The sequence below is a fragment of the Onychostruthus taczanowskii genome, unplaced genomic scaffold (genome assembly GCF_017590055.1).
Source record: "Onychostruthus taczanowskii isolate IOZ18803 unplaced genomic scaffold, ASM1759005v1 scaffold64, whole genome shotgun sequence".
Classification (NCBI taxonomy): domain Eukaryota; kingdom Metazoa; phylum Chordata; class Aves; order Passeriformes; family Passeridae; genus Onychostruthus; species Onychostruthus taczanowskii.
Genome location: NW_024504122.1, coordinates 1,203,857 through 1,273,951, shown reverse-complemented (window position 1 = coordinate 1,273,951; position 70,095 = coordinate 1,203,857). Strand labels below are relative to the sequence as shown.

General features: G+C 53.5%; 2 protein-coding genes across 3 annotated transcripts; both read right to left on the bottom strand.

Moving 5' to 3' along the window:
- Positions 1-16,283: 16,283 nt before the first annotated feature.
- HSPB8 (heat shock protein family B (small) member 8) lies at positions 16,284-19,937 on the bottom strand. 2 transcript variants are annotated; one of them, XM_041420455.1, is made up of 4 exons: positions 19,786-19,937; positions 19,027-19,696; positions 17,917-17,980; positions 16,284-17,039 (listed from the first exon to the last, which is right to left on the bottom strand). In XM_041420455.1, the coding sequence occupies exons 2-4, from the start codon at positions 19,403-19,405 to the stop codon at positions 16,886-16,888; spliced, it is 597 nt and encodes a 198-aa protein (XP_041276389.1). In that variant the 5' UTR covers positions 19,406-19,696; positions 19,786-19,937; the 3' UTR covers positions 16,284-16,885. The 2 variants fall into 2 exon arrangements, with proteins under 2 accessions (XP_041276389.1, XP_041276388.1); XM_041420454.1 differs by having other exon boundaries at positions 19,027-19,877.
- A 7,864-nt stretch (positions 19,938-27,801) lies between these two features.
- On the bottom strand, positions 27,802-68,858 carry SRRM4 (serine/arginine repetitive matrix 4). Its single transcript, XM_041420486.1, is given in 15 exon segments — positions 27,802-28,042; positions 28,642-28,782; positions 29,818-29,928; positions 30,180-30,392; positions 31,981-32,318; positions 39,356-39,469; positions 40,597-40,759; positions 41,736-41,828; positions 44,456-44,506; positions 44,962-44,988; positions 46,593-46,664; positions 47,269-47,349; positions 49,540-49,683; positions 68,611-68,613; positions 68,728-68,858. Coding segments are annotated over 15 exon segments (1,923 nt in total).
- Between the last annotated feature and the right edge of the window lie 1,237 nt (positions 68,859-70,095).

The window sequence follows — 70,095 nt, the reverse complement described above, 5'->3', positions numbered from 1 at the left end:
AAATGATGACATCTCACCTGGAACTGGGATTTCAGCTCAGGCAACCTTTGTCTGCAGCAGGGTGGAACCTGGTGGGGCTCTGGCTCCTGGAGAGGGGGAAGCCAGCTGAGACAACCACCCCTGCACCCCCTGGAACTGTGAGTCCATGCAGGAGCTGCAGAGGAGCAGGTGGGCACACAGGAGCCATCCCACAGCCCTGCCCTGCAGGCATCAGCGTTGTCACCCTCTGGAGCTGTGCCCAAGACTCACTCTGCTTCCCTGGCAGGTCTGTTTTAATGTTTGAAACAACCAAAGTGCCATTTGGCTTAGGATGTTCAGGAGCCTGGAGGGTCCAGAGGGGATGGAGGGATGTGTCCTCCTGAGGCTGGACACTCCCTGTCCCTCCTGCTCTCCCTTCCTGCAGTTTGTCCCCCATCCCAGTGGCACCTGCACACCCCTGCAAGCCTTGGGGAGAGGCTCCTGCACAGGTCACTGTGTCTGTCTCCAGGCTCTTTGCAATTCATTTCTCCCAAAATTTTTCCATGGGGAGCCCACCTGGCAAACTCCTTCCAGGCAAGGAGTTCCCTCTGGAGCTCAGAGAGGAGCACAAGCCTGTGCCTGGCTCCTTGGTGCCATGTCCACAGAAACGAGCTCCCTTCAAGGCACATGGAGGGATGCACTTCAGAAACAAACAAAAAATATCCCCAAAGATGGATTGATAGGTTTATGGTTTTGGACACACTTCCCCTATTTTCCTCCTGCAGGCCAGGGAAGTTCACAGAGCTGGGTGGGATCTCCCAGCTCTTCCCTCCCTCCGCTCCATTTCCCCTCCACCCTGTTCATCTCTAGTCCCATTTTCAAGCAATACTCCAATAACAACAGGTCTGCATTTGTTTCTTTTTTCCTTCTGTGTCATTTCTCCATCCAGCTTACAATTTTGGCAGCAATTTAACAGCCCTTACAAATTACATTCCTATCTTTTTCACTGTTATTGTTAGAGGAGAAAGTCCCATTTTTCACTGTGATCTTACAGGTTTCTGCTGTCACTGTATTTAAGACCTTTTTTTTTTTTTTTGTCCTTAGCTTTTATTTTCTTATCCCTGAAGGGCAGCCTTGGAAATTCAAAGCTGTTCCCTGCCTATCAGTGGATCTGGTATTCTCTTTTGACAGTTCCACAGTGACTGTCTCTCTTCCTTCCAACCTTCCACCTCAATGACACCTTTTCTCAATAAATTACCCTTTGTCTCTCGGAGTGATGGTTCCATTTGTGACACTTTGGATGTGTAATAGTTGCATCCCAGCGGATACCTCCAGGACTGTCAACTAACAGGCCAATACAAACCCACTGGTGCAGAAAATAAAGAGATTTATATATTTTGGGCTTTATTTCCTCCCTGGTAGTCGAGCTGTACTCTGCATTTTCAAAGGTACAGTTTAAAGGTGTGGTTGCTCCTTGCCAAAAAAAAAAAAAACCCTCTCCTGGATTGGAGGGGTGGCTGAACTCATGGCAGAATTCCCTTTTTTGCAACATAACATCCCTTGGGATCCCTGGAAAATGCCTTGGAGCAGCCAAACCCAGGCAGTCATGCCTCCCCACATCGGTGCAGGGCTTCACAGATTGTTTATGCTACAGAGGAAACATTGATTTTTGCAAACATTTCCTAACAATAACAACAGGGATCGATTTGTGATGCCGTTGCTCATGGTTTTGCTAAGGGAGGAGAAATGTGTGGAGCAGCAGCTTCGAGGTGTCCCTGGGCTCCCTGTGGGAAAGGAGGGCTCCTGGGGGGACACACTCACACCCAGCACTGCTGGAGGAGGAATGCAGCAGATAAATCTTGAGAAATCTGGATGCTCACACCCTGCTCCCATCAGATAACAATAGAGATATCCAAGCCCACGGCTGGCAGCAGCACCGTCCTCCCTGGCTCCTGCAAGCTGCCCAAAAGCAACAGATTGAACATTTTTATAGAAGTTGTCAAGATCCAGCCCTTGGCTTTAGCAGCCTGGGACTTTCTTCTCGCAGCCCTGCACCTTCTGTCTCCTTTCCAAACACCAGACAAGCCAAACATTATTTTCCAATCCCAGCATCTGGCACAGAGCTCTGGGCAAGGCTCTCAGCCTGTCGCTGGTGAGATAAATGAGCCTGTTTCAGCGGCCGACTTCATAAAAGTATATGAAAAGTAGTTAACAAAAGGGTACTTCACAAAGAGGGGAATGCAAATGCAACCTCCTAGATAACTAATTAACTGAAGGAGGCAGACAAAGGGGAAGCAGCTTCCCATCTGTGAAAAGAGATGTCATTTTGTGGAGGCTTTAATTAGTTCTGCCCCGTCCCACAGCCGTTCAGTTGCAGCGCTCACAGGCTGCTCCTGCTCTGCAGCTCCCCAGGCTCTCCAGGTACACAGGGGGAGAGCAAAGCTGGGGGAAAAGCTTCTTCATCTTTCTAAAGTCCCCACGAGGGTCGTGTTTTCAGCAGGGACCCAAACAGGAAACAAAGCTGGGGTTCTTTTTTGGAGGCAGCCTGCACAGACATCCAGAGCCACCCAGCGCTGGCCACAAGAAGATCACGGAATCACAGAACAACTCAAACTGGAAAAGACCTTGAAGATCATCAAGTCCAACAATTAATCCAGCACTGCCAGGTCCACCACTAAGCCCAGCTTTTCCATGGAGAGGGATTTCTTTCAGTTTGCTGTGAATGCCCCATCCCTGGAAGTGTCCCAAGGTCGGTTTGGACGGGGCTTGAAGCAACCTTACCTAGTCCTGCCCAAGGTGTCCCTGCCCATGGAACTTGATAATCTTTATATTCCCTTCCAACCCAAACCTTTGTCTGATTTCTCCACCCCTCAAAGCTTTCCAGCCAGTTTTGGACACAAGCATTAGGTTTTGCTACCCCCCTGAGCTTTGGGCTGTACCCCTGCTTTAGACTAAGGCACAGCTCACACGGACGTGCTCTCCGGGGAATGTGGCACCTGGAGGGAGCACTCTGGGGTCCATCCCCACTGTGCCACTGCCCCTTTCAAGCTGTCCTCTTGCAACATCCAGCTTTTCTTTTGCTTCTCTGCCTGGGAGGGTCCCTTTGCACCCCCCAGGCTGCAGGAGCTCAGCAGGGTTAACGCTGAGCGGGGCGTACCACGGGAATTAGTCACCACCGGGACCTCAGTCAAGTGTTTTATTTAATGCCCTTTTCCAAAGACATTTGTACTTGAAAAAACCTGAAGAATTATGAGCTCCCTGCTAACAGACGTGACTCAGAGGAGTGGTGGGCACACGCCACTTCAGTGAGAAGTGTCTGCTGCAGTGTGGGTGAGGAAGAGAGAGGGGCTGCTGACAAAGTGGGTTTTGCAGGGGAAGAAAACCCAACTGGCTTCAGCTTGTGCTGCCAACAGCTTTGCTACAGCAGGAGTCACTGAGATTACTGATGGGGAAAGCCCACCAGTGAAACTGCTCCCAGGGGCTTGGCCAAGGTCTGATGTGCCCTGGTCCCAACCACCAGGGCAGCTCTGGCATTCAGTACATGGAGCAAATCCGTGCCCAAAACACAGAGCAAGACAATGCTCTGCTACCCAAGGCCACCCTGTCTCTCACAGTGCTCTCCTGCCTTTGTGAATGCCAGGAACTCGCTCAGCAAGAAGTTCATGGGACACTGCCAATCCCCTGGAGCTGGCTTTGGACACCACGTGCCTTTGCCAGGCATTACCTGTGACCTGCCTGGTGCACAGGCTTGTGCAAGGAGCACCAGGAGCACAGATATGTGGGGGATGCCCAAGTCCTTGTGCCAGCCATGGCAGGTCACTGTGGGGACATCGTAGGATTACAGGAAAAAAATGATAATAGAGTCATCCCTTCTCAAGACATCATTTCCCACCTGCATCCAGCACTGGCATCACTGGAAATTACCAGACTGGGCATTGTCAGCAGCCAGAAGATGCTGTGCAGAGTGAGGGGGACCAGAAATGAAGTTTATAGGGATACAGCCTTGAACTTTCTCTGGAGTGACTTCTAGTGCATTACCGGAATGACGGGGCTTGGCTGCCAAGCGGAGGCATTTGGAAATCCTCCCAGCTCTTTCCCAAAGTGGATGAGGAGGAGGAGTTGCCTGAGCTGAGCTGGGTTCCTCCAACCCCTGTGAGGCCCCCGAGGGACCGGCTGGGACAGGGGACCTGTGGGACCCGGATGGTTGGGACAGGAACGGTGACTTTGCACAATGCTGTGCCTCAGTGACTCGTGACACTGCAGCAGCTGGCAGAGGCTCTCTGGAGCTGGCTGCACCCGGGTATTATTAGACCTGATGGTTTTATTTCTGCTCCAGCCAAAGTTCAGCTGGTGCAGTTTGAGCTCTGATGCTGAGATGGGTGCTGGATGCATCCTGTCCCTCCAGAAACACTTGGTGCTGACAGTCACCATGTCCCCCCTGTGCCACCACCCAGCCATGCAGCTTCCTACAGTGGGGATTTCCTAATCCTCCTTTTGTTATCACCAAAAAATAAGAAAAGCAATGACCATAAATGATACTAAGCCAGGTCACTCAGAGCACCAGCTCTGCCACATGATATAACCTTCCTAATTTACATTCCCTAGGGAAAATTCCTCCCCACTTTGCAGAGCTTGAGCTCTCAGAAATTCCTTTGCTACTCTCCTTCCAGGGAGGTGGCGGGGGGGACTGAAATAAGAGCCTAGAGATCATCTGTACAAGCTGCAGCACATCCCTGTACTCTTTGGGGTCAAGCACCACCTCCCCCTGGGACTGGCCCAGCCCGGGCTTGCAGAGGAGGGAAGCAGGGAAGAAGCAGGGCCAGGAATTGGCAAGGGAAAGAAGCTGGGCGAAGTGGGCACTGCTAGGAGTCCAGAGAGACAGGGATCCTTCTGTGCCATCCTGGCATCTGCTGGGATGGGGGCATTTATCCGAGCCACTGAGCAGCAGTTCCTGGCAGGCACAGAGCTGCTCCTCGGAGCTGCTCAAAGCTTCCCCCAGAGCCTGCTCAGCCCTGGGCTCGGCTCGTGGGGAGAAATGAAACAGAGAGGGAAAGCCATGAAGAGCTCTTCCATTAACACCATTCCTGCCAGGCCCAGGGAGGCTGGGGTTTTGTCAGATCGTGTTGTCACCATGACTTTGCTGTTTCCGAACCTTGAAGAGATTCTTCCCAAAAGAGCAACCACCCCCTCGCCCGCTTCCCTTTCAATCCCCAGCTATTTTTATTTCCCTCCTTGAGATAAAGCTACATGTGTGGGGGAGGTATTTACACACACATGAGAAAGTATTGATGCACATAAAAATAACCTGATGATTTGAGAAAGACATTTCACTTCCACAGAGCTCTCTGTTCCCCGTTCCATTATAAACAGAAAACGCTGCAGTTATTGAGGCTTGTGGGAGGTTCAGCATTGCTCTCAGTGTGTCTGCAGAGAACATTCTCTCTGCTCATGCACAGGGTCTCCAGCTGGGGGAAACAGGCACTGGGTATGTGCTCAAGAAGAAAAAAAAGTGAGATTTTTATGTTCTTAAGAAGTTTATGGCTCGCTGTGAAGCAGATACAGCAGAGATGAATTCCTACAGAAACCCTCCCATATCCTCATTTCATTCATGATACATTTCCAGATGTGTAAGTGCCTGTCTGCACAATGCTTTCATCTTTGAAATACCTTTTTTAGGGGAACAAGGGAGGAGAAAGGTAAGCACCCAGTGCCTCCAGCTACAAGCTGATGCTGCCTGCTCTGGGAGCTCAGCTGTGCCCAGCTGTGGGGGTGATGCAGCATCTGCACATCCCTTGAGGTGTGCAGGGGGAGGAGCAGTGTGTGAGCCCCTGGGCTGCTCACCCCATGCATTTAGCGTCCACTGATCCCTAATTTGGCATCCATTGGGCAAGACCACCCTCTGAGCAGCACATGGATTGAGGAGGGAGCGAGCTCACACAGCGAGGCAGGCAGGCCCAGCCTGGCTCAGGGAAGCATCTCTGCCAAAACAAGTCACTCTTGAGCCCTGGGGCCATGCTCTCGGTGTCCCTACAAGCCACAGCACGCCAGGACACGGCTGCATCGGGGCTGCAGCAGCCAGGGAGCAGAGCTGAGCAGTACAGAACATCCCTGTGCTCGGGCTGGCTGCTGCCAGCCTTGTTGTGGTTCTCTTTTGAACAGGCTGCCACAGGCAGCATTCTTGGAGACAAGAGACAGCCTCGTTGCATTAACAGCGCTCCACCACATGGTATTACTGTTATTATCTGGATTTGTGGGTACAACAGATAACACAGCACCCCCCCCCCTCTCCAAAATAACCTGGCGTTGGGCAATTTGGAGCGAAGATTGGGATATTTGCTGAGCATCCCACGCTGTGCTAAAGGAGGCAGCGCTGTGGCTGCACTCCCTCAGCTGCGGGAGCTGAGCCGCAGGACGGCTCTCTCCCAATCGCTCCGGAATTGCAGGAGAGATAAGAGCGAAAGGCAGCGCTCCGGCACAGCCTGCCCGGCCAAGGTTGTTTAAAAATACCCAGTGCCGGCCCCCGTGGTTTCTGCGGCTCTGCTGGGAGTCGGGAAGCCCACGCTGGTGATGAGCAGGTGCTCCTTGCAGGCTCAACCCTTTAAAAAAGCTGCTGGGATCTTGCCCAGGGTCTCTTCTCCCAAAATCTAAGCCAGATCCCAGCTGGGAAGTGCTCTAAAAAACCACAACCACATGCCCTGGCAGTGACCTCCATTCGGTGTTAAGCACAAGGCCACCTCACCACCCATGGGGAGCACCGCCCTGCCTGCTGACCGACCCATCTGCTGGGATGAATCCCACAACGCTGGAAAGAATTCTAAAAGGAGTATGTAAAAATAGCTTGCCCGGAGATGGGCTGGAGGCAAAACTGCCCCAGGGGGACCAGCCCGGATGGGGCTGGAAGCAGCAGCTCCTGACCCAGCTGGGGATGCAGTGCTGCCCATCACCGAGGCTCCCCACGCCGCTGGCGCCCTCCAGCACAAGCAGGGATGGACAGGGAAAAGGCTTCCAGGCAGCACTGCTCCCCTGTCATCCCCAGCACCCTCCCCCGGCAGGAGCACGACCAAGGCTGGAATATTTGCTGCTATTGCTCACGGTGTCCCCTGAGCCCATCCCGGGAAGTGGGACCCGCCTGGGGGGACAAACCTACCCGCACAGGTTTCCCGGGCCGTGACTCACCCAGCCTAAGTAAACAGCCAGGTAAACAGGCTCGTTTTACTTTCAAAACAAAAACAAGGAGCCGCAAAACCCAGTTCCTCCTCCTTGAGTGAGGACGGTGTGTAATCCTTGGCATTTGTCCCCCGGGTGCTTCCGCGAGGTGCCAGCGCTTTAAAGGCTGGCAGCCGCTAGAGACAAAGTGACATATTTAGCTCAGGAGTGAAAATGCTGCTCGCCTGTGAGTGCCGAGGAGCAGGAAAACAAAAAGCACCTGCGAAGGGAATGCCTGCTGCTGGGGAGGCTCTGAAACCTCACCTCGAGCAGGCACGGAGAGCCTGTCCCTAAGGCACAGCAGCTCTGGGCATGGCTGGAATTAGGGGGATTTACAGCCAAGTGCTCAATTCATGCATTTGAGGGTCTCTCCATCCTGCAGGAGAGGCTATCCAAGGAGAAATACAGCTCCAGACATAGCATTGCACTCCCCCTGCAACCCCCGAGGCTGAGCCCTGACAGCCCAGGTTTGCTTACAGCTCCTTTGTTGGAAATGGGTTTGGGCAGCCCCTCCAGAAATTCCTGTCCCAAAAGGCACCTTCCCAGGGAGTGGGTGTGGAGGAGCCCTGACCTGACCCTGCTGGGTTTGGGATCTCTGGGTGTTAAGTGCCCTCAGATGAAGCCATTTCCCAAGCCATGTGCTGTAAGGATCTCGCTGTTTGATGGCTCCTCTTATGTCATTTCAGTAGCAGGTGGTGGAAGTGGGGGGAGGAAAAAAACCTATAAAATGTTTAACATCCCTTTAGCTTCGATTTATCTGAAGAGAATTCAAACAGCACAATTTCCTCCCGCCATCTGGGTTCCACTTTAAAAGATGTTTTCTCATATCATTGCAATTTCAGAAAATCTTGTTGTACATCTATGGAAATGCAAGATGCTTCCCCTAAATTGTGCATCAGCGTGAAGCTTTTTAAACCTCAACAGCAGCTATGATATATTTTGACAGCTCCCAGACAGCTCCTGAGAGAATTTCCCTGTTCCAACACTACCCGTGCAGGGGGGCCCAGCTTTGGGAGCTGCAGTCCTACAAGGCAAAGCTCTCTGCTTGGTTTTGTACCAATTTCTGCTTGGTTTTGTCTTGTTTTGCTTCAGCACTGGGAAGAAGTTTCCCTGGCAGATCTCGCCTGAGCACTTGGAGCTGCAGGTGGTTGCACACGTGTTCATCATGTGTATTTCCCACTCATGCACCCCAAAATAGCGTAGAAACACACTGAACTGCTCCAAAACCTCAAAGGTCCTGATAAACATCCTGCAAGTGGGGAGTCTGGAGGAGGAGAAATATGTGTATTTCCCACTCATGCACCCCAAAATAGCGTAGAAACACATTGAACTGCTCCAAAACCTAGAGACATCTCAAAGGTCCTGATAAACACCCTGCAATTGGGGAGTCTGGAGGAGGAGAAAGGTTCCAGTGATGTGCTCTCAGCCTTTCCTACCCACCTCAAACAACGGCAGGGAGAGCTGCTCTGAGCAGACAGCCCCAAAAATCCAGCTCCACCAGAGAGGGAAGGCATTTTCTTCAGCACCCCACTCCCAGGGGAGACTCTCAGCCCTCAGCCAGGTGAGAAAGACACCCCAGAACACAGCTCTCAGCCTTGGTTTCGCTGAGCTCCCTGAGCCTCCTGTGAAAGCATCCGAACTCAGACGCTGATTCACAGCCAGAGGAAGTGGCCCAAGAATGGGTTAACACAGCTCCGCAGCTCTCAGCCTTGGTTTCGCTGAGCTCCCTGAGCCTCAGCCCTACCAGCCACCTGTGAAAGCATCCGAACTCAAACGCTGATTCACAGCCAGAGGAAGTGCTCCAAGAATGGGTTAACACAACTTAGCACAGGCCAGGGGTGTTTGGGGTCAGTCACCTTGGAGTTTAATAATGCCATAAACACAGCAGAGCACCTCTGGAGCAGCCAGTCCTTCCAGGGGATGAGCTGTGCCTGGCAGAGCTGGGACAGGGGGTGACTGCCCACTCCTCCTGCACAGGGGAGCCACGGGGCTCACAGCTGGCTGAAACCAGGACAGGGGGGTCCAAGGAGCCCTCACCATGGAGCTACCACAGCACTGCTCACCCCAGCACATCCCCAGCACTGCTCACCCCAGCACATCCCCAGCACTGCTCACCCCAGCACATCCCCAGTGCTGCCTGTCCCTCAGCCCCAGCCTCAGCAAGGGGACAGCCCAAGGGTGGAGGAGTCACTCCCTCCCACGGGGACACACTGGGAAGGGACAGACAGGCATTTGAGAACAGCAGAGATTTTGGTCTATAGCCAGGGGGTTTGCTTATTTTTGAAGATAGTGATTTTTCCCACATGGCTCCTGCATGACAAAGAAGGGTCCCATAAGAAAAGCTGGAGCTGACGCTGAGCCAAACCCCTGCCAGAGACAAGCAAATTTTTTGTCATCAAAAACCCCCAGATTTTGGAGGGGTCTGGTAGCTCACCTAGGGCATGGACTAAACTTGGGTTTGGTAAACGCAGGACCAGGTCTAAACCTGGCAAATCAAACCTGGATGGATCTAAACCATGATCCTGTCTCATCTTAGAGCAAGAAGCCCTGTCTTGAGCAATTTCTGCCATGCACAGTTCAGGGAAATCAGGGACATTTCCAATGGAGAAACGTGTTGTCCCTGTGGGACCAAAAAGCCCACATCACATCACATGAGCCTCAGTTTCCCCAACGACACCTTGAAACCAGGATGCATCTTTCAGGTTTGCCCCAATGCCATCAGAAACCAGCTCTGGGGACTCAGGTGGATGCTGGTTCTGTGGTGCTCTTCCCAAATCTGCCTCCAGCAGGATGGAGCCCCTTGCAGCTTGCTGGGAGGAGTTGGAATGCTGAGCACGCCTTGCCGACGTTCACCCTGATTTTCAGAAATTGCATTAAATCAGTATTGCTGCAAATTGCCCTCTTTTTTTGGCTCCAGCTTGATGTAAAAAGGAAAACAAATGGAGTTTTAAAATGCAGCTAATCAAGGAGTTAAAGAGAGGTTAATCCTAATGGATTAATCAACTCGCAGGAGGATGGGGAGGAGGCTCGGGTGAGAAGGAGCAGAGAAGCAGCCAAGCCTGGTTCCTCCTCCCAGGGGTGATGGAAAGGTTCAGGGGGAATGAGGAGAGAGTGGTGATATTCCTTCTTCCACCTGGCTGGTCCAGCATGGGGACCACAGAGGAATAATGTGTCCTGGATTTAGGGATATCTTCCCTGAGAAAACAGAGCCCTCGATGCATCTGTCACCATCCCCTGAGGAGAAGGGTGAGGAGTGTTTGACATCACCAATCTCAGCTACAGAAACCAAGAGGTGACAAAACCCAGGACGTGGGGAGGCCCTGACTGGTATTAACCCCCCTGCAGAACTCTGGATGGGATTGGGAAAGTGATTTTGAACAAAGCAGAGCTGTCCCAAGGCTTTCAAGCACTGCCTGCACCCACCAGGGCTGCCCTGACCTCCCTGCAGGGTCCAGCCCGTGGCTCCTGCCACCAAATCCAAACATCCTCCGGCCCAAACCATCAGCATCTGCCTCCCAGCACAGCCAGGCATCCCCACGGGACAAAGTCTCTCTCTTGGCAGCTAATTGGGCTCAGGCATAAGAAGGGCTTGAACATCATTAGTGGCAGTGAAAGCAAGGAGGTTTAAAGAAGGTTATTAATGATATACACACTGTATACAGCAGCATAATCGCCCCCAAAAATATTAGATCCATTAAGTATCATTATCAAGGCCTGGAGCTAATCATTTAAGCTTAATGAAACCAATACATTTCTCCAGCACTGGCAGCAGTGCTGATCCCTCGGAGGGAGGTGGCAGGCAGGGAAGGCTGGAGCAGTGCTGTCCCTGCAGCTTCACTGCTGCACCAGTGCCCTGCTGGTCTGGGCTCTGTGTTCCCCAGAGCTGAGCCCCTTCCAGGTTCACTCTCATCAGCATCAGCCTTTTGCCTTGGCAGTTCCAAGACCTTCTGCTCAATGACCACAGAATGGTTTGGATGGGAAAGGACCTTGAAGACCTTCTGATTCCATGGGCAGGAACACCTTCCAGCAGGCTGCTGAGAGCCCCATCCAGCCCGACCCTGGCAGGGCACTCATCCCACACCTCCCTCCTCTCCTTGTTTTGAGCAGTTTTCTCTTTGGAGACCGGAGGAGAAATGATTTGGAGCCAAGGCGGCTGCGATGATCTCACTGCTAATTATGCAGAGAAGTCATTTTGCTGTGGCTGTGGTGATGAAGTGATAGGAGAGGAGCAAAACCCCACAGCCACTTTGTGCATAGCAAATTGAACAGAAGTAAAACCCAAAGTGAGCAAACCCAACACCCTGACCTCTGTGAGCCACTGTGGGTGCTGTGCTGCCCCCAAACCCACTGCAATTAGGCACAGGCAGCTCAGGGACACAATTCGAAATGCCATCAGCTCCACTTTCCTCTTTGTCCATGTGTGTTTTCCACCCTGGTCCCAGCAGCTGGATCATTACTGCAGCAGGACTCACCATCATTTTAAAGGGGAGCTGGGGATTAGCACCATCCTTATTAAAACCACTCACTCACACCTCATTTTACCTTCCCACTGGAGATGATTTAGCTTGATTTATTCTAATTAGTTGTAATTTATTGTTTTAATGAGCTCTTCTGCAGGCTTTTTGTGCTTCATAACCACCCTCCTTGGCTGCTACAATGCATTTCAAGGAGGTCTTTTAATAGGGAAAGGTTTCCAAGGCTTCCTTGGATAGGGATGTTTTTGTTGGAGTATGAAAGAATCAGAATTAAGCTGAAATTTTCCTCTCCTCCATGATGGGTTTGCTGGGGAGCATCTGGCTGGGAGCAGGAGGCTGCCCTTCAGCACTTCACCCAAACAGCAAGAGTCTCATTAATTATCAGCAGCATTTGCAACTGGGTTTAAAGATTGACAAAAGAAAACAAATAGGAGAAAACTCTCCTTTATCTGGCTGCAGCTCTGGAGCAGGGAATTTGGGCCTGGAAGGTGCTGCTGCCCAGAGGCAGCTGCAATTCCATGGATAGGTCAGGGATGCTCAACACCAGGGTCACCCACACTGCCCACCCAGGAGGGTCACAAGGCCTCAGAGCCACCCAGTCCCCTTCTGGGGTGGACACAGGCAGGAGCATCCAGAACAAGATGCCATAATCAGCATTGCTTTACCCACAGAGATCTCTCCTCCCCTTCCCTCTGCTGGGATGGGTGAAGCTGCAGGAACTTCTTGATCAGCTCCCAGGGGTGGCTGGGCCATTTCATGGCTTTCCAGCCTTTAATTTGGAAGGAAGAGAAAGGCCATCTGGTCAGGTGGGCTATTTCTGACATTGACATTGGGCTCTTCCATTAGAAAAAAAAGTAAGTTTTTGCTTATCCGTCCCCACAGACATCACGTGGCCAAGTTCCCTTTGGAGACATCCAAAATAAAGCAGATGAGATTTGCCTTGCAAGTAGAGACAAAAACTTCATGGAAGCAAAACCTCCAAAGGAGGAGAAACTCCCAAAGAGAAACATGAAAACCCCCAAATGGCTTCAGCTGCAGCAGAGAAACACCTGGGTGGTTACAGGATATTTTCTCAGGGAAAAGGGGCTGGCTTGAACTGAAGCAGCTGAGATTTGTGTGAGAAATAGTGAGAAACCCTTGGGGAGCCAGGGATGCTCTGGAGGGCTCTGGGAAGGAGAAACTCCTGGAAGTGTTACAGCAAATCCCCCGTGCAAACCCAGCTGGAGCCACTGCAGGAACAGGAACAGGAGCAGCTGCCAGGAGAGAGCCTGGAGAGCTGCACGTGTCCTGGGGGGCCAGGGAGCTCTGCAGCCCCAGGGACTGAGGAGGAGCATGCTGGAGGAAGTCAGGCTGGGCTCCTGCATGTGCAGAGGCTCCCAGAGGGGCTGGAAAGCACAGACAACCCCATGAAACAACAAAGGGGTCTCTGTGGGTACCCCAGGACCCCACAGCATGATCCATCAGGGAGCAGTGAGAGACATCAAGGGCATCCCTGCAGGGTGAGCCAGTCCATGGGCACATGAGTTAGTGATGGTGGTGCTCCCCAGAGCAGGGATGGACACGGCTCTGGGAGCTGCTGTGCTGGCCACTGGCCACAGCTCTGCCACAGGGGCTGGGCACTTGGAAAATCAGATGAACCCTGCCCTGCTAGGAAAAGAGATGGGGGCTCTGGAGGTGCCTGGTGGATCTGGACAGCTCTGGAGCTTCTTGTGGATTATTTACCCAGCTCCACATTCTGCCAACCAAAATAAATCAATTCAGCTTTTGCTTCCATTTTAGGAAAATAAATCCTCTGGGACAGGCTGGGAGCTGGTGCTCTGCTGGGAGCCACGTGCTCCCCATCCCAGCCTGGTGGGATGTAAGCAGGACTCAGAACCCCCTGGGCCCACTGCCCATGTCCCTGCCTTGCAGGGGGCAGGAGGTGCTCCACAGCTTCCTCGGCAGCTTGGGACAGACAGCAGGACACAGGCAGGAGGTTACTGAGCCTCCTGCCACCGAGCTGCCTGCAGAGCTCTCCCACGGCTTGGGTGACCTTATCCTTATCTCCTCACGTCCTTCAGCCCCTCACAGCAGCCAGTTGGAGCAGCAGGTCCTCCAAGGCCAGTTTCCCATGATGTAGCCCCTTATCTCATGGTGCTGAGCCCTTCCCACCAGCCCATTCCAGCTCTGTGTTGGCAGCACCTGGAATCACCCACTTGTGCTGCGGGAGCGATCACCAAAAACTTAACCCCCCAAAAAAAGCTGCATGGACTACCCACATATCCCTCCAGCTGCCCAGGAGAGCTTTGCTGGGACTCCTAAGAGGGAGCCTTGCAAGCTCATGGTCCTGAGATGCACCAGGAACTGCTGGATTTCCTCCTCAGCCCCAACCCCAGAATTCCTCTCCTGGAACAGGCACTCTCCTTTCTCCTGCCCCACCAGTTACAAATTGCCCAGCATTCAACTGCTTAATCCCACCAGCTCTTTCAGATGTGGTTGTGTATTTGATCAGAAGTGGCTTCTTAGAAAGAAAAAAAGATTAAAATCTTCCAAGCACCTGCTCCTGTCTCCTCCCCATCCAGGATGCTGTGTTGGCAGCATCAGTGCTGCTCCAAGAGCAGCATGTGAAAGACCAGATCAGGATGGTTCCTCTGCCTCCTTCAGCACTGAAATTCATTTGGTCTTGGATGATGTGGATATTGGTGAGTCTAATGCTGCTCCAGGAGAAAAAAGGGAGCACTGTTCTCCTGGAATGATTGGGACAGGGCTGGCACGAGGGAGGGTGAGCAAACTGCTCCCAGCCCCCAGCAGCCCCAGCTCTGCTCCCCCTGGAGCCCCAGAAAGGCACAGATCCCATTCCCTCTCCTCAGACACGGGGGAGAGGCTGGTGCAGAAGAGCCCCAGTGTTTCCAAACCGATTTTTGCATTTGCAGAAACACCAGTAAGGATTAGTTGTTTAAAACCTCCTTTGCAGAGATAATCAGATCATACTTGAAAAGAGCCTCCGGATCTCCAGTTACAATTATTTCATTAGGATGTGATGCTCCAGACCATCCAAGAGCTTGGGAAGCTGCTGTCTGCACAGGCCCGAGCACGCTGCCCATGGAAGAGGTCCTTAGTGCTAATTGCCAATGCCAACCCCAGCCATTAGGAAATTATTGCTAATGCAGCTGACAACAGCTTTTATAATACTCTATTAAGGAATTCATCAGAAAGCAGAACCAAATAAAGAAAAAAGCTATTAAAGAAAAACAAAACTCACCCCAAACTGCAGGATCAGCAGCAACAAGAGCAGGAGCTGCTGTGTGAGTGCAGCAGCCCCAAAGCTGAGCCTGGAGCTCCTTTGTCCCAGCACTGGTGTTGCATCAGCCTGGGGCTCTCCCCAAACACCCCGGGATGGGAGAGTGGCTCAGCAGTGGCTCATTCCCCCCTGGCAGCTCCCTGTGGAGTCACAGCTGGTCCCCTGCACCTGCAGCCCTGCTCAGGGACCCATCCTGTGCCAGACAGGGGTGCAGGGCCAGGATATGGGTGCAGGGACCTCCAGCCAGGGTGCTGAGCCTGACCGTGTCCCCAGGTACCCCTGGGGTCCTTCTACGAAAGGGGAAAAAAATTGAGGTTGGCCCTGGGGATATTTTTTTCAAAAGTCTGATAAAAATAACTCTCTGAAGGGGTGAGGAAGAGGAAGGACAATTTGTGCTGGAGAGGTGTCACCCACAGGGCCTGACGGCTCCAAGTGGCACAAGGACACAGGGCTGGAGCTGTGACTCATGACTTTTTGGCGTTCCATGCCGGTGTGGGTATCACATTTCGGGGATTATATTTTATTCATAAAAATTGCTGTGCTCACAGCTGTGCCTGGCAGAGCCACAGAGGCTGAGCTTGGGGCTGGCTGTGCTCTGCACCATCGGGGGGTCCCAGCTCTGGAACAACTGCTGGAAGTTAAATATAATCTGCACAAGTGGGTGAGAGTGCCCAGGTTCCCCTCCACCACCTGGAACGTGGGTGCCTTCGTGGCACGTGGTGCTGGGCCAGGGTTTGCAGCACGTGGTGGGTGTTGTTGGTAACCACCTCTCAAATGAGCCACAGCAAACACGTGGGGCTGTATTTTTAACTCTGAGGTCCTGGTGACATGGAAAACTGGGTGCCTGGCCCAGGTGCTGCACAGATTGATGGAAAATTTCCTGCCTCCCATCGACAGCTCGGCTTTGCTAAGCCCAGGCACTGCAGTGGGTTAGCAAATGGGCTTTGCCCCTAGGAATGGTTTTAAGGCTGTGCCCAGAACACACCATTTGCCATTCCACTGGGAAGTGCTTCCCTGGGGAGCTGGCATGGTGAGATGGAAGTGGGGATGGGGCAAACCAAACTTTCCCAACTCACAGCCTGGTTTAGCATCCCCATGCAGGAAGAACATTTTCAACCCCCTGAGGGCCTAGGACACGATGAGCCCATGGTCCTTGGCAGGCCCGATGCCTCCCCAGCACAGTGCTAACTGGGACTTGGAATTCCCCCATCAGTGCAGGCATCCCACACATCTCTCTTGTCCTTGCCCTCATGGGGATGACCTGTGCCAAGCTGGGAGGTGGCACATGGTGACATTGCCCTCATCCCCACCACCCTCCCATGCCCTACGCCCACCCCACCAGCTCAGCCGAGACAAGCACAGGCTAAGAACATCAACTGGGTTTTATTCCTCAGGTCTGACAGTAAAAGCACAAATTCTCTTTAGAAATAAGGAAAAAAAACCAACACCAAAACCCCAAACCAACGTTCAAAGCACGCAGACCGTTTCTCAGGATGGAGGTCACTCCATCAAGCTCCGCCGCCGGACGCATGTCCTTCGCAGAGATGTAGTTAAAAAAAAAAAAAGAAAACAATTCATGGAGGAGGACAAGACACAGAGCTACAGGTTTCCATGTCAATTTTAAAGAAAAAACAGGCCCTTTTTTTTTGCTATTGTTATAAATATCCCATCCGAGCGACTCGGAACAAACAATAACCATAAGGAGGAGCATCCTTTCTGCTTGGCCCCGTGGGCACAAAATCTCTCCCGGCACCTCAGACCGCTAGAAGCCCTCAGGGGCGGTGGCCTGGCACCCGGTGCGTGCCCCGGCTCTCAGCTGGGGTGGCGGGTGCTGCCATCCCTGCGAGCGAGCGGCACCCGTCACCCTTGCCCGAGGCTGTCAGGACGCCGCGCCGCAGGGGACCGGGGAGCGGGGAAGGGGACACGGGACGGGGGTGCCGGGGCGCGGAGGGCCGCGGGTGGCTGCTCAGGTGCAGGTGGCCTCCTGGCTCTCGACGGGGATCTCGCTGCCGCCCTCGCCGAACTGCTGGTAGGGGGGGATCTGGGGCGCCTCGATGATCAGCAGCCCCTCCGGGGACAAGGAGGCGAACACCGTGATGGGATCCACCTCGTAGGGCAGCCTGCAGGGGGGCAGGAAAGACGCGATGGGTTAGGATGCTGCATCCCCGGTGGATCCCGACCCCCGGACCCCCAGCGGTGCCGAGGCAGCAGCCCCGGCAAAGCCTCTGTTATTACTGGAGCGCCTGGGAATGTGCGGGGGATATTTCGAGCGGGCGCCTGGCCGGCCTGGCCCCCGTGGGAGCTCTGTTTAATCTCCGGCAGATGTGTTTGACGGGATGTCAGCGCCGCGGGCGCGGAGCGGAGCGAACCCGGCCGGGCGCAGCCCGCGTCAGCCGCCAGCCTTGCCCGTAAAAGGAGCCCGAGCGAGCGGTGCTCCCCCAGCGCTCCCGTGGGAGTTCGGGATGCACAGGGCTCCTTCAGGGTGGAAAAGCAAAGCTGAGCTGCTGCCAGCCGAGGAAACCCTTCCCATGCCCAGGGCTTTGATGCTTTTCCCTGTTAACCGTGCGAGCCCCGCGGGTGGGATCTGCCCCCCACATCGGTCGGGGCTCGCCTTTGCGGTTGTTGTTGCCAAAGTGAGCCACGGGTGAGTCAACGCGATAGCGATCTCACTGACATCATGGAGATGCGGGGATATGCCGGGATGTGCTCCGGGGCTGCGGTGGAGCCCGCCCGCCGTGCCCGCTGCTCCCCGGGGACGCCTCCTCCCCGCAGCCCTCCTGTCCCTGTCCCTGTCCCCGGCCGGCCCCAGACGCAGCCCCGGGCGTGCAGGAGACTGACAGAGCGCCTCAAAAAAGCCCTCGTCCTCCTTCCCTTCCCGTGGGAAATCACTCTGTGGCCCGGCCCGGCACGTGCTGCAGAAGGGCAGATTTTGGGATGGAAATGTGTGAGCTGGGGTGCGGGGACTGGCAGAGCTCGGCCGGGCCGACCGGTACCTACTGGATTTTCTTGGTGAAGTTCTTGGAGACGATCCCTCCTTCCACCTGCTGCTCCTCGTGTTTGCCTGCAGGGAAGGCCAACACCCCACATCAGCACCTTACCAGGAGATTATTTTTTCCCCAACAAACAACAACAACTAAACCCAACAGGGAAGTTTTCCGAGCAGCTGTTTCCCTGCCCCAGTGCAAACTCTTTCTCTGGGGAGGGCTCAGGAAATCTCTCCGTATGGGGAAGGAGATGCTAGACACAGCACAGCCACATTTCCAGTGGAAAATTGGGGTCTCACAGGCTGCCAGGAACTGGGGCTTAAGAAAATAAACAAATAATAAAACCATTGTAGGTGGCAGCATCCACCTTGGCCTCACTCCCAAGGATGGGCTCCTTTCCACCCCTCAGTCAGCCTGGGGGTCCCTGTACCTGGAGCATCAGCCAGAGGCTGCCTGGGCCCCCCTGACCTGTGGCTTTCCCCCTGTGCTGCAGTGAGCTCCAAACAAACACTCAGAGCTGTGTTAGGCGGCAGCCCCCAGCCCTCCCTGGTGATCCCAGCCCGGAGGACCCAGGGACAATGGGGAATGTCAGTGCCAGGCTGATGGGACACTGAGGGCAGCCATGGGCACCCCAAAAGTGCTGGATCCCCCACCCACTGTTCCTGACATTAACTGACTTTTCACGGCTCAGTTTCTGGCCGACTCAGCCGGGCTGGGCAGGGGGCTGTGAGCAGCTGCTCCTTTCCTCCCAGCCTCTCCCCTCGGCCCCTTTAAAGGGAATCTCCCTCCGTGCCGACCTCACCCTGGCTATAATTAACCGAGCAGAGCTGGGGCCCCTCTTGGCTGCTCGCACAGGGTGCTGCCAGCCAGGGCAGAAAGCAGGGAGATTTACCCCAAAGGACACGTGTCCTTTCTCATTTTGGCAGCAAACCACCACGGCTTGTGAGCCAGATCCCCCCATGACACCCAGACTGCCTCTGGAGATGCCCCAAAGCCGTGCTGCAGCCCTCCCCTGCTCCCAAGCACGGGGCTGCTACCACCGCCTTGAAATAAAGGCGATTTTGGCATTTTGCAGCAATTCCCTGAGCTGGCAGTGCCACCTCCCCGGTGCCTTGGCTCTCACCTGACACCTCGACGTAGCCATCCTTGGTTTTGACCGTCAGCTCCTCGGGTTTGAAGCTGTGCACGTTGACACAGACCTTCCAGGGCTCGCGGGGGAAGGGCGCGGGGCTGCGGCTCTCGGGGTACCCCCCGAAGTGGGCGCCGTAGGCGGGGGCCATGGGGGGCGTGCGGCCGAGGCCGGCGCGCAGGGGGCCCGGCCAGGTGGTGGTGAGCCGGGGCCGAGCCCAGTCGGGCCAGTCCGCCGTCAGATCCCCGGGGAAGGGCGACAAGCCGAAGTCATCGTCCAGCAGGCGCGAGGTCAGGCCGGGCTCCCGGAAAGGGTCGCGGAGGCTGCGCCTGCCGGGATAATGGCAGGAGAAGGGCATCTGGCTGTCGGCCATGGCTTCCTTCGGAGGGGTCCGAGCGTGTCCCCGGGGCTCTCACACCGAGCCTCAGCCTCTGTGTGGCTGCTCCTGGCTGCAAACTTCCCCCGGGAGCCTGTCCCGGAGGAGACGCATCCACCCCGGGTGGGACGCGGGTGCGCGGGGACGGTCCCTCCTTCCCGGCACCAGGTGAAGGACGATGAGAAAATCAATTCAGGCTGAATCACCGGGAGCTGGAGGAGCGCAGGAAGGACGGAGGGAGCTCTCTGGCCGCGAGAAAACGCTTCCTGTCTGGCTGCGATCCCAGGACTGGGGAGAGGAAAATAAAACTTCTTGTCAGGAGAGAGAAAAAAATTAATAAACCCAAATATCCTGAGATTAAAAAGCTTCTCTCTCACTTCTCACTCTCCAGCACTTTATGTGCAACTTTCCCTGCTGCTCCTGGCTAAGAGCTCCAATAAATGCCTGAGCCTGCAGCCCAGAAACTTCTCTAACCTTCGAGCCGTTGGGCGAGTACTATTTATATGGATTTCGGAGGAGGGGGGTGTGTGTTTTGCAAGTCCTGCCCTGTCAGCCGAGTATTTTGGAGAGGATGAAACAGCCGTGGAGAATTTGGGCAGTGGCAGCTGACCTCTCCTGCTGGCCCGAGGATCCCGGGTGCCAGGGAGCCACGGCGCTTCGGCAGCTGCCCCAGCCCCTGCCGCCCCCTCCTGCTGCTCTGCCCGCCCAAAATAGCCCCCAAGCTCACTCAGGGCTGGCTGCTTTCACCCCGGTGTCACCTGTTAAAAATACCGTGGTGGGGCTGAGTTCCCCTCACTGTAAAGCCACGTGTCCCCACGGCACCGAGCCCTGCTGTGCCGGGAAATGGGTCACTGCTGGCACCCCGCGCAGTGGCACCCACGGGTGGGCGTGTGGGGCAGGGGCTCAGGGGCACGGGATGAGCCCCTCCAGCACTGCCTCTCTGGCCATCTGCACCAGCTGGGCCCCGAGAAGCATCCCCTCACTGCAGGAAGGAGACAGACCCCGGGCAGCAGCAGGGCGCTCACGGCGCTGCTCAGAACCTGCCGCCGCCTCCTCCTCCTCCTCCTGCTCCTGGTCCCGCCGCATGCCCCGGCCCTGCCGCAATCGCGGTGCGGGCAGGGCGAGGCGTTAATCACAGCCGCGGCCGGGCCGGTAATTACAGGGCAGCGGCGGGAGCGGGCTGCGAGCTGTGGGAAGGGGCGCGGCAGCAGCGCTGGAGGGGGAGCTCCCAGCGAGCATCCACCCGGGAGACACGGCCCCGAGCCCGGCCACAGGCGGGGGTACGGCTGGCAGGGACGGGGTCCCCATGGAGGCGATCCAGGCACGGCTCCGGGGACAGCGGGCTGTGCTGGAGGATGGGATGTGATCAATGAGGGTGACGTTGGCGACGGAGCCACTTCCTGATGCCGCATCCTGGCTCTGCATCATGCTCCTTCTCTCCAGCATCTGCAATTTTTCTAATGGACTCTATGGAAGTAATTGCAGCGGGAAGGCTTTAATGCAGCACAGGCCGTGCAGGGATGCAGCCGCTGGTCGCTCCGTGGCATTAATCACGGCAGCATCGCTGGGGGCAGGGAGCTGCCTCTCCTTGGCTAGGGCAGGGCTGCCCCCTGTGCATGGGGACACCTGGGCATCACAGGGGTCTCCCTGGGGTCCGAAGGGATGCCTGGAAGTGCCCGAAGAGGTCCCAGGTGCCAGCTAAGTACTCCTGTGTGGGGAGGCAGCTGCTGGTGGAGGGACTGAGCATCCCACTTCATTCCCTTGTCCTGCCCGTCTGCCTGGGGGCTCCTGGTGTCCGTGGGTGACAGTCCTGGGGGTCACTGTCACACACAGTCTGAGCAGGATCACCCCAGCACCCAGCCCTGCCGCCCCCTTGGGCAAACAGCAGCGCACTGGGTGAGAGGGACAAGCCCCGAGGAGGTTTCAGGCAGTCGCACGATCCTGCCGTGTTTGCAGGAGCCTCATAACATCCCCCATCCCACATTTCCCACATAGCTGCAGGCCATCCTCCCTCCCCGGCCAGGAATTCTTTCTGTCGCTTTGTTCATCCCCATTAGTCACACGTCCCCTCCTCCCGCCTGCTCTCACCCTCTCTGGGCCGTCCCAATTTAGCTCCTGTTGTCATTCCAATCCTCCCGGCTGCCTCCCACCGCCGAGCCACCCCACGACATCAGCTCTGGGAAACATGAAGTGCCCTTGCAGCCCCCCTTCTCCTCGGAGTGACCTGGGGATGCTGCCCCGTGTCCCCACCACCCACCTGTGCCACGCCAGACCTTTCCTGGGTGCCCATCTGAGCCCTGTTGAGGAGCACGGGGACATGGCCCAGTGCTGCTTCTCCCCTTGGGAGCTTCCAGGGTGCTTCCATTGCCCCTGGCTCCAGCCAAGAGGGTGACAATGGCAGGACCCTGTGGCATGGGAACTCTGTGCAGGGCTTGGAGCAAGGGTGTGCAGGAAGGGAAGGGCACAGCCCCAAGGAGAGCACTGGGGAGCCCAGTGTGACCTCCAGGGAGAGATGGACACATTTCTGGCTTGGGCTCTCAGTGCCTGAACAGGGTGGGGGGATCCAAAGGGCCAGGCAAAGAGCAGGAGCCTGGCCCAGCAGGGAAAGGAGAGTTGCCAGAAATACTAGCCCACAACTTTTTTTTGCTTCAGCCAGTGCCCTGAGGAGCCAGTCCTCAGCAGCTGGGAGTGGAGGCACATGCCCTTCCCTGCAGAGCAGCTGAAACAACCCAAAATATCCCACCGCACGCACTTGTATCCAAAAGGAACATGATGCAAAGCAAATACTGTCCAAACCTTTATTGGAACCTTTTTCTAACCAGGCTAACAACTCAAACACCCAGGAAGACTAAAGGATACAGAACACATGTGGATGGAGAGCAAGGGGAGCTTTACAATGAACTCAAACAAACAGATGTGCCGGTGTTGTTGGGGGTGGAATCAACCCACAGGCAGAGAACAGAGACACCATTTTCCTCGTGGCTTTTCTCACGCCTGGGCTTTTGTTCTACATCTTCTGCTCATTCCCTGGGTTTCAAAGGTGGAGAGCTGCCCTGGGCTGGTGAGGGTGTTGTTCTCTAGGCAATAGCCCAAACGCTGTGGTGCTTGACCATGACACTGTTGCTTTGGAGACCCTCCCAGTCATGTGCAAACTGCCAGGTAGCAGCAAAGTGATGAGAATTATTTATTCTCTGGTCAAGAGGTAATAAAACCCCACTGGACACTAAAGGGCAAAGTCTTCCCTTAGGCACCTGAACCTGCCCCTTTGTCAAACCAGTAGTCCGAGAGCCCGAGGCTGAGCAGCCAGCAGGTGTGGGCCAGCTCTGTGGGAACAGCCCAGCGCTGGCACTCTCTGGCTGACACTGGAGCTGTGCCCACACTGCCCCAGCAGCGGCAGCGCTGCCCCAGAGCTCAAACTCCTCCCCCGGCTGAGCAGAGCAGCGCCTGCCGCCCTGGTGCAGCGGTGCTGGGGTAGGGGGGGATTTTTAGCACATCTCATGCTCTTCTCAAAGCTGGGGGAGGATGCCTGCAGCAAGCTCTGCTCGTGTTGGACACAGCAGGGGAGGCCTCCCCAGCCCTGCTAGCTACTGAGCTCACACCAGGGAAAAGCTGCTGGCACAAAGCCTGGGGAAGGGGGCAAAGCAGGACACAGCACGAGGGTGTCAGGATGGGGCAGGGTGGACATCCTTGCTTCCTGGTGGAGACCACGGCCAGTCACTTCCATCCTATTCCCTTCCTCATCACTGACGCAAAGGGTGACAAGTGTTCCCCAGAGGGAAGAGGGGACCAGCAGTGGGAGACAGAGAACTCCAGGGATTTTTGGTGATGGCAGCCCTATGTCACATGGCAGAGGAAGAGAAGCAAGGTTTTTCCTCCACTAGAGCTGGCCTGTCACCTCTGAATTCCCCACTCCTTTCCAGGGGATATGATTTGTCAACAGAAGCTGCTTCAAGGAGATGGAGAGTTTTCCCCTGCCTTGCCCATCTCCATCACAATGAGGTTCCTCTCTAAATACTGGTGGTGAGGTCCAAATAAGCCAAATTTTCCTTCCTCTCTCCAACATATCTGGCAACACTTCAAAGGCTCCTGCCTTCATGGACCCAACGGCATGACCCAAAATAGCTTTTTTTAAAGTAATGCTCAATAAATAGAAGAAATAAATATTAAATAGAGGCCAAGTCCCCTCAGCCTGTTCAATATATGTACAATGCATAGCAAAATAACAGTGATTGGCGGTTGCAGACAAGTTTGGTACAAATTCAGTCCCCAAAACAACAAAAACATTGAGAAAATTGCAGTTAACATAAAGCAAAGCTCAGCCGAGTGCTGCAACCAATGAAGAAAGAACAGAGCAGTGCTTTGAAACATCCCTTATCTTTGCTTCCCAGCAAACCTGCAGAAATGGTGTTGGATTTTTCTGGAGCATGGGGTTGGGAGAGGTGGGACAAGCCTCCCTTGGGGGGACAAACCCAGAGCCAAGTCAGGGCCAGTGAATGGGGAGAGCTGATGGCTCCAGGGTCAAGGAGGCATTTGGGCGTGAGCGCTGTGACTTGTGCTCTGCCAGGGAAAGGCAGCAGAGGTGCTTGTGGGATGATTCAAAATCATGGCTGGGAAAGAGCCTTTGAGTGTGACACAGGGCTCCCAAAAACCAGCCCAAATATTATCCTGATGTTGTGGCCAGCCGTGAACACCCCTTGTGTGTCTGAGCACAGCAGCGATTCACCAACACCAAAATGACCAAGCTGCCTTTCCTCCAGGTGAACCTGCTCTTTGCAGAGAGCACCTGCAGCAATCTGAGATGTTGGATGCAGAGCAAAAATCCATAAAAGCAGTGAATGAGAGAAACAACTTTAAAAAAATTTAAAAAGCACTGGCAAAAGGCACAGAGACAGAAAAACTCACAGCTTCACACAAACCCACAGAAACCCCATCTGTCCACTAACAGGAAGGGTGTACTAAAGCTTGTACTAAAAATATTAAATAAGTTAAAAAATAAATAACACCGAGAGAAACTCACATGTATATGCACATGTGCACATACACACATACACACACAGCCTTGATCAGATCCGTCACCAGAGGCTGGATTTTGCAAGGATCTTCCGCAGGGATCGCTTTCTCACAGTCTCATCTCTTTTGTTTTCCCATGGGTGGGTCAGCGCGCAGGGATAAACACGGCAGGGGAGTCCTGGCGACGGCATCCTCCCAGGGAAAGCGGCGGTGCTGCGCGGAGCAGCCGGGTTTCGGCTTGAGCGCTGGCGGCGGAGCCAAGGCAAACAGCGCGGGGCCAGCTGGCACCCGGCCGGCGCCCGCGCAGGCGACACTTCGCTGGTGGCACTGCCAACACCCCGCGCCCGGCCGGCCAGCAGACCCTCGCCGTCACCTCCGACACGTCCTAGACCCGTTTCTGTGGTCACACCCATCACATTCCTGCACAGATCTAATGAGAAACCCGAGATTCCACCATGAAAACGCGCAGCTCTGCCCTGCGTCCCTTCGTCCGTCCCGTGCTCTCCGCCCTGCGCCGGAGAGCGCACAGGGACACGGTGGCGGCAGGAGTGACTGTCACTCCTCCGGCCACCTCACTGAGAGGGGCCAGAGCTGTAAACCTTTACACGAGACCAGCGGCATGGATACATTTCAACAAACAAACAGATCCCAAAATAACTTAACGCTAGGAAAAAAAAAATAGAATAAATAAATACTGGTCCATTCTGACATACAATTAAAAATAGAATAATAATAATATTAAATAAATAAATAAATAATTTAGAGAGGTTTACTCCAATGCAAGTCTGCTTGGGAAACCCCAGGAGCGTTTAGCTGCCACGGACTGTACAGGCAGAGGCAGTCCTTGATGGAGGGATCAGCTGGACGAGTGCAGGAGCTGCCCCACACAACCCTTGGGCTCATCTCCTGACCCCACAGGGTGCATGCTGCCAACTCTGCTGTGGTGGTTCCATCATCTGTCCCCAGCCACGAGGACTCCAGCCAGTGTGAGTTTGGTATTTACACCAGTTGCACAAAGCCCCTCTTCTTTCCTTTCCTAGTTTGGGATCCTGGGCTTGCTGCTTCCTTGCTGCAGCTCCACATGTGTGTTACGGGGTGCCAAGGGGCAGGAGGCTGCTCCTGAAACACTGGTAGAGCTGGGGAGGTCTGGGTTCCCATCACTGCCTTTGGATCTTCCCAGAGAGCAGAAGGATGGGGCATTTCAGCATCAGACTGGGAGAGACTCTTTGGGGAAGAAGCATGAGGTTTTCAGCCCTTTTGAGAGCGAGTTCGCTGCAGAAGGTGGCCAAGGGGCGGCTGCTGGGGCCAGCACAGGAGGGAAGGTAGTGGCATCCTGTCTTTGATCCCTCAACCACAGCCCTAGAACATTTGCTCAGCCTTACCAGAAGCACTTCTCTCTGTATCCTAGAAAAAGTCATTCCAGAAGATGGACCCATCCCCACTAAGCCACCAACCATACAGTGCCCAGCTCTCTGCCTCAGCCCCCTCATCCTCACACTGCCTGCAGCAAGCAAGGTGAGGGACGAGGGTCTGGGAAAAAGGGGAGCTTTTGTCATTGAAGGCACAGGACAAGGGGGACCAGCACCAGGAAAGATCCTGGGAAAGAGGTCCCTGACATAAAACTTCCTCCTGTACCACCCAGATGGAATCCCTGCCTGCCCTGTACTTTCCAACAGCTAACAGATTTATAGGCTTGCTGAGGCGATCATCCAGCTCCACCACAACAGCTCGTGGCACTCAGCCTTCCTCCCCTTGCTGCTTTGTCCCTTTTCCAGCTGCCAGGGGGCTGTAGGGAATTCTGTAGATGGGGGGTGGGGGGTGGTTGCATTCCTTTCTAGCCCCTCTCCTCCTGCAGATGGTGGCTGCACTCAGCCCTTTTCTGTAACACTTAAACAACACACACCTCCTTGACTCATTAAGCCCAAACTCGTTAATAATCATGCAGGATGGAAGGGGAGGGGATGGAAAAAGGGAGGGAGGGAAGTCTTAAGCCCAAATTAGCGTCTCTAAGCACCCAGGTGTTGTAAGAGAAATAAACTCCTCAGCACCAGCTCAGCCTGTGCTGGGAGAAGCCTTTGTTACCCGGCAAAACACAGTAATTGCACAGGCAGCTGGGCTGGCAGGGAGACAAAACCCCAGGGCCCAGGGCAGCCTGTGGCTCCCTGGAAAAACAGGCAATTAGTGGGGGGCCCTTCCTGTCCCCCTGCACTGCTCCAGCCTCCAGCAACAAACTGGGGTACCAGTGCATCCTGCTGCAGCCTGGCACTGGCCCTGCAACTGTGCTGCTGATCCTGCCCCAGAGCAGCCAGAGGGGCTCAGGGAGGAATGATTGCCTGGAATCCTGCCTCAAATTGCTTCATATTTTGAGGAAGGGGAATTGGGGTCCCCTGGCTCTTGCAACACCATTTTAACCCTGCGTGTTCTGACTGTACCCCACAACTGCTATCTCTGCACCTCCCTCTGGTCCCCCCAGCAACACACTCCAAGGGCAATGCTCCCTGAAGAAGAACCTAAACCCAAGCTGTGTGAGGCTTCCTCCAAGAAGGGAAGCCCATGGCCCCTGTCTCCCATGTGTTGCCTGGCCCTTGGAGCCCAGCACAGCACCACCTCCCCTCTGCCTTGTACCCCACCAGCCCCAGGTCTGCTTCAGACCTCAGCAGGTGGTTTGCAAGAAATTCAGTGCTGGGGGGATAAAACAACCCTGCAAAAGGTGCTGCTACCTGGTAGGAAAGGGCAGGAGAAAGAGCAAGCAGCCTTTTTTTTCCCCAGGAAGTACATCAGGAGGGATTTCTAGCCTTCTATTTATAGCAGGGACTGGCTGACTGGCAAAAAATAAATATTTTCTTTGTACAGTGGGCAGCAGCTCTGGAGGAGAGACCCAAAGGACCTGGTATTTGCCTTGGTGGGGACAGCCATCCCCCCCCGCCCTGTCACCAAAGCTTTCCAGCAAACTCCTCCCCAGCCAGGTCTGTTTCTCCAGCAGAAGTTAATTTGTTGGTTCCTGGTTTTTCAGAAGAGCAAGGAGCAGAGGTCTTTCCTTTGGACCCGGTGGTAGTACTTTGGAGAGCAGTAGCAATGGGGAGATGGGAGCATCGGGGAGGATGGAGCAGGTCTGTCGTGACAGACCCTCTGTAAAGCACCGACCCTTCTTCCAGCCTGGCCTGGGGAGCTGGGACTGATCCACACACTCCGCGCTGGGGCGGAGGGGCTGCACCAGGCGCTCCAGGGCTCTTACTCCGAACCGGGGAAGGGGGACCCGGCAAAGCCACCACGTCAGTATCGGGGATGATTGCTATCGATGGCCAGGTAGGTGGGAAGGAAGCGGAGAATGCCAGGAATGTGGCGGTGACGCCGGCACCCGCTGTCAGCCAGAGTGGCACTCCCTAACGACGCAGGCTGTCGGAGCTGGCTCCTGAGTCATAGCTCCTGCTCCTGCTGCGGCTGCTCCTGGGGCCCGAGCTCCGGCTGCTGCTCCAGCTTCGGCTCCGGCTCGTCCGGTAGCTGGAGTAGCTGCGGCTGCGGCTCGGGGAGCGGCTGAAGCTGCTGTACCAGGAGGAATAGCTGCCGGCGCTGCTGGAGGAGGAGGGGCTGGGGCGGTAGTAGGGGATGGGGCGTTTGCGGGCACTGTGGGGACAGAGAGATGCGGGTTACCAGCAGCACAAGGACAGACTTCCTGCCAAAATCTCCAAAAAGCACTGTTCACTCTGGACAATACTCCCAAAAATGTGATTGTGTTTGTTTAAAAGGAAAAAGAGATCAGGTAGCTGACAGGCCTTGGGATTCAAACCAGCCACCCCCACAGCCCTGGGGAAACCTCAGCCACTCAGTCTGGTGGGCTCTACTTGATGATGTCCCAAAGAGCCCTCTGCATGAAGGGTCGAGTCAATAACTGACTCTCTCCATTGTGGGACATCTACCACAGGGCAGGGTGAAATAAAAAGCCTGTGAGGGAATGCTCTTCGTACCTGAGTCCCTGCTCTGACTTCATCTTCTTTATTCCCTTCAGCTATTGTAAATTGAGACCCTCTCCATCCTTCCTCTGCCTCCAGCTGGAAATCCCCAAGCTCTAGAGGAGGGGTGGAAGGGCCTGCTCATCAGGCTCAGGAAACCTGGTCTCCTGGAGAAACCTCCTCTGGCAAGGGCTGGGACCCAAGGACAGCCCTCATCCCCCCGGGAAGTGCCAGCTGAGCCTGTCTCCAAAGGACGGGACAGCATGCCCTTGCCTTGTGATGCGCCGAGCTTCGAGGTGGCTGGGGGAGTCTCTCCGGCGTTTCCTCAGGGGGGAATAGGAGCGGCGCCGCCGCTGCCGCTCCCGCTGCGACTCCTTCTCGCTGGAGCTGTACTTGTGCTCCCGCTCGCGGTCCCTGCGGAGGGCACAGCAGGGGGACTGTCACTGCAGGGGCTTGGGGCTGGGTTAGGGATGGACAGGAAACGACCTACAAAGGCACAGATGGGCAGAGGATGCTCAGCTCCAAAAGGGACAACTCTTAAGTGCTCTGGTGGTGTCACCTCTGAGAACTCACCACAGCTGGACAGAGACTGGCACCACTAATTGTGTCCAGGGGTTCCAGCAGTGTCTTTGCACTGCCAAGCGAAGATGGCTTCCAGGGACCTGCGTCTGTGGGTGCAGTCTGTATTTAGCTCTTGCTGGCCATGCTGCTGGAGCTGGCAGGAGCAGCCCTGCCAACAGGCCCCACGTGAGCTGAGGGCCTGGTAGCCCTGCAGGGCTCTGCAAGCCTTGCCAGAAGGAGTGCCGGTGTTGCTATGGTTTTCTCTTTTGTTAAATTCCCATACACGTCAGCACAGGCCCTTCTGTGCAGCGTGGCTGATTTCATACACCCTGCTCAGTGCCATCTGCAAAGCAACACGCTGCAGGTCAAGGGCCTGCCTGATCCCTGCATGCAGGAAGTGTTCTCCTCACCAGCACGGGGATTGTCAAAGACTGCAAGAATCGACCCTGGCAATGTATGATTTTGAGGTTAAGAAATGTTCACAGCAGCACAGGTGCTACCAGGAAAACCTGCCAAAGGCATCTGTAGGGTTGAACTGTGAGACTGTTTCCTATGGTGTATGGAGGGAATAGAGGTGCCTGGACTTCGTTTCTCTCTGCAAGGCTGTGAGTACCAGCCTCAGGGTATCTGGCATCTGCCCTCACAGCAGGGGCACTTCCCTGGGTCTGGCAACTCTTTGTCAGAGCTGTGACTCTAAAGTAGAGTGTCTTTCCCTGCTGCAACCAGATCCCTGTCTGACAGGGGCTGCTGGCTGTGTGGGCAGACCCAGCTGGAGCCTCGGGCTCTGCCCACCACTCACAGCAGCATGACAGTGATGGAGGCAGGGGAAAGTGTGAGGCAGCAGGTACCACATGAGTGGGCAGCAGATACACAAGTAGACAGCTGTACCTGCTACGGCTGTAGCGGGAGTAACTGGGGCTCCGGCGAGGCCTTGAACTTCTACTCCCAGGACTTTTTTTGCAGGATTTGGAGGAATAGCTGGGGGAACGTGAGGATGACCTGGAGACAGGAAGGAAACATAAAAGAGTTAAAGATGCTGGAGGGTGAGTCTGGCTGTACCAGACTACTCCAAATCATGAGGAGGAAGCGATGTCCCATTCTCCAGGGTCTCAGCCCAGCTCTGCGTGGCCAGTTCACCCCAAGCCTTGTGGATCCCAAACTCTTACACCTCCCCCTGCAAGGAGCCTGCCGGCTGGCAAGAACTAGACAGTGCCCCGGGTCACAGAGCCAGCCGTTCCAGCTGGCCTTACCTCTTTCCCGAGGAGCAGGACCTGCTTCGGGAGGACCTGGGCGAGGCCTTGCGGTGCGAGGAGCGGGAGCGGCTGGAGCCGGGGGAGGATCGGCCCGTGCTGCTGCAGGACTCGCTGCGGGAGCCAGGCCTGGCCGGGGAGCTGGGCGCTGCCGAGGGGAGGAAGATTCGCTTCTTCTCCTCTGAGGAACCGAGACATGAGGGTAGGCACGCTCTGTGAACATACGTTTGGACACTTTTTGAAGCTGTGGCTGAACCGGGACTGGTCCCTGGCTGAGGGGAGCAGTATGCTCCAGCAAATAAATATTCCCATCCTTCCATTCCCTAACTGGAGGTGAAAAGAACCTCTCAGCTCCCCAGGCTGCTGTTGCAGAAGACCCCATGTGTGTGTGTCAGAATCCAAGAGCTCACCCTCCAGGCTCTGCCAGGGAGAACAGGTGTGGAAGAGCTCTCATTGGCACAAGCAGCAGCTCATCTGCCCCATGCCCAACACACCAGAGGTGTCAGGCTGGCAGAGCCTGGTCAGGCCAGTGCTGGTCCTGGGCAGGGAGTGAAGTAAAAAGTGCTGGAGCAGGGCAAAAGTAGAGAGCATGGCAGGGCAAGGGCTGTGCTCCAGCCTGGCTGTGAAGCACCATGAGTGGGCACTGAGCAGGCATGTCCTGTTGTCTTTGGACAGTGCTGCATGAATCCTCCTCTTCCAGAAGTGCTCTGGAATGAGCTGGGGTCAGAGCCCAGCAGCCAGGCAGCCTCCCAGCAGCCAGGGCCAGCTGCAATCCCAGCTCCACCCATGTGAAGGCAGAGTTACCCCACTGGAGTCACCATGTGAAAAGTACAGACAGACCTAAAATTTTACCCTCTGACTGAAAAATGAGGCTTGTTCTTACTAAACCCATTACCCTGGCTCCCTCCTGTCACATTCAGTGCTCCTAAACCATATCCTGGATCTAACTTTCAGCCTTTAGGACCCAAGGGCCTGAGCTGGAAGAGCTCCCTACAACCACTGCCTGAGCACAGCCCTGGGTACCAGCCACCACACTTCAGTGCCCTCATTCCCAACATCCCCTGGCAAAAATCCAGGAATGGGAGGCAGTGACAGAGGCTGGCAGCTACTCCCCTCTCCTGAAGATGACCTGTGGCACTGGGTGGTGGTTGGATGTCCTGTGGCCCCAGTACAAAGCTGCTGCTGTGTTATCCTGCAGCCAGCCAAGTCCTTGCCCCTCCCTGTGCTCCCCACTGGCAGGAGATGCTATCTTGTCACCCTGGAGCTGTGCTGGATGAGCTGGGAAGAGGAAGGGGCATGCTGGATTTGGTTCATTGGACAGGTGAAAGAACAGCCCATAATGATATTAGTGGAAACAAGCCCCGCTTCCCTTCCCCACAGTAGGCAGAGAGGGAGAATTAGCATGTCAACCCCAAGATGCTCCTTTCAGATTGTGCCCAGAAGGGCCAGAGACTTTTTTTTTGACATGGCCATGCGCAGGTGAGCAGGGATGTGCTGTGACCACGGCCTGACCCAGGCCCAAACCCTGCCTGAGCCACAGCAGTGCCAAAGCACTGACACAAGCAATGTCCAGGGATGTGATGGCTGGGTTTTATCTTCCTCCTCAAGCTACAGTACTGGTCCTTGCTGAGTTCTGGACTCCAGACTGGCAAGACTGTGGGTCTGGTTGGTACCTGCCTGCCTCCAGAGCACAGAAAGCTCCCTGCTAGCTCACCACGGCAATTGGCGAGCGGGCAGGAGACACAGAGCAACAACGTACCAGGTATTGGGCTGCCTGCAGCAGCTACTGGTAATCACTGACCTTCGGTCTTGTCCCTGGGCATCTGGAGACAGATTTTCCAAAGCTGTTCCCTTGGTCTGGGAAAAGCAACTGGTGAAGGAATTTCCTGAATCAGAGCTGTTATCGCTGTTGGCCAGTTTGGGCTTCCCGGACGAGAAGGCATGGCCAAAGCCATCATGGACTAGACTTCTTTTCTCCTGGCTGTCCTTTGACCTGGATGAGCTCGTTTGAGTGGAGGGAGGGGAGGAAGTATCGTTTCCTGAGTCATATTCATGATACTCTCCATTCTGGCTGGCTAGGTTGCCAGGCGGGCTGTCTGTTTTGGTAAAGAGGTCAGCAGAAGACCCTGACTGAGAGATCTGAAAGCAAAAAAGCCATTTGGCATTGTTTGAATGGTTTTTGGGGGGTTGTTTTTGGTTTTACTTTGCTTTTTTTTTTTTTCAAATAAACCCAGAAATTTTACCATCATGATGCACTGAAACAAAAGGAAAGGAAAGAAAATAAAGTAAGAAAGAAAGAAAAAAAGAAGAAAAGAGAAGAAAACAAAAGCACATATCCCTAAAAGAAATCCACAGTAAGAAGAAACTTATTTTCCCCCTGCTATAATAACGGGAAGATTTAGAGATCATGCAAAGAGTATCAGCATGCGGTTCATGTTAAACAAAAGAGTTCAACAAAGTAAGTGGGCAACCAAAGAATTAAAATAACTAACTAAATAAAAAAATGTAACAGAGGACAAAGCCCTTATTTAACCTTAAAGGGGGGAGGAAAATAAAGGGGGTATATACATATAAAAACCTACATAATCCTTGCAAAGAAAACAAAAATGAAACAAAAATTTAGATGAGTGAATTTTTTTGAGCTTCCTTAATAAAGTGGCTGAATCAATGTCACCAAAATAAGCAACAAAAAACCAAATCAAATCAAATTAAGGGCTTCTGTACAAAGCAAAAACTGGCAAATAAACAAGCTTATCACTTGCAAATTAAAAAAAAAGAAATAAAAGAAAAAATAAAAAGAAAAAAGAGGGTGAGGGGAAAAAGAAAAATCCCTTTGGAAATAAAAGGTATACAGATATTTCTTTGTGTGCTTTTTACCCCCTGAAGAAGATATAGCTAATGCGCTCAAGTGACCTCTAATAAATTCCCTGGTGTCTGGCAGATAGCATCCACTTACCCATCAAGAACTCCTCCTTTAGTAGGTAAGGTGTAAGAAAAAAGGAAGAGCGGGCAACATAAGTCCATCATTAGAGTCTCAAATTACATGAAAAAAACATAAACCCTCTCTTCAATCCACACTGCCAACTGTTTGCTGCCTCCTCTATGCAAATGTCATGACTGCTTTTTGTCTGCTCGGCTGTCTCCCTTATTATTCATTTTTGTTTCCTTCTGCTTTAAATTAGTCTGTCCAGCCTTTTCCTGGAGGCTGATGGCTTGTGCTGAAAGCTGCAGCTTGCACTGAATCCCCCTGAGTTGTATGGAAATGACAAAGGGAACTCAGTGAGGGAAGAAGCAAAAGAATGGAGGAGGAAAAGTATCCCCACAGAGACCTGTGGGGAAGGGGACAGCAGCCCTGCTCCTGCCAGCCTCTGCAAGGGGGTCCAGCCACACCCGGGCTGGGCTGCTGAGCACAACAAGGCAAGCAAGAACCCCACACTCACACAGACTGACCCGGGCAGGGCTGTTCTCTGGGATCCTGAGCACCACCAAGGGGATTTACATCATTTCAGTATTTTATAGCTCAGTTTTAACTGGACTGGCATTTACCTGAGCCAGCTCAGGAATGTGGCAGCACTGGGAGCGAGGCTGTGTTAGTGCTAGCATCTGCCCTTGCTGTGGGGTGAGAATTCGGGCCCAATGCACAAGTCTCCACTCTGATGTGGCCTCCTCCTCTTTCACTCGGAGCCTCCACTCTCCTCAAACCCACCTGTGAGGTTTGGTGCAGGGTTCTTAGAGTGTGGACACACAGCTTTGGCTCCCCCCAACTCAGGACAATCTTCCAAACATGTTCCCAGCAAGCCGTGCTCCCTCAAACACGTGCACATGCCCTCATGCCACACTCTGGGGCACACAATGCCCCCATCTATGCCATGCTCTCCACACCAGGGACCTGAGCCATGCCCTCGCCAATCTGGGGCCTTCTGAGCCAAAAAACCACATTGCAATGTTGGTGCAATCTCAGGCAGCAGAGGAGACCTGGATCAGCTGTCACACAGCAGGCACAGGGCCAGTCCCTTTGGAAAGTTTAGCTCTGGACTGGATGACTTTTTCATCCTCAGAGGGGCTGCAGACTCAGCCTGTGTCATGTTTCATATGGATCTCCTTCATCCTATCAGATGGTGCCTCCATATCCACGCTCCTGCCTGTGGCATTCAATCTGTGTCCCCAGGGAGAGCTGCTCCCGACCCAGTTCAAGGTGCTAACTGGGACAGGGACAGCTGACTCGGACACAGGTGCTGAACCAGCAGTGACTGAAACCAGAGCAGAGCTCCCAACACCCACAGCAGCTCTCAGCACAGTCTGCACAGGGATGGCTGCCCACAACACTCTGCTGCTCTGCAAACACCTGGAGCTGGAGGATCTCCAGGTACTTTCTGTGTTGCCAGGGAGAGAAGCATTACTGCTTCTGAATAAGGGATTGGTTCATCCCAGCAAATCCATAATGGAGTTCCCCATCTCCACCCCACACTAACTTCTAATTGATGCTCAGTCCCAGCTCAGAGAAATCAGAAGCCTCAGCAGCAAACACGGGAAATGAAGTGATCCTTCTTCATTAGCCAACTTGCACCTTCAATGCAGAAGCCCTGGACAGAGCAGAAATGTCTCCCAAATGCTCCCAGATAGGAATGAGTGGAGACACACATTGCAAGTCCTCATTTCAGCATCTGGAACTGCTCCTTGCTTCTTCTCAGCTCTAGCAATTCTCTACCGGTCCTTGCTTACTCCAGCAGAAACTGGAATGTCACAGGAGCCTAAGGGAGCCAAATAGCCAGCTCTGCTTTTCACCAGCTCTTTCTGAAGCCCTGATGCCACATCCAGAGCCCCAAGAGATCTGACCTCTGTGCTATGGACCACTGCACTCTCCCCAGCCACATTCCAGAAGATACAGGACTGCGCTTTCAAATATGTTACCAAGTATTTTTCTTAAAAGATGGATTTTGGTTTGCATTTAAGCTGACTCCTAACCCAGAGACAACCAGCTTTTTATCACCTTTCACTTACAGGCATAAAACCAGCATGTGAGGTACTCCCTGGCTGCAGGGGTAGGATGAGCCTGGAGTGGGCACAGGGCTGCTCCAAGGGACACTGACCCAGGCATCACACACAGAAATACCTTCCTTCTGTTCCTCCCAGTTTAAACTGAAAGGCTATTACTGCTGCCAAGAAATACAGCAGTTTCTTGGCATTTCTAAACCAGCTTTTCAGACTTACTCTGGGACCTGACATCCTTGTTTCTGCTCTGCCTTGGCTGACATCTACCTTCAAAGCAGCAACTGTTGTCAGCACATCACAAAATCTGTCAAATGACCGGGAGGATCAACAAGCTCCTCTGTAGTTCAACATCTGTGGCAACAAGACTCTGGGAAGAGGCAATGTGGATATCAGTGAAATATGGAGCTGACAGTCTGGGTGAGGGCTGGAAGCTCTGCATGGGGCAGGGGAGGTGCCAGGGGGACACAGCAGCTTCTCAGCCCCACCACCCTGGGGCAGCAGGCTGTAACCAGTGGCTTCCTGCAGGCTCTAGGGGAGGTTCTGCCCTGCAGCAAGAGCCAGGACAAGTCCCAGGCTGCTCAGCTTGCCTGCCTGCTCAAACCAATTCCCCATATTGCCCACCGGATGATCTTGGCTTTGCTCGTGGTCCCATTTTACTGTTTCTGAATGTCTTGCCAGTCACCCAGGATGGAAACAGAGTACCACATCTAAAAACAGTGCACGGAGCTCAATTGAATCACACCATTCTGTGTGAGTCTGAACTCTAATGGCTTTTTACTTTTCTAGGGTGGCTTAAAAGAGCCTGCTCTTGCACAAATCTAATTCTCTCTATGTGAACATTTGGATTTCCCCCCACACACAATCCCTAATAAGTAATCAAATAATCTCAGTGAACTCTGTTTCATCCAGCTTTCAGCAGGCAACATACTCGTGCCCTCAAGGGAACCCAGGATATGTATTTATTGGATTTTATTTTTTTTTTGTTTCAAATCATTATTTAATCAAGATGAGGGGGGAGCAGAAATGAGGCACTCACTCATATTCCAGACTGTAATTCCAAGTGCAATCCCAGACCAAGAGGCAGCGCAGTCTAATAGGTTACAAAAATACAATCACTGCTCGTCCTGCAATTAAACTGAACAGCTCCATTTACTGTGCCACAAACAGCCCCGGGGCGAGAGATGACAATGCTCAAAGTTGTCTCAGCCGTGCGGGGACAGCAGCGTGGCACAGCCTCACTCCTAGCTGCAGCATTTCTTCCGTGGGTCTTTTTTCTCTTGTTTTGCAACTCACTTCAAAGCAGAGTTAATTTCTCTTTCAGAGGGGCATAACGTCTGCTTTTCTCTCTTTTTCTAGGCACTGTGCTAATGAAAGGAGTAAAACACTTGTGTCGGCGACCCCGGCGAGCCCCGGCCGACATCTGCCAGAGCGGCCGGCACAGGGCCAGCACCTGCTGGGGCTCTGCGCCTGCCCTGGGGCTCCTCCACCTGCAGAGCTCGGGGGAATGGCCTCACCGCTGCTCAGAACCTACCCCAGCTGAAAAGCCAGCTTCTGACGGAGTACAAAAGCCAGGAGTTCTGTAGGAATTCAGTGGGTTTGCACAGTTATGAGTCCCTGACTCAAGGAACACTGAGTGGGAAGATTCCCCCTTTTTTTGGCTGGATGGGGAGTTCAGGGTGAGGCTTTCTGTACCACAAGGGCTAGATGAGTCCCAGAGAAGGAAGGCAAGGACACAGCTGTCCCTGCAAGCCCTGAGCTTGGGTTATTTGGGGCTGGATGGTGACACTGCTGAGCAGCCTGGCTCACTAATACATTGCTGGGATGAACTCCAGAGAATGCCAAGCAAAGGTTTGTTTCTTTTCAAGGGTCTTTTTAGCCTGCTGGGGTGCTGGCATTGTATCCCCACCTCAGCTTGAGCCAGGCTGGCACTGCTTTGGAGCAAGGGTTTGTCTTCTACCACCTCTTTTTGGTACCTGGTGCACAGCCCAGCCCTTCAATGGATACAGGCAATGATCCTTGCCCCCAGCTGCTGCTTCCAGCACTGAGCTGTGGATTTGTCGCACAATAACCAGGCATAACCTCAGTCCCCTGGGAGGGGGGAACGGGAAAAGAAAAAAGAGAAGAACTTACATATTTATAGAAGGTTTTGCCTTTCTGCTCTTGAAGGGCCCTGTCTGCTGTCAAAAACATTCTGCCTAGCACTCAAAAGAATAGTTTTCCCTGTGTAAGCCAAAATCCAGGCTAGAACACAGCAGCAGCAAGCTGCCATAAGGTTTCCTCAGCCTTCCAGCACACTCTGTCCCAGTCCCTGCACAGCATTTCCCCATTCTACCTTCCTGCAGACACGAGCACAAAGACAAACAGCATCATTTGGACCAGCTGTACCCCACTGAGCTTCACTGGAAACCTGGCTCAAGCCTGTGATAATTTGTGGCATCACAAATGAGTTACAGTGAAAGCAAAGGAGCTGGCAAGGAAAGTGTATGCACGGTGCAGTTATCTTCATCAGCAACAACAAAGGCAATTAGATCTGTGCCCTGCAGGTATTTATATTGCACTGCTAAAGGAAAGCACTGTGGCACAGTCATCCATCTGTGTCGGTGTGGAATAAAGTGCCTGCAGCTGGGCAGGGGTATTCTGTACAGAAATAAATGCTGAACATTACCCACAGCTTCTCTGTGCCTGCTGAGGCACAGGCCCACAATCCTGCTCTCCACAGGTGCCTCTTGCTGCTGCACAGGATTAAAGGAGAAGGAGAAGCTTGGAAATTCACTGCCATAAAGAATAGTAGCAGGGAACTTTGAGGTGTTTCTGCATGTGTACATGCATGTGTGGGTGCATCAGCTTTGGCATAAAGAGGGAAAGAAGCAGCAAGGTAGATGCATAGGCAGGGCATTGTTTTGTGTGCTTTATCCCCCAGCAGTTCCAGGCCGACCTAGTTAGAAATTGTGGTTGTTTCATTACAAAGGAATGAAGACAAATAGGGTGGGGAGGATAGCAAAATTTACCACAAAGCACTTAAAATTTTCAGAAGCAAAACAATGTAGAATATAAAATATCTTGAAAAACAAAACCTTTGTTTTGGAAGTGCTATAGCATTATCTCATATTTCCCTGTATCTCTGTGTATTTTTCCCTGATCCTCCTTGGAGAGTCCCTTTCCTTTGGAGAGATGACAGTGCATCTCCCCAGGTAAGGATGGTTTGGTTCGGAAGCCCATGCCAGATGGAAGGATAGGGAGTGTAACATACCAATTCTCACAGAGGACTGAATCATGGCATTTTTGAATCCTAATTCTGAATTTTTTCACAAAATCTTTTCTTCTCCAGCTTTTTTTTTTTTTAATATGTGATCAACATATTTTGCAAGAGCACATTTTCATTTCATGCTGCTCTCAAAGTCTAACAGAACGAAGCTTATTCATAGAGCAACCATTTAACTTATGAAAAGGAAAGGCTTCAAAGGGTTGTGTATAGTCATTAATAAATGAGACTAAAGGTTCCCATTTCATTTTTCCCTTGCCAGTTTTGAGTACATGATATTTAATGACCTTATTCAGCAAAATTTCAGGGGCAGCTCTTAACCAGGGGCTTCAATTTGAACAAGTGCTTAAATGTGCTCTTGAATGGTGTCCCAAGAGAATGTACTTCTTTTGGGGACAGGAGGACAGTAGTGGCTTTCATGAGTCATTATGCCTTTTAGTCATTAAAATATTTGCCTAAGTTATTAACCCTTACTAGAAAGAACACTGGAGTATCCTGATGACTTTTACTTTGCATCCACCCCCTGCATCTGGAACTATCAAGCTCTTGTCTTTCCTTCCCTGCAGCTTTTTCATTTGCTTCACTCATTTACCTCGAGTGAAGCAAATGGAAAAGCGAGTGCAGGATGCTTGAGTTTAGCTCATTTTAAAGCTTTTAAAATTTTAAATTAGAGTTTACTCTTTCTCAGGAAACAGAACAGCTGGCAGTTGGCCTCACAGGACTTAGGAAGCCTGGCTTCCGAGAGAGGAAACCTAGCACTAATTAAAAACTAGGCTTAGGCTCAAAAGCATTTATGAAAAATATGCTGCTTGAACTAAACAACACCCTGGTGACATGATGCAGTCTTTGGCTGGCTGTTTTTTGGGGGGGGAGGAGCTCTGAACTCAGCAACACCCCCAGTTCACGACAATGAGCTTCATACCTTGTTTTTCTTCCTCTGCGTGTGCGTGCACACATCAGCGTGTGGTGTGAGGTTCTGCTCTCCACGCTGCCTTATAAGGCTTTACAAGCAGTGACTCACATGGCCCCACACGCTCTATAACGAGAGCAAATATGCATATCTATAATGTTGAGAGACAGCTTGTGCCTGTCTGTACCCACGTACAATCCCTGGGTATTTTGATCGGCACGCTGTCTGTGTGGGTGAGTGGGTAGAGTCTCTCCTCTTGCTGGCACCATCTCTATCCTATCTGATGTAGCTCCTGCGTGTGGCTGAGCTATTTCCAACTGATGACTGGCCCTAAAGGAGAAAACAACTTTGGGGCTTGGAGGACTCTGTAGTCAAAACACCTCTAGCATTACACATCCACATGTGTGACTATCAGATCCTGCACTACCTCCAGTCCTACATAGCAATTTCTCTCTCCAGAGTGCCTGTCTGATACCAACACCACAGTCAGGGCATCACACCTCTGCTTTACTGCTGCCAGGAACAAAGGGGAAGCATGCCACGGAAGAGGAAGACTGGTATCAATCTCTATCTAATATTTCTCTCCATCTCTTGCTCCCTCAGTTCATGTATTATATCATCTCTTTCTGTGTATATGGAAAAACATTACAAGGCACTGAGCCTGATTTTACCCTCAGATGCACATGCAGTTCCCATTAGCATCAATGAGGGCTGCTCATAACTTCCAAATTTGGCCCCTGGGCTTGTCAGTCCAGAGGAACAGAGATCCTAGAAGGATCCTGATAGTCAGAAAACATCCCATGCCAATAATCACCAGCTCATTAAATGTAAATGTTCCTTCTGTATATGTTTGATACCCTTCTTCAGCCCAAAGGACTAAACTTTTGGATGTAAAGACCAGTGAAATAAGTTCACATCCAGCTGAGCAAAGACTGCATAACAAACTCTTCCCTTTAAAATATCGTTTCTGGAGGCCACTTTTTTTTTTTCTTTGTTAAATGCCCTCAAATTATTATTCATAGGCTAAAGACTTTTCAAGTTTTCCCCCTCTCCAGCCCCACCCTTGGTGTGAAAGTGCTGAAGGAAGGAATGACTTTACATACATTGGAAAACAGCACCATGAATTAATAATACAGTTTAACCAAGTTCGTCTAACATCACTATAATTGAGTTATAAAAATTTCATATCAGAGTTCTTGCCCAGATTCCTCTGGCTAGTTCAAGCAAAGAAGGACAGTGTGTGATATACTTACTACTTCCTTAGAAGACAGGAAGCTGTAGAGTGGGAGGGCTGGGCTGGCTTTTTGACTGGCCTGAACCTCTGCAGAGGAGCTTCTCTTTGCCGTGATCTTTGAGTGGTGCCAGGAGCGCCTTTGCCGTGTTTTACGCCCTTCCTCCCGAGACCTGGCTCTGTGCCTCCAGGAGACAGGAACAGCCAAAATGTTATTCCTTAGGATTGTAGTAGTGCCCTTTCCCAGCTCCACACCAACCCTTGGCAGGTCTGTGCTAAGACTCTGCGTATGGGAGAATGTCCTTCCACATGACTGCTCTGTGGAGTCATGAGGGAGAGAAAAGGGATGTTTTGCTTTTCTACTTTAAAGGAAAATAATAATTTTGCATCCAGGCTTTGGACCTTAACCTCAAATTTCAGCTCCAATGCATGATTTTATGGTGGCTCGAGGCAAGCCATGACCTTCCTGCACCATAGCATGTTCCTATGGTGACACACCTCCAAGAGAAAACACTCTGCTCTTGCATGAGCACCCCTCCAATTACTGATTGCAATCCTCCCCCCACTGATCCGCAGCTTTTCATAAGAAAATTCCCAGTACTTAGGAGGAGTGAATTAGGAGAGTGGGGGTGGGCTGCTCAAGTGCTTTCAGAGAACATGAAAAATGAAATTATTATGTGTATAAATCACTTGCTATTGCAGCAATGCTGGGTCTAGCACCAGCCTCCACTTAGCCGGCCCCAGGACGCATCTGTCATCCAGAGGAGAGATTTTAATCAGGTCAAAGACAATGACTATAGATTGCCACAGGCAAATATATCTCCATTGCTAAGACCATGTTTAAGGGTTTCCTGGGACATCAGCAGTACAGAACCCTTGGGCTGGGGAAGGGACACTAGACTGGAATCAGCTGTAACAGGCTGAGCATCAGCCATGGGGATTAGAAGTGACTGTCAGATCAAAAAGCTGCAGCCACTGCTTCTTGAGGCAAAACCCTTCCATGGCTAACACCACAAACAGCTCAGCGCCCAGTGTGTGACACTGCTGCTACCAGAGTGGGAAGTGCACAGAGAGCCTGCAGGTCACACAGGCTGTGGCAGCCACATCCTTGAGCCCAGCAGGCAGTGCTGAGGACACTGAGCTTGGGAGCAGCGGCGTTACCTGCTCCGGCAGCTGGGGGAGTGGGAGTCGGAGCTCTCTGAGCGAGAGTGGCAGCGGCGATGCCGATGGGATTTCCGGGTGCGCCCACGAGAGCTTTAAGAAGCAGAAAGAAAACCCGAATTAGGTTAGCAAGTGGGGGGATGCAAGCGCCAGCAGCTGAAGGCTGAGGTCGATAATGTTCAAATCAGAAGGGAGGTATGTCTTTTAAACCAAAGAGATTGGTGTATGAAACATGGCACAGAACATCAAGGCATGAGAAATTCTCCATCCCTTCATTGCTGCAGTGACATCTTCCTGAGATATCTGCTAGCATTTTACACACAAGCTATTAGGTTGGCTCTGTAGCATGCTGGGGGAAGATTTGTGGACAAGCATGTGGGAGTGCAGCAGCCAGCACCAATCCTTTCAAGACTTTAAAGAGCCATGTGCTTGCCTTTCATCCTGCAGCTTACCCTGTAACAGCCAGGCAACTGCTCAAGACCTTCCTGTTGCTGAGCCTTGGGGGAAGCACCATCTCTGTGTGGAACCCATCACAAACCTCCAGCCCTCTCCCTAGTGTTGGCTCCTTGTTAAAAAGCAGGTGCAGAAGGACAAGCTACAACTGACAGAGTACACTCAGTAGCAGCCAGCCTTCCCCACCCTCTCCAGGTGGGAGCATTTAGCCATCCTGTGGGCAGCTCTTGTGGTTGCTGCACAAAGTACAGCTCTCCTAAGCACAGCCTGCCTTGTGCATGGTTCCTGCCTGAGAGACAGGACCATTTCCCTGGCTTCTGACAGGTGCCCAGTCACTGGTGTTGCCTTTTCTGACAGGGCCTGAGGACAGTCCTCAGCACACTGTCCCTCTGTACGGGATGGAGGGCCAGTGCCCTGCTGCAGCTCCTTTGCACCACCAGGCTGTTTCTCATGGATTACCTGGCCCTGTTACCTAAGGGCTATGATTGTCCATGCCAACAGCTGAAGTCCTGGGTGCAGAGAGCAGGGTGACAGGCTAGCTGCCACCTTCTGTGCCCTGCCCCTCCCATCTTTGCTCACCACAGCAGTTAATTTAGGTCTGGAAGCATTTCCATCTGGTCAGGCTGGCATAGCTGTGCCAGCAGGCAAAGCTAACTGTGGGTGAGCTGGTGGGAACAGCCTGACTTCATGGCCATACTACACAGGCTCTGACAGCACAAATACAACCTGCTTGGACAGCATTTAGCAACTTGCTGGTATAAAAACTCAGCAAATAATTGCTTGAGAACAGCATCTCCTTTAAGACAAAAGGGCAACCTCCAGGGCAATTCCTTCAACTCTGCTTGGCTGTTTTCTTTGATGCTTTTCACACCCAATGATTTTGTTTGTCTTAAACTTCGCATTTTGGGATCCTCCTTTCTTATTTCCATACAGCTGAAATCAGCAACACTGAACATCTTTCACTCATATGATGGATTTGTGTGAAAATCCCTGTGTTTGCCCTTCACCTCCTGCACCCTCCAATTTGTCTTCCCTTTCTGCAAAATGGAAAGGTGGTCCTGTGTGATTTAGATAACCAGTTGCTTGATGCAAAGATAAGTCAAAGCAGTGTGATTATACAAAAATCCTCATAGGATCCATCTGATCCACGCCTGGGAGCAAAAGGTTTACAGAAACTGGGAGTGGCTGAGCTCTGATTTGCCAGCAGAAAAATGAAGCTAAAATGCCTTGGCTGGTTTATCCCCAAAGAGCAATTCCAGCAGCTCTGGTTCCCTGAGGTCAGGGCACACCAGCAGGACATGGATCTTAGCTTTAACTGCACTGTTAGGGTACTGCTGTGTTAGGCTGGGGAGATGCCTCCTTTTACAGATAACCTAGGAAGACTCTCTTTTACCACTGAGTTTTCCAGGTGCAGGGCAGCCCAGTTCGAGGGGAAACTGAGCTGCAACTGTGCCACTTAATGTGCAGAAATCTTAGTGAAAAGGAGACTGGCTTCCTGCGTGCAATGGAGATGGCCTGTGCAGGCAGTATCCTGAGGCCCAGCAAAGCTGACCAGGGGATCAGTGCCCAAGGTTCAGCCACAGGACTGTTACCTTGCTCTGAAAGCAGGTCAGAAGCCACAAGCTACAGTTCCCAGAAGATAGAGAATGAAGGGAAAAACAGAGGCAGCTTACAGTCCTTCCAGTCCTGAGGAGCCCCATTTTATACCATGCCCCTTGACTACCCCACAGGACAAGGACTGTGCTCTGCTAACACTCCAGGGCTGAACCTCAATTTTTGCAAACTCCATCCCCTCCTAGCAATCCCTTCTCTTCCCCTTGACCCATTCAGATCCTTGCCTGTGTTGTACCTCATGGGTAGGTCCTAATGCAACCTCCTAGAGCAGCAACCCAGGAGCAGCTGAGGCCCTTCCCAGTAAGGGTGTGCCAGCCTGCCCTTTTGGCAGGTCAGTGTTCAGCCTCTCATGCTGCCCCCACCAGAAAAGCTGGAGCCTTCTCTCTGGATTGGGTGGACAAGAGTCTGCACATCCGTGCAAGATACACAAAGTACAGAAAGAGGTGTCACAAAAGAAAGGCAAAGATCTCCAGCCTCTACAAACCCTCTTCCATTCCAACAAAACCAGAATTGCTGGTTTTAGCTTCAAAATAATCCTGAGAAATGCTTAGAGCTGTGCCGCAGGTGTTAGCTCCAGGGGCCCCACCACACCAAGCACTTCCTAGCCCCACACTGTGCAGGCAGGGCAGAGAACTCCATGAACCACTACTTACTGTTTTTTGTGTTTTCTTTCTTCCTTTCTCTTACTTTTGGGGCTTGAAGAACTAAATAAGAAATGGCTAATTAATTTGGAGATTTCTGTTCCGATAAAAAGCTGCACAATCACACATCAATGTTACAGCTCAGTTGCCCAAGAGCATGCAGTAAAAATGAAAGGGATTCATGATTGTCACAGCACAGGGGGTCTGAGTGCCTGCTGACAAATCTGCTTCATGGGCTTGGCCAAAACCCTCAAAGGGATCAGCCAACTTGGTGACTTTGCCTTTTTCCATAGAGAAAATGAGTACTTCTTGATAATGTATACACACATATTGGAATCAGAAGAGCTCTTCCAGTCCACACCTGGGGAGTCACCAGACCCACATGGAATGAGGGGACCCAAGGGGATTCCACAAGGTAACACAGAAGAAATGTCTTCTGCCCCAGTCAGTGAACATCAACCTTGAAGAGACCATTAAACTCTTATTTCTAAGGAACCACTCACTTGCTCAACTCTTACCTGTGCCTTCTCTTCTTTGATGACAACCTGCAAGACACAAATACGTACATTGAATAAAGGGTCTCACAAAACTGGAAGTTTGAGTCCAAGGCAATGTGTTTAGGCTCAGACTGAGCAGTGAGAGAAGACCTCATGCAGCACCTGGGCAGAATGGTCCTGCCTCTCCTTTAGCTAGGTGGTGAGGGAGCAGCTGAGAAATGCTGGTGTGGCAGAAGGGACCAGCACACTCTACAAGTAACTGAGAACATGGTCCTCAGGATAAGTCTTTGGAGAGATCACATATATCCCCCATCTCTGGTGGGTCCTTTTTCTCTACTACTGCCTCCAGTTTTGCACTGCATGTAGAGGTGGGTCCATTCCCTGGTTTTCTGTACGAAAGACCAAATAGCAGTCAAGGGAAAAATCCTCTCTGGGTAACTCCAGAGCAGTCTCACAGTCAAACCAGCATCGTGGCCCTGTCTTGCCTCCTGGAGCACCCCTGGGATGACATAGGAGACACCTCTCTCATACACAACACCCTGGTGGCATGGAGGACACATCCCTGCAGCAAGTCCTGGCCCCAGTGCACCGCACACCCCACTCTCTCTCCTCTCAGCCTGGAGCACAACATCCTGCAGAAGACACGGCCTGAAGTCCTGCCTGGAGGGGCTGTGAGATTGCCTCTGGCAAAGTCCCTTGGGGCCTGTAGCTGAAATGCTACCAGGTGTCTGGAAACAACCTCCGCTGGTCACTAAGCCTCAATGGTTCATTTCATGCAGTCTTACAGGACCACCTCCAGCTTATCCTTGGCTTGCAGGGGCATATATGGCTACCAAAGGTTCAAAGCCAGAATTTCTGACTCAGGACTTCCATCACGAGATGGCATCCACAAAAGAGCATAAGAATTCCTCCTTTGGAAGAAAGTCTTTTAGAGAAGTTCCTATATCTTTGTTTCTCCTTCTCCCTTGCTCTTTGGAGATTCAAGCTCAACTTTTCACCCTGTTATTCACTTTTGGTAGCTTCTCTCTTTGGTTCAATATATTATAAATACATGAACCTTCTTAGGGAGATGGAATCCACTGTTCTCGTCAAATATTGGTTTAACAGCTGAGAGAAAACAGTGAAGTATTTGCAATTTTAAAATTTAGTCATGCTCTTTGAATTAAAAATGGACTTCAGAAGGGGAAGGTGGAAACAGTCGCTGGGGCTGGGAGAGGAGACTGGGACGTGGGCATGGGAAGTTGGTCTGAGCCTTTTTCTTGTCCTGACACTCTCTGCAGGCTGGGGAGGAAGAGGTGGAGACCAGCACTAGCCCTGAGCACTGATCCCACTGGCATTCCAGAGGATGGACAGCAAGGACAGCAGGCTGAGGCTCCGCAGACCTCTCAGTGATTTGGCTTGTCCACCTCTGTGTCCCCACACCCCAACAGTTCATGTTTCTCTGTTTGCACTGGGTGTACACCCCATTCCATGCCCTCCTAGCCCAGAGGGATTCGGGCTATGCCTCCTCTTGGCTGCCCAGTGCTCAGAGCCTCATACCTCTCAGTCCACTGGGACCAACAGCTGCCTGAGGCAGCAGTGCCTTCCACCCCTTCTCCAAACCCCCAACAGCCATTGCCACCGGGGAATTACATTTTCAAGGAAAAAAATACCTGTTTCTTTTTCGCTTCTTGGAGCTCTTCTTCTTCTTCTTCTTCACAGGTGAAGGACTGTAGGAGGGAGACCTGAGGGGGCAGAGGGGCATTAGGGACCACAGGGCTGCTCACAGCCGTGCCAGCCACTCCAACACTCTCCCCACCACCAGTGGCATCTCCAGGGCAGAGAGTGGCTGGGGCTCCTGGCAGGAGCAGGATGAGCTCAGGGATAGACCCAGGGATGAGCCTCAACCCAGCTCTGCTGCTCTGAGAGGAGGGCGAGAAGATGGCAGCACCTCCCTGGGCTGTGGAACTCCCAGGCCCTCACATCTCCATCTTACACTGATCCTTTTCCTTCACACCCAGCTGAGAGCTGCCATCCCCTTCTGCCCCACACACTGCCATGGCCACCCTCACATCCTTCACTAACCCTCTCTCCTCACACCCAGCGAAGGGCTGCCCTGCCTGTCCCTCACACTGCCATGGCTCCCTCATGCTGCCATGTCTCCCTTACGCCCAGCCAAGGGCTGCCCTGCATGTCCCTCACACTGCCATGGCTCCCTTATGATGTTCTCCCCTCACACGCAGCCAAGGGCTGCCCTGCCTGTCCCATCACACCGCCATGGCTCCCTCATGACCCTCTCCCCTCACACCCAGCCCTGCCTGGCCCCTCACGCCGCCATGGCTCACTCACCTCCTTCTCTTCTTGCGGCCAGATTTCTTTTTCTTCTTCTTCCCCCGAGCTGGCAGTGGCCGCTCCCCATCGCATGAAGGGCTGAGGACAGGGACAAGACCAAATAAACATTAAAAATAATAAAAATAAACCCTGAATGGGCTCACATGGGATTCTCTGGCATTGCCACCTCAGGAACATGGGGCAGCAAGGTCAGTGTTCATGATGGGCCAAGGGTGCGGGTGTTGCCTCATTACTCTCAAACTAATTATTTAGTCACAGTTTAAACGAACTGTCTAATAGAGATATAACAAGACAGCTCCACCACAGCTATGCTGATTATTTAAAACATGTTTGCTGAGGTTAACGACTCCAAAACAGATTTATAGGTTTTGTTGCTCTTTGTAAATATGCTTTAAATAATTAATTGGCATTTAATTTGCATACAGTAATTATTGCAACCAGATGCATCTAACTATAATAAAGACTTGACATGTGTTAAGTAGCAATTGATTAGAAATATATATATATTTATTGAGACACTATGGTAATTGAAGGAGATATGCATCTCTTATACAGTTGTTAAACCTTGAAAATAAACCCTCTTGCAAATTAATTTCTTCTTTAAACATATGATGCTGAATCATGTTATATTTCAGTGAAAAGCAAATACCGTGGTTAATTAATTCAGAGCATTGGGCTGAAAAAAATGACAGATACTCTGTGGCTACTCATTAACTAAAGCAAATGCTTGTAAAGACAGAGGCAGCTGGTGGCATCCCTACATCAGCCTAAATCAGCCATGTGGATCTCCAAACAGATCCACAGCTCCCTCTGAATCCCCAAATGGATCCATGACCAAGGTTTGTGGGGGCACAGCGAGCTCCCCAGGGCCTCTGAAAAATCACTGACAGTGCTGGGTTTGTGTCTTGGTTTCCCCACTTCTCATCCTGCCTCTGGGAATAGCCAGAGGCAAGGAATGGGTGGAAGCAGCCCCATGGCTGGAGAATGCGGTGAGATCTTCACTGCAGAAACAGGGCAAAAATTGAGCAGTTTTCTGCATCAAGAACAAACATTATTGCTAATGAAAGTACTAATGCAGAGCAAACGACACTTTGTGGGGGGGACACTCAGACTCCACCACCCCTCAACACTTGATCATCCAGGGCTTGAATTACCAGTGAAATTACACTATCATAAAAACTCAATTGCTTAGTGCTTTTAATACACTTTGGGGAAAAAAAAAATAAAAGCTCTGCAAAATGAAGGCTAATGCTTCAGTTGTGAGCTGTGAATAATGAGTGCTTCTGGTGCAGTAAATCCAGTGTGCAAGCACAGCATGGCCCCATGGAGCACCCACATCCTCCTCCTCACTGCTCCTCCCAAGGATTTCACGGATCAGCAGCAGCCCTGTGAGAGGATGTGGCACACCTTGGGCTCAGTGGCCCTTCTACCTCAATTCAGACAGAAATCATGCATTTTCCAGGACATCTCATTGTCACTAAGCTCGGACACCTGCCCAAAGACACCCAGGGACACAGCTGGGCACTGCCACAGCCACAGGAGAGCAGGGAGCAGCATCTGACGCTGCCCCAGGCGGTTTCTGCAGAGCCCTTCTCCCTTTCCCCAGATAAATCTTTTGTCTTTGATGTGGCAGCTTTCTCCTGTGCACTGATCTGACTTCAATTGTTCCTCCACGATTATAATCAAAGTCTAATTAAAAGTGTGCTTTAGATTATTGTTCTGGTTGGCCTGAAATCTGAAGATATGAAATGTGCTTTCTTGCTCTTTCTTTCCAGCATCTTTAACTGAACGGAGAGGCTTTAATCCCATAGACGGTTGAGCAGGCAGGGCTCAGAGACCCCAGCTGCTTCATTTACAACGTTTCATTCATTTTTCTCCTCTCAAGTGGTCAGGGACTAACGACAAGCTGATAACGAGGCTGTGTCCTAATGAAGGCAGTGCTGCTGAGCTGATCTAGCACAGGGAGAAGGGAATTGCTGAGGGCGATTCCCAGCAGACCTGGTAGTGCAGAGGAGAGCTGGCAGGTCTTGGAAGACTCCGAAGGAGGCTGTAGGAGGAAGCCCTGGAGTAGAAACAAACTGCAGGTTTGTTCCTGCAAACTCACACAGGGATTTCATGCGATTGCACACATTTTCTGCGCACACACTGAGCCATTGAAGCCCCCCCCCCAGCTCTCACAGACCCCAGAAGGGCTGAGTAAACATCCACGGACACCTCCCCTGCCACCCCCGTGTCCCAGGGTGGCCCCATGACGGCCCTGGCTCCTACCTGCGTGACCTGCGGTGGGCATGGTCTCGTCTGTCCCTCCCCTTGGCACAGCCATTGGTGCTGGCAGGCTCCCTGACCACGCAGCTGCTCAGCTTCTCGGGCCGTCTGTCCTCCGCAGGGTACGGCAGGCAGCTGAGCGTCCCACTGCCGGGGCAAGAGGCGACAAAGAGCCATCAGGAGCTGTCCCTTCAGCTGGGGTCATTCCCCACGCCCTGGGGAATCTCCTTTCCCTTTTGCAGGTGGGAGCTGTGCAGCTGCAAAGGCGAGGTGCGGGATGCTCTCAGTGCTCAGCTCTCCCACAGGGCTCTGGAATGCCCGGTTCCCAAGCCAAGCTGCACCCCAGCCAGGCATGCTGTGCTCATTGCTCAGGCAGAGATGCCACAAGCATCGTGCAGCCAAGGAGCAGCTGGACAGCACAGGGCCAGATCCAATCCAACAGGAACAAAACCCAGGAGCCAGTCAGGACATCTTCACCTGCATTGTGGGGTTTAGATCACCAGCTCTGCAGAGACAGCACAGATTTTGCACCCTGATAGAAAAAAAGCCACCAAAACCCTTTGCCATTTCAAATGTAGTTTTCCAAACCTGCTAATGCCTCAATAACACCTTGCCACATATCCTCATCCTTGACTGGCAGCAAACTTCCTACAAATAAGGTGCTGGGCTTGTGAACACACCTGGTCCTACTGACAGCTCAGCCTTGAGAACCTGGGACAGCCAGCAGAGTTATGGGGAACCACCTGGGCCAGGTCAGTGCCTGCAAGTGCCCTGGGAGCTGGCAAGGAGCAGAGCAAAGGCAGGGAAAGCCTGGAGGGAATGGTTTCTAAGAAACACTGGGGCTTGTGCAAGTTGAAATGGAGAAAAGAAGCCGCTGAATAGAGAAAACAAACCCAAACAAGTCTGCGTGCAAACACTCAGGAGGAAAGTAAATAGGTTTCTAAGCCCTGCAGATATTTATTTCAAAGAATGAAAAGATTAATGAAAAGCCATAAACCATACCCAGCAGGGGTGCTGAAAACACTGGGGTTTAGTGTCATCCAGAGCATTATGGAATAGATAAAGCAAACGTGAGCATGTCCAGGCTCAACCAGGCTGTGGGGTGATACCCTGGGTAGGCTGGGCTCAGCTGGCACTAAAAGTGTCCCCATTCCTTCCCTTTACCATTTTAAAGCTGATCCCAGGACTGGGCTGTGGGTGCCACTTTAGGGTCAGCTCTGCAAAGTCCCATGGCTGTGTCTGTCACCAGGCCTACCTCCTCTCCTTGGAAAGCAACCCTCTGGAGCTCTCAAGCCATGTGGATCCCAGCAGAGCAGGGGGAGACTGGGATGTCCCCCTGCAAGCCCTGCAGCCACAGTGAAAGATGCTTTGGCTGCAGAGACCACTACAGCCATCACACATGGGCTGTGGGGATAGGAGCCAGGGCCAGGTGTGTGCTGCACATCTGGGGGTTAAGTGGGGCAAGAGGGTGGTTAAAGAGCAATGGCATGTTAAAAAAGCCCCAGTTAGGCATGGCCAGAGCCTTGCATGCCCCACGGAACATCCTGCTGCCTGCCTCAGGCATGAATAACACTCCTTGGGGTTGGAGTTGGCACAGGAGCACCTGCAGAAGGGTCACCCGCCTCTTCCCACCTGTGTTTTCTCTCTCAATAAGCATCCACTTTCTCTAATAGCCAGCTCCTCCTTGGAGCCCATTTTGTAATGCCTTAACATTTAAGGATATACACAGCCAAATAAAAGAGACAAGAATCAGTGGGGGGAAGCTGGGTGAAATGTTTCTGGCCCAGAATATGCAGGAGGTGAATAGTCCCTCTTGCTTTAAAAAGTCTGTAATAATCCTCCAGTCGCTTCCTAACATCTCCATCATTTTTAACCATCCAGGAAGCTACATGGTTAATAATTTTCTGTGTGCCAGCTAATTGGCTTGTGGCCTTTCCCAAACCCCTTTTAAGAACAGCCTTCTGAGGCTCAATCATTAGGATCCATTAAAAACGTCCCCAAATGAATGACCTGTGCAAAGTGTGAGCTGGATGCATTCCAGCAGCAGAGGAAGTAGGGATCCTTCTGAGGCTGGCAGCAGGCTGGAACACCACTGCCAGGACCTGGGCACAGCAGGTGACATCCTTGTCACCCAGCCTCTAATGGGATTTCCAGGTCCTGGGGTTAAAACATATTGGCCTCAAGGCAATCAAGGACTCCTGTCCTGCAATGTGCCAGGAACCATTTCTTCTGGGCTTGGAAGTAATTATTGATGGAAATAATTATTCTCCAATTCCATCAAAGGCTGGCTTCCATTCAACCAAATGTTCTCCTCTGATGGATGCTGGGAGTCACTAATGCTTTAAACTGGCTGGTAATCCCCTGGCGTGTAGCTCCATAGACATTGATTGAATATATATATATATATATATATATACATTTTCTTTTCTTATTGTCTTTTGTGTCTTTCATGACTGATATAAAAGTGATGCAGTTTGGTGTGAATGATCTCTGTGGCCTCAAAGGAGGGATTATCACACCTTCCCTGCTGTTTGTGCCTGCAGCAGAAAAGAAGAAGCCTCTGTGGGTGTTTTTGCTGGAGCTGGCCCAGGGAGAGCAGCGGGGATGCTCAGCAGGATGCTGCTGGGAGCACAGGACTCACTCAGCCCAGGGGATGTGCCAGAGGAGGCAGGAAGAAGAGCAGGCAGGAGGGATGCCCTGCTGCGGGGCAGCACTGCTCCAGCACTCCTAGTGAGGCACGCAGCCTCCCTCCCCAGTGTGTTGGTTGCATGTTTGTCCCTAAGGATGCACTCACTCCTGGCCACGGGCATTCAGACCAGGACAAGGCAGCTGCCCACCCATCCCACCTGCCCTGCAAACTTCTCCATTTCCACTTGGCAATTCAATCACTTGCACTCATTTTTCTTTTTCGTTTCTTTCTCCTGTGCAGAAACCCAGCCTATCCATCAGACCTGTCCAGAAGCAGCACAGCTGCTCCTGATGGGAGACCCCCCACAGCAGGGCTCCTGTGGGCTGCCTGCCGCCCACTCAGTGCAGAACATGCCCTACCACAGCTGGCTCATCCTGTCCCTTCCCATCCCAGCAGTCTCTGGTCCAGGAGGGGTCTTTTGGGCTCATGGCAAATTTTGCCAATGCTGCAGTGGCTGGAAGAGAAGCAGCAGGCACACAGCGCCCTCAACTCTCCACCAGCACAAGCCTCTCACAGCCCAGCTTGCCCACCTCCACACTGTGGTGTCAGATTTGGGCTCTCACATGTATTCCTTCTCTAACAGAATGTGTTGGCAGCAGAGGGTCATGATCTATTGCCTACCCCAATACAAATGATGCAGGAAAGGTCACTGGTGGGAAGGAACCCAAACATCCCTTATCTGAAGGTGGATGAAACCACCATAAACCACTACGGCCACATGGAGGAGAAGGGATGGGTGGCTCCTTGCTGCTGGCAGTGCCCTGAGGCCAACCCACTCTGCCTCCCTTGCCTGGGGAAGGGATGTCACCCCCAGTGTGTGGGGATACCATGGAGACCAGTTAATGACTGCCCTTGCCCACAGACAGATCCTGGCACTGTCCACAGAGGATGGGACAAAGGCACAAAGCGTTTGATGCCCCAGGGAGCAAACTCCCAAACCATGCCCATCCCTCCATCCTGGGCTGCCATGCTGCCTGCCACGGCCAAATGCCATCTCATCAGGCCATGAAATGTGGGACTTGTTGACGGATGCTGCTCGGGGAGCTGAGCCCAGTGACACCCGTGCCCCCCGGCCCGCAGTGACAGCAGGCAGGGGGGTTTGCTGTGCACTTGACATTCCCTGGGTGCTGCCATCCCGGGCACTGCCCTCCCCTGCCCACAGGCTCCCGTGTCCCAGCCCAGCTCCCCTGGCCCTGCAGCTGTCTCCTGCCACAAACCTTCCATCAATCAGCCTTTTCCCCGCAGTAACCCATCTCAAGAGGACACAAAAGCAGGAAAATTTTCTCCCTGTGACCTTTCAGCTGCCAGACCATGGCACCAGACCATCTCCCCACTCAATTGTGTTGTCCCTCACCTGCACAGGATGGACCCCAGCAGTTCCAGCTGTCAGTGGCCTTATGCAGCCTCTGTGCTCTTCCCAGCTGCCCTGCAAGCAGCAGTGTAAGCAAATTGGGGCTGGACCATGCTAACCAAGCAGTTTTGGGGTTTTTTTAACCTTTACTTTCCTTTGCACATGCAGCTGGGTTGGGTGCTGGACGCACAAGCACTTCAGAAGCCCTGGGCACTGAGTGCACTTGGCAGACCTGCACTGGCAACACTTCCAAGGTCAGAGGATTTGGGATACCTAATACAGAAACTTTACTACACTCCCTGCTTCAGACCTAGCTGGCTTCATGTTCCCATCATCTCTACACCCCTCAGTGAAAAGGCAGGAGCAGATTCAGCCAACCAAACCCCCAAACAAAAAAGGCTAAAACATCTCTGATGAGCCTAAAAGCTGAGAACATTTCACTGGCATTACATGATGAAGGATGGACACCTTGCCTGGAACTGGGGACATCAAGATATGGCATCCTGAGGGGAGGGTGGAGAAACTCCTGTGCCTGCAGCTGCTTGCACCAGGGATGTTCTTGCCACTTCTGAGTAACATGCAAAAAGTGCATGCACAGGTGAGGGAATATCCCATCCTTCCTCTCCTCTCCTCTCCTCACCTGGAGGTTTTGGCTGTGCAAGAGAGGGCAGTGCTGGGCCAGGATCCCTGCTCTCCCACATCCCTGCTCTCTCTGCCACAGCAACATCACGTGTGCTTCTGCCCTGCTTCTGCCCTGGGCTCTAGTGTGGGTGATCTGAGCTGTTCAAAGTGTTTCTAAAACCCACCCTTTGGGCTGAGAAGCCTTTTGGCACCGGCAAAATGAGCCTGTGATTTTCTCTCTCGCTCTCTGGCTTTGCTTATCTGATTGAAAAAGAAAATGGTCAGACCATTCCCTTGTCCCCCGAGAGGGAGGGGACAGAAAAGACTGTTGTAAAGACATTTCCCAGCAAAAACTCCAGCAGATGTGTTTATGTAAAGCTCTTTGAAATACTCACTAAAAATACCTCTTCAAAATTAGGAGATGGGGAATATTGTGAGTGCTTCCCACAAGCACACACATACACACACAAACACCCAAGGCAGGTTCTTTGCCCACCTCATTCAACCCGTTATTATTAGTGCAGCAGGAGCCCTGCAGTTTGTTATTGAAAATTATAATAGCAAATCACCGAGATATTTTCCTTGATTACACAGACTCCAAGCCAGTTCAATTTTAATCTTCTCCCTGCTATTTTTTTCTGTGTATCAGCAGAGGCACCAGCTGCAGAAAGGCACGTGGGTTTCTTGAGGCAGTTCAAACGCACAAGAGAAACACAATTCTGTACTATACATTTTTCATAAGATTTTTGCCAGTTGTGACTCTCCTCCCCCTCCTGCTCCTGGGAACCCTGTGTCCTGGCACAAGCCTGGATGTGGCTCCTTTTCCTTCTTGCACTCCAGAAAGGTTTAACGACCGCTCTCAGCACATCCCGGGCCAAAAAAGCAGCTTGGCTCTTTCTTTTCCAGCAGTTGATTTACTATGCATGGTTGGATCAGAACAGAGGAGCTTCCCTGCTGGAAGAGGCCCCGGTGGCGGCGCAGGATCAGTGCCAGATGCTCCGGGGGATGCTGTGAGGTGGCAGCCCACGGGGAGGGCTCTGTCCCGGGCACCAGCTGGCAGCGGCGGCGGCTCCTGCTGAGCAGCAGGGGATGGACAATCCCTGCAGAGGGAAAGCTCCACGGGGGAAAGCGATGCCTCCTGAATCACCTTCTGAGGCAGGCTCAGGCACGAGGGTGAGCACAGCCTCTCCCTGCTCCCCACGGCTCGGTCTCCTCCTCCCCAGGGGCACCAGGAGCCCCATCCCCTGTCCCCTCTTCCTTCCTGAGCACCCTGCAGGGCTCGGTGTCCCTTTCCTCCGCTGCCAGCGACCCAGGATGGCTCTGCTGACTGCCTGCCAGCGACAACAGCGAGAAACCTGAGGAATATGGCACATGGTCACATTGTTTCTAAAGAAAACCTGGACTGCTGCCCCATCCCGAAGGGTTTCTGCGGCATCTTGTGCCTCCCACGCTGCCGGCTCGGAGGTCCCTGTGGAGCTTCCTGCCCGTCAGCACCTGCACACTGCCGGGCCAGGCTTGCTCTCAGGGGGACAATCCTGTGCCTTTCCTGCCCTCAAATCCTCCTCCTTAGACAAACACCCTGCGGGTTCCCATGTCTGTACAGCAGCCAGTTTTCTCCTCCATCAGGAAATTTGACGAGAGGAGCTTTGGCTGTTTCAGGTGCCCGCAAATGCAGACAGAAGTGCTGACGTGCTGCCCCATGGCACAGCGATCTGGCACATCCCTGATCCATGCTTTGGGGGATGCTGGGCTCCTGGGTGACCCAGAGGCCTGGGGCTCAGAGCTTATGCTAAAACACACCATAGCCCCACAGCCATTCCTCCCAGCTGGCCCCAAACAGCGCTCCCAGCTCCTTTCCTTGCCATCATCCCCAGGCAGCCTGCAGCAGCCATGAAGGGGGTGAGCTGACAGCCAGGCATGGGGGCAACCTGAAACAGCCCTTGCAGAGCTTGTGATTAGGAAAAGTCTGGATCTGAGCTCATGTTTCCCATGAAACACTTGCCCACAAGCAGCACAGGGCAAAACCAACCCAGGCAAAGGTCAGGACCCAGGGGCTGGGAGGGAGCCCAGTGGCTGTGGTTGGGCACTTCTCAACACAGCACGGGGAGCCAGAAGCTGAGGATGATGCTTAATGCTTTAGGAAGGATTTAAGAAAAAAAAAATAAACTAATGGATGTCCTAGAAAAGAAGTGCTTTGGCACTACCTCCAGTATGGTCAGGCTGGAGGGCACCTTCACACCCAAGGGGCTGCACAGTGCCAGCTCTGCTCCTGGGACCATCAGATGTGCCCGCTCCCCTCATTGTCCAAACCCTGTGCTATTTGGCATGGCAAATGGCAGTGAAATAGTGAATTTGCCAATAACAACTCGTTAAATTTTAATCAAATAGGGAATTGTAAGCACACAGTTACCCGCAGCTCCTGGGAGCACTGAGAGATCACTTTAAAAATGAATTAGTAATTAGGCACTTTGGAAGCTGCAAGAAGGTGGCTGGAGAAGATCCACTGGGAGCAGCAATGCTTTCTTTGCCACTCACATGAAGTTTTTCCTCCTCTCTCTTAATTTTCTTCCTTTGAATTGTCACTGGAAAAGAGGACAACACACTGGAGGTTCCAATACTCAGGTAACTCCAAGAACACAACCTGTTCATGCAGCTGCCACCTGCCTGCAGAGCTACCCTGGAAATGCCTCTGGCTGAGACTCTCTGCTGCCCCATCCATCCACTCAGGCTGGGGAAGGAACACCCAGGTCACCAGATGCTGTTCATTAACACACTGGAGGTTCCAATACTCAGGTAACTCCAAGAACACAACCTGTTCATGCAGCTGCCACCTGCCTGCAGAGCTACCCTGGAAATGCCTCTGGCTGAGACTCTCTGCTGCCCCATCTATCCACTCAGGCTGAGAACAGGGACACCCAGGTCACCAGATGCTGTTCATAAACCCTGAGCCACCCCATGTGCCACAACACAGGCATGGTGCTCACTAGGGAACAGAGATTCCCAAGGGCTCCACTTGAAATTACTCCAAAATTTAAAAATGCTCGAATCCCCCAGGACAGACTCAGGTGTGCAGCCAAATGGATGTCCCCAACTTGGGTGCCAAATGGGTGTCCCCAGCCAGGGCATCACCTGGGCAGGGTCTGGTGACACGGGGTTCCCTGGCCATCCTCCTCTTTGGGACTTGTCTCCTGAACATCCAGCCCCCTGTGACGTACAGGGCTGCACAGCCAGGGCCACTCTGGGGCCAGGAGGGCTCCACAACATCGTGAGGAGCAGATGTCCCCACACAGAGCAGAGTGGGCAGAAATAGCTCCCTTGGAAAGGAATTAACCAACAGATTTCTGCTGCTGAGCAATGAGCCTGCAACAATCCCAGCCCAGCAGGGGATGTGGAAAGTGGACTTTAAACTCCCACCCTCACTTGCAGACAGAGGCTTTTTGTGACCAAAAAGGGCCTTTGCTTCCCTGTGTGTGCAGTGACAGCTGAGCTGGGAAGCTCCTGAATTGCAGCTTCATGGGTGGGAGTGTTTAGTTTGACTCCAATCCTCTTTTCCTGCAATACCTCCTGGTCCTGTGGGAAACACCTCAGTGGTCAGGGCTGCCTGCCCAGGAAGGACTGGTGAAGACGTTTTGGGTAAAGGAGAGTTTCTGGAAGGGAAGACAGGGCCTTTTCTCTTCCCACTGTGCTGCAAGGTGGAAAAGGTTGTTATAGCTGTGCCATCCCTGCCACACACAGGGCTGTGGGGTGCTCAGTGCTGTGTGGGAGTCAGAGCCAGAAAGAAACCTCCCGTGTGCTCTCAGGTCCCCAGCCATCCACACTACCCTGCAACTCTGGCCATTGTCTTAAGTCATCTCAAAAAAGAAAAAGGGGATATTTGTCAGCTTGCTGCTTCCTAGGGGGAAGATTTGGAAGAGGCAGGTGAGTCTCCATGGCAGACCCTGCCAGGACAGGCTGCAGAGAATCATTTCAGTTTCCATCCCATCCATCTTTAATTGGGTGTAATAATAATTTTATTGCTTGCTGGGATTTGTGAGGCTGAACTAATATTTGTAAAATGCTTTGCTATCCTCAGCTGAAAGGCAATCTAGAGTGGCAAAGCCCTGGTGTTATTCACATTTGGATAATCCAGAATTATTCATAAACAAAATCAAGATTATGCAAATATATTCATTAGTTCTCAGAATACCTCCAGGAAAATAGGGGAATTAGTTTTGTTAACAATTATGTATTATGTAAGTGTGTCTCTAAGCACGCACAGCCCCAGTGCTGGGGCACATTTGCCTGGGACTCATCCCGGGATCCCAGAGGGCTGGAGAACAAAGGTTTGGCCTGTACAAAGCCACCACCTCAATTTTGGGATATCCTGAAGCCCCACAGAAAATGACAGCGAACAGCACAGAGCCCTGTGCCCTGCCAGGGTCCCCCTGGCTGCCCTACTGACACCCCCAGTATCCCCTCGCAGACAGCCCACGTGTGAGCACCATCACCTTACCCCCCAAACCAGCCTTCCCTACCCAAATGAGGGCTTCCACAGCACGTGCAGGGCCAAGAGGCTGTAGATTTGGGATCTGGAGGCAGCCCCCTCACCCAGGGCCTGCCCTTTGTGCCCAGCACAAGCCCTCACACGATGCCAGCTTGTGCCCAGCCTGGCATTCCGCAGTGTGTGACCGTCTATTTGGGATGTGCTGGGAAACGGGAGATAAAGGTGCAGTGAAAATACTGCATGGTTTAATTAATGCCACATGCCTTTCACTCTATAGGTTGTGTGGATGGTTAATTATTTTTATAAAGAAAATAATTAGTCCCAATCAAGGCAGAAGCTCTCCAGAATTACAGCTCATTAACCACTCTCACATTTTTCTGTTCTATAAAAAGTCATGTGGTGCTGATGAAGATTATAGACCCTTGGAATCAGCATTAAATACAAATTCAGACAGTGTTACCATCCTATTACCATCAACTGCATCGACTTGGCTTCGGTAATTGCAGCTGGAGATGAAGGGCAGGGATTTCTGCTCCACACAATCTCTGGAAACAAGCACCCTGCCCATCAGTTTGCCGCAAACAACGTGACACCAAGCCCTGACTTGGCTGAGTGCAGCCCTGAGGAGATGACAGCCACCAAGGACAGAGGGGAAAGCTTTGCTGGGCATGTGAAGATGAGTGCTCAGGGTTGCTTCAGCTCCTGTTTGCAGTGGGGCTCTCCTGCACACAGAATCTGCCCTTTGGCAAAGCCACCAGTCCAGTGGATGCAAGGGGCCAGGAAATGCAGAGGGGACAAGGAGCAACCTTTAAGCAGTGGGATTATCCTCATGGGACATGGGGAAAATAGGGCATGGGGGGATGCTCTTGCCAGGGATGGGGGAGCATCTGCAAGCATCTCCCTCTGGGCTGTGCTAGTCCAGGCACTGGTCCAGTTCTATTGAACGTGGCAGAGACCTCGCTCAAAGCCTAATTGAAAGAAATCACAGCACATTAAAGGGAGTTCAGGTCAAATCAATACCAACGTGCTGGGGAGGGCGAGCGGGGGGAGCAGAGCACTGGCTGAGCCCCAGTGCCAGCTCTGCAGGCAGGGCACAGGCTGTGTCCAGGGGCTCCACTGCCTGCTTTTCCACCACGGGCAGGCAAGGTGAGACCTGCTGTCCTCTGCTCTGCGCAGGACAAACCCAGCAGCAATGCAGGCTGAGGGCTGGCTGTGGCAGCCAGCAGTGGGGAGGGGTAGGGGAGCCATGGGTCCTCAGGATCCTGCTTTTTAGTTTCCATTAATCAAGGATGGATGTGCCCTGGGTGGCATTCACAGCCCAGAGAGCAGGCAGCCAGCACTTCGGACCACGAGCCTCCACTGCAAAATTAACCCACCCATCCCCGTGGCACAGCTCCCATGCACAGAGCCCTTGGGCATCTGAGCCCTCTTGGGGGGACAGGGAAATTGGGGCTCTGGGTAGAAAAAAGCATTTGTGGTGAACTCCTGAGGCAATGGGGGAGTAACTACTGCCACAAGGCAGCACAGAGCAGGAGCTAAACCTTCCACTGGCACATGCTGCCAGTGTTGTGCTTTTGCCTCTGCCCGTGCGGGTGCAGAGATGTTCCACACTCACAGTGAGGGCAGGGATAGAGACAGAGACCCTGGCAGCCTGGAATCAACAAAATACCCAAAACCCCTCCAAAACATATGAAGAACATCCTTCACCTTCACTGGCTGCCCACATGGGGGAAGTGTTTGGGAGAGCACAAGGACTGGTCCAAAACCACACCAACAACTTCTCCAGCCACCAGACAGAACTGAATCCCTTCATTTGGGGATGTCCAGGAATCCTAGAGGAGATGCAGCCAACATAGCCTGTGCCCTGCAGAGCTCAGCCCCACTCAGGGACTCCCAGGGGCCAGAGGAGGTCACCAGGAGACCAAGATTAGGAGACTCAGGGCACAGCCAGGCCCACAGCCCACGGATCCCACTGCTCCCCAGCAGGTCAGGCTGCAAAGCTCCCTGTTTCAGGGGTTACACCACAGCTCCCTTTGCTCCTCCTCCACTGGTGGTGCCCACCCAGACCCCCTGCACCTCCCTCTCCGTGGCATTATCCTCCTGCCCCTCTGCTGCCTTGGCCCTGCATCATCACCCTCTAACCCTGCCAAGGCGTGGCTGATGGGCAGACAAAGGCAGGGATGGGGTGGAGGTGAGGGATAACCACGGAGGCTGTTCCACACACAGGGAAGGGCAGGTGACACATGACAAGTTTTGTTGCTTTGGGTTTTTTTGTCTGTAAGTTGCCAGTCTTGGAATTTTCTGGAGAATAAAAACCCCATCCCTTCAAAGAAGTGCTGAAGGCAGTTATCTTGCTTGTCCCCATCATAACAATCCTGACCAGGCTGTGATCAGAGCAGGGGGATTTGAGGAGGGCAAATGCTTTATAGGAAATAAGTTCTCTGAGTGAAAGCACCAGCCTCAGGAGTAGATCTGCCCAAATCCCAAACTGCCTCCTGCACCCTCTGGGCCACAGCCACGTCCATGCCCTGGCAGAGCAGGGTTGCTTTGCTGGCTGCAGCGGATGGAGCTGTGGAGAATGAGTTCTGTTATACTGACATGCTCTTACAGATTGGTCTTACACTTGCACAGCTTTGGTGGGCAGGGGATTGTACGGCAGCTCCAGCTGACCCACAGATTAATGCAGCAGGAGCTCTTTAACTGTGAAATCTCTCTTAATGCAAAAATATTTCTCTTGCTGGGCAGTAGCTAATTCTTCATCCTGACGGTAATGTAGCTCAAATCTCAGCCTCCTGCCCCACTCTGTTCCAGTCACCCTCCAACACACGTGGGCACAGAGATAAATTCAATACAACCAGCCCATTGTCAAAGTGCCATCAAGTTCCTGCTGGAATTTGATGTTTGTGGCAGTGCAAACCCATTTTCTCATCGTTGCCTGTGGGTCTCAGAGCATTTCAGCCACCCTGTGGGCTGCGAGACGGGCACCTGACCCCAATCCTGGAACCCAGCAGCAGAAAGCGTCATCGTTGCCTGTGGGTCTCAGAGCATTTCAGCCACCCTGTGGGCTGCAAGACCCCAGCCCTGGAACCCAGCAGCAGAAAGCACCCACAGCCCATACCAGCAAGTGACAGCCTCCCCTGCCCCAGGGAGGAGAGAGAAGAGCAGCCCCACAGGCAGCAGGACCCTGCCCACAGTGTCCCCTCTGCCCACCCAGAGGTGAACGAGGAGATGCCCCTGGCTGGGGCTGGGCAGAAGCTGATTCTTCTCCCCTAGTAACTAGACATAAATTAAACATGGAGAGTTAAACAGGTCATCAGTGGAGCCCCAACCTCGCTGCCTCCAGACCAGAGACTCATTTCAGCCCGCCTCAAACACCAGTACAGTTTTTAATAGAGTTTATTTTGCCACTTGCATTATTTTTCGTAAGCCCTTCCTGCAGTCCCTGCTGCGTTGGCAGGGAAAGTGTTCCCGCCGCGTGCGAAAGAAACGGCTATTTTTAAACTCCCCGTGTTTGTCAGCGCTTTCAGCTCGAGTGGCTGATGGAGAAGCCGGTTTTGCAGCACCCAGTGTCCCGCAGAGGGTCGCGTGGCCTTTGCCAGGAGATGGTGGCACAGACGTGGGCACTGTGCCTGGCCACGCTGCCGGGGGTGATGGTCCAGCCCGCTCACCCCGGCACGTGCCAGATGCACACCAAAACCCTGGGATGGATTCTGTGCTGCTGGGACCCACCACTGCCACCAGATTTCAGGCATCACAACCTCTGTGCCTTTGCAGACACCTATGAAATCATCAAGCAAGGCTGCAAACACAAGCTGGCTCCCAGGATTTGGCCTTTCTCCCTGCCCTTTGCTGGGAATGCCAAAGGGCTCCAAGCCAGGCAGCAAACCCAGGCCTGTTTTCCAGCTGATGGCACCCAAGGGGGTGGAGGAGGTTTGTGGGTCACAGGGAAGAGCTGTGGGTCACAGCAGATGCAGTCTCAGAACAGCAAAGAGCCTTTGGGGGCTCATGCCAGAGCAGGGCTGTGGCAAAAGCCCTGGCACCCTCTGCAGCTGAAACACTGGTGGGATTTTCTGGCCCGGGTCAGGCTTTGCAGTGATGAAGAGGTTTCATTGCCCACAGGTAGAAAATGAAAAAAATAAAAAAAAAAAAAAAAAGAGAGAGAGAGAAAAGGAAAGGGTGGTCATGCATTAAATTATTTCATTTCAGTGACGCGGGGGTTGCCTTTGGTAAGTCCAGCTTATAGGGGAATAGAGGCATGGAAAGGTACAGCCACCAGCCATGGAGATGTGGGAAGGGGTAGGAATGGGGCTGAGCAGAGAAGGCCAGGGAAATCTCCCAAGCCCAGGGAGCCTGGTGAGAGAAGAGACCCCCAACACACTGCAGAGGCTCTTTCTGGGGTCAAGCTGCAGCAGGACAGGCTGTCCCAGATGACAGGGCAGGACGGTGACAGCAAGGAGACACGAGCAGCCACAGGACCTGGCGCTGGGCAGAAGCTCCTTAGCAATCCCTGTCATCAAGGTCATCACTGCTATTTATTATTCAGGGCCTCTCAGCCCTAAATATTCATTAGCAGGACTTTGCGGGAGGGGTGTGAACACGTGCATGGGGTTCAAGTGTCCTGCGGTCCTGCCTCTCCAGGGATGGGGACTGGCTGGAGCTGGGGCTGCTACCTGAGCCAGGCAAGGATGAACTCCAGCCCTGCAAGACCCTAAACTGTCATATGTCACCCTGGTCTGGTTCTCCACGCTCCATGAAACAGCCACACAAGAGTGCTGGGATGCTGCTGAGGCAGGGAGGGCACCCCATGGTCAGCACAGACCCCACCAGTGCTACCCTCACAGACCCACCACCCCCAGCATCTGCAGACAGGGGGCTGCCTGGCAGCCAGGCCAATGTCTCCAGTGGGTTTGATCAAGGGTGAAATCAAATATTTGTACAGAACCATTCCTCCAGCCAGCCAGGGGAATTGTCCTCCCTTTTGCTTCCTTCCACCTGATTTCATCCCTCATCTAAAGAGATTGGATACGGTGCTTCCCTGGCACAGCATGGACACCACAGGCTCCCCCTTGGCCAGAGGTGGGGCAGCAGCAAATCCCGGATTTAGGAGACCCTTATCCTGTGTTTCCTCAGCAGCTGCTGTGGCCCTTCACTCTCAGCAGCAGGGCCAGGTTGTGCCCGTGTTCTTACTGGCGAGCATGGGAGCAGGACCCATGGTTTGGGCCCCAAGCAGAGCTCAGCAAAGCTCTCAAGCGGACTTTTACAGGTAAGAAATTACCTGTCCCCAAAATCACAGCGCTTCCCAGCAGAGAGGCCAGCAGTGTCACGGTGCCAGCACCAGTCCAGAGCAGAGGCAGATGGACAGGGCCGGGGGAAAGGAGGAGGATGAGGATGATGAAGGCTCTGCGAGCAGCAGGGAGCGGGTCCTGCGGGCATTCCCAGCTTCTTCCCCTCACTCAGCTGCCCCCAGCCCCCCGGCAATTCCGAGCTGCCTAATTAGCTCTCCCTGCTCCCAGCGCCGTCCAGCTGGAGCCGGAGGGCAGGGGCAGACAAAAGCCTCGCTATTGACAGCCCCTCCGAGGAAGGGGCTTTTCTTCTCCCCCTCGCTTTTCTTTTCAAGCCCCTCTCCCCCCGCCTTGGGCCGGGGCCACGGGCTCATTAGCACTTGTGCTCGCTGGATGGAGGCAGCAGATGGCAGCCAGGCTGCTGGCGCGCCCGGCCCCGCCGCCGCCTCTCCCGCGGAACAGATGCCCGGCCAGCAAGGGGGAGGATTAACGGGAGTGGGGGCCAGCGGCACGGCAGGGCTGCCAGCGGGGCTTCCTCCCCGGCAGCACACCCCACGTCCCTGCCCAGGAGCTGCCAGCCCGCTGGGACTCGCGACCGCCAAAGGAAGCCAGAGGTTGGGATGGCCAAAAGTCGCCGCAAAGGCCGCAGCTGCTGCTTTGTGCGCTCGCTGGGGTACCGAGACCTCCGACACTGCGGTGCCATGGCTCCTGCCTTGTCCCCGTGCAGCGGGAGGACGCGTCTCCCTTGTCCCAGCACGTTCGCAGCAGCGCCCAGACTCCTCTCCAAGATCACCCGCAATGGCAAGCTACGGTTTAATCCCACTTCAGCAGCACATCCCTCCCCCTCCGTGCACGGTGCATCCCGGGGGATTAAGGGTTAAAGCACAAATCCCCAGCGCTGCCCTGATGTGACCCACTTAGACCATCTGGCAGGGAGGGATGCAGGAGCCTCCTCTCCCCGGCGCTCACTCGGCAGCACCGGCTGCCCCAGGAGCTGACACCAGCGCCCGCAGGCCCCAGCCCCGGAGTGCCCAAAAGTGGATTTCGGCTGAGTTTCCGGGGACAGGACAGAGACAGGGCAGCTCATGCCAACAGCACCGTAGCTGGCAGTGTGGCAGCAGAGAACTAAACCAGCCCCAGAATCATCCCACAAGCCCCCACACTCCCACCAGCTCCAGTTCCCTGGAGCATCTCCTGCCTGGATGTCCCCAGGTCCCGGCATCGGTGCTGATGGAATTCTTAGCAGTGCTTGCTCCAAGAGGACAGGGCTCCCGGCCTCGTGCTGTCCCCGAGGTCACAGCCAGGGAAGAGATGCAGACAAAAACCCAGCCCAGAGGCTGGGTGGATCCTGCTCTGGGGCTGGGGCCAGAGCATGGCGTTCATACTCATCCCCAAAGGCCAGTGGCACCTTAACACAGCAGATTTTAAAAGCATTTTCAGTTCACCAGAGGCAAAGCCCCATCCTCATGGGCCAGTGAGAGAGACTGAGGGCACCCCGGTTTGGCAGAGGAGCTCAGGGCAGGGTAGGTGGTCCTTGACCCTGTCCCCATCCCTCCCCAGCACACTGGGCACAAAACCCCCTCAAATCCCACACTGGGATTTTGCATATGCTGGAGCAATTCCCCTGCAAAGGCAAGCTCTGGGTCAGCCCCAACCTCCCCTCACCATGCAATCCCTCAGCCTCAGCTGCACAGCAAAGCCTCACCATGCCCTGTGTGGGCAAAGGTTAATTGGAAAAGCCCCTTTCCCCATCACCTCGGTTTTTCCTTTCACTCTGCAAACTGGTCAATAATCCATTTACTTTGGCAGAGCTCTGCTCTGGGCACAAAGCTGTCTGGGGGGCTGGATTTAATGCCCCCTCCAGCCCCAGCAGGAGGGAAGATATTAATGTACTCTTTTGTTCCAGCATGAACTGTGGGTTTAGCAAAGCTTTAACCCCCCCAACCTCCAAGACAGCTTGAGGGGAATTCAGATGGAAGAGGCTTTACCTGCAGAAGCAGCAGAAAGGTAGTGGTGAGGTATGGGGCAAGGGGAAAAAGCATCCCTTTCTGTCCAGGTAACCCCACTGCTGCCCCACAAGGATCCAGGATTGGGCCCTTAGCCATTGTCAGGGCACTCTGCAGGATGTTTTGGGCTACGGACACTGGGGGTGGTCCCTGGCAGGACCCCCATGGTGCAGTTGAGCCCCTTGACACTCCACGAGGGCACAAGCCCAGCCAGGAAAACTGATGGGAGGTGGGCAGCGCTGGCCTAGAAACCATGGCAGCGTCTCACTGCTGTGGGAAGCACGGGGCCGGATCCAGGGCAGGGTGTTTGCAGGGGACCAGCTGTCAAGTGTGGGAGAAAACAGGAATCCAGATGGTCATCTTAATATTTCATTTGGCTAACTGGTTTCCCCATCTCCTCTCTGGCACCACAGTCATTTGCTCTTAAATTAGTCGGGAGCATCGTCAGGGAAGAGAGGCTGGTCCAAGCATTGGCACAGCAAAACCTTCCGGAAAAACAAACCCAGAGCAGAGCCAGGCAACAGAGACCTCTACAAGAGGAGATGCTGCAAGCCTTGGGTCTGCTCTCTCCACGGATGGGGAGCAAGAGCCTGGCTCTGGCTACTGCTGGACTACAAGCCTAGGGCCAGCTTGGGGACATCACTGTGCAGCTCAGCAGGGACCTGCTGCAAAGCCCCTGAGAGTGAAGATCTGGCATGTCAGAGGTGTGATCCTGCCCAGATGGCAGCTTGGGCTCCTGGCAGAGCCCTCTGGGATGCGAGCCGAGCCGGCAGCACCGATGAGAAGAGCTGGGAACCACAGCACCTCTGTCCCCGCAGCCTTTGGTGGCAGCCCCTGAAGCAGCAGAGCCCCTCCGTGCCTGGGGCAGAGTGAGTGCAGCGAGCGCCCCATGGACCCCGGGGTGAGCCCTGCCGGGCTGGCCCCACTCTGTGCAGCTGCCACACCGCAGGGAACATCCCCGGACCGGGCAGGACACACCGCCAGGGGACAAAAGGAGCCGGGCTGCACAGACCCGGCAGCGGCGTGGCCGGAGCACAGCCGGTGTGGGCACCCGGATCTGCTGGTGCCCACCACAAACCACAGCAAAGCCGAGCTGATGGGGCCGCTTTGCTCTGTGCCAAGAGCTCCTGCACTCTTTCACTCCCACCGGAGCTGTCACTACCGACAGCACGGAGAGGAGCACACATTTGGGAACTTTTTAATGGATGTGCAAGCACCCCGAGCCGCGGTGCTCAGCCCCACCACGATGTCTGAGCCATCCAAACTGCTGGCTAGATAGAGCCAGGCATCATTCCTGGCATCCAGGCTGGCTGTATTTCCCTAAAACCTGAATTTGTTGCCTTATTACACCTCCAACTGCAAGATATTTAAGCTCACTCAGGAAAGTCCAGGTGGGAGTGTGTGTGAGCCAGCCCTCAGCCCTTCAGGTGCCGACCATACCCGATGCAGGGATGAAGAAAAACACAGAGGTTCCTCTCTGCACAAAGGCTGAAGCCCTGCAAACACTGCCTGTGGAAACAAGAGTTGCTTTTCTCAGTTGGAGGCTGAACCCATGCCTTTCCCATTTTCCTACCCAGATTAATGGAAATCAGAGAGATTGGAAAAATTGACGCTCAGCAGCTGGGCTGCAGAGGCAGAAGGGTCCCCCATCCCCACTGCTCCTGTGGCTCACAGCCTCCACTGGCACGGGAAGCATCCGAAATGGCTCATTCCAAAGGATCTCTCTCCTCCCTAGTACAGGCTTAGCCCCCAACACCCAGACTCCAGCAGACTGAGCCCCTCTCCTCTACAGACACAGCACCTCCACGGAACTTTGGCTGGCTCCCCACACCAGCTGGGCAGAACCCGGCAGAAGAAAAACAGAGCAAAGAGAGAGGAAAGCCAGCAAAAAAGTCCTTTGTTTATAAAAGCAGCACAAATAGGATATTATTAACAAATACTGAGACAAGCAGCAAAATAAAGCTGGTCTAAATTAGAGTGTGCATGGCTGTGAGGAAGCCACACGGACCTTTGCCTGTGTGACAGTCTGGCAGAGAGGCTCAAGGGGTACCTGCAGCCCCCTTGCCTCTTTTCACAGGTTTCTCTGTTGCTCAGCCACTGGCAAACATGAGAGCATCGACTTTCCTGGAGCAGGAGGACAGAACAGGTACTGGGTGAGCAAAATCAAGGCTGCTTGGCTGTGGGACATGGGGGACACCATCCCCAGAGCTGTCCCTGTCCACGGCAGTGACCAGGCTGCCTGCACTGTGTGTCCCTGGGGGGCACCAGCCTCCCCTCGGTGACAGGGCAGGGTCCAGCCCCAGGGGGCTGCTTCCCTTCCCAGGCTTCATCTTCCCAAGGGTTCCAGGGGAAAGGCTGACAAAGAGACAAGGCCACCAGCAGGACACACAGCCCAGGGCTCTGCACAGTGGAGATGGAGCTGGTCACACTGTCCAGCTGATGCCCCCCATCACTGCCCCCTCTCCATAGCCCAGCTAGAGCTTTGCAGATCCTCATCCTGCTCCCAGGCTCCAACCACCACCGAGCCAAAGTTTCCCAAACCTGCTCAGCTCTGGAGCACAGCACCTGCCCAGGGAGGGGGCTCAGCCAGCCAGCACCCCCAGCCTCAGGCATGGGGAGGGTGCCCCGGCTCCTCCAGCCACGAACTGCTGGTGGCGGGGGACACACTCAGGACTCTCCTTATGGTGGGAAGGGGACTAGAGGTGGGGAAGGACACGGGGCCTGCCAGAGCCCCCCTCCCTTGCCCCGGTAGCCCTTACCTGGGCAGCGGCTTGCGGGCGGTGATGCTGGCCACGATGATGCTCTCGGGTCGCGGCGTGGCCACGGCTTTGAAGGTGCCTCTCCAGAACTTTTCGAAGAGCTGCTTCTCGCCCTGCTGCACGCCGGCCATGGCCCCGGGACCCACGGCCAGCCCCGGCCGGCCTCGCCGCTGTCCGCGGTGCTGAGCGCTACATCCCCCGCGCCGCCCGGCCCGGCCCGCAGCCCGGCCCGCTGCGGGGAGTGCGGCCCCGGCCGCCCCCGCCTCCCGTGCGGGCAGAGGGGCCGGGCCCGCCGCCGTCCCCTCCCCGGTACCGCCCCGCCGCAGCTGCGCCCGGAGCGGCGGAGCCGAGCCCGGGGAGGGGGCGGCTCCGGGGACCGCGACCCGCTCGGGTGGTGTCCGCTCCCCCCGCCTGGTGGCTCCTGGGGGGGCTTCCAGCCCCTCGCAGCCCCCAGGGCCGTCCGTGCGCCATCCCCATCGTTTCCTTCCCCAGCCGAGAGGCCAATTCCAGCTCGCTGCCGGATCGCGGGCACCGCCGCACTTTGCCCTTTGCGGGGCACAGACCCTCCAGGGCACAGCGAGTCCCCGTCCCGCACAGAGGCTGCCAGCAGCCTTCGTGTTTGCCCAGTCCCGACCGTACACAAGTAAGGAAAGGGAGAGTCTGGACCACAGCTGAGGGAGAAAGCAGCAGGAGGCCGTAGAGACCGCTCTATAACTTGTCCACACCGAGACCCATATGGGTCCGAGAATTCGAAATACAACCACTTTTCTGCCCCTCTCCACCTCTCTTCCCATTTAACTGGGAAGGGGTAGGGATGGAGCATGCAGTTCCTCGGCTCCAGTGCAGTGGCAGTCTGGGAATCCCACAGTGGTGTCCCAACCAGCTCAGAAACCAATTCCTCACCTTCCAGGCAGGATTTGACCCGCCAGGATCGGACGCGGGGAGGGAAGAAGAGCTGCGGCGGTGCAAGTGCCGCGCTGCGATTTCCCTCAGCCTCTGCGCTGAGTACAATAAAAACGTCTTTAGGAGAAAACGCTTCTTCTACCACATGCTTTGAAGCGCAAGTAAAAGCTGATGACCTTGGATGAATGAGACTGTCTCTATTGTGCCTCAGAAACCATCACGATACGCTTATGTAAGCGGCGGGGGGATAATGGAGCCGGGAACAATAGGCGGTGGGAGCCGGAGAAGAGGGAAAATCATGAGGAAACTTAATCGCTTCTTTGCGACAAATACAACACCAGCAGAAGGCTCGTTCTGGCGGCGTTGTTTGCCAACTCCTCCTTCCCTGGCCCGTCTGTGCCGCCGGCAGCCGGGGTCAGGAGCGGCGTCCCCGCAGCACCGGCGGCACACGCGGGCCGGGCTTTG

Bases quoted from the DNA above. Each gene is read 5' to 3' on its own strand.
- HSPB8 (XM_041420455.1), bottom strand. From the start codon at position 19,405: ATGGCCGACAGCCAGATGCCCTTCTCCTGCCATTATCCCGGCAGGCGC. The intron at 17,981-19,026 runs GTGAGAGCCAAG...CCTTCCCTGCAG, and splicing joins TGGCTACGTCGAGGTGTCAG to GCAAACACGAGGAGCAGCAG. The intron at 17,040-17,916 runs GTAGGTACCGGT...GCCCCCCTGCAG, and splicing joins AACTTCACCAAGAAAATCCA to GCTGCCCTACGAGGTGGATC.